Genomic DNA, 72,089 nt, shown 5'->3' on the forward strand with positions numbered 1-72,089 from the left:
TCCCCCCTTGGTGTCCATACGTTTGTTCTCTACATCTGTGTCTCAACTTTTGCCCTGCAACCCGGTTCATCTGTACCATTTTTCTAGGTTCCACGTACATGCGTTAATATACGATATTTGTTTATCGCTTTCTGACTTACTTCACTCTGTATGACCGTCTCTAGATCCATCCACGTCTCAACAAATGACTCAATTACGTTCCTTTTTATGGCTGAGTAATATTCCATTGTATATATGTACCACATCTTCTTTATCCATTCGTCTGTCGATGGGCATTTAGGTTGCTTCCATGACCTGGCTATTGTAAATAGTGCTGCAATGAACATTGGGGTGCATGTGTCTTTTTGAATTATGGTTTTCTCTGGGTATATGCCCAGTAGTGGGATTGCTGGGTCATATGGTAATTCTATTTTTAGTTTTTTAAGGAACCTCCATACTGTTCTCCATAGTGGCTGTAACAATTTACATTCCCACAAACAGTACAAGAGGGTTCCCTTTTCTCTACACCCTCTCCAGCATTTGTTGTTTGTAGATTTTCCGATGATGCCCATTCTAACTGGTGTGAGGTGATACCTCATTGTAGTTTTAATTTGCATTTCTCTAATAATTAGTGATGTTGAGCATCTTTTCATGTGCTTCGTGGCCGTCTGTATGTCTTCTTTGGAGAAATGTCTATTTAGGTCTTCTGCCCATTTTTGGATTGGGTTGTTTGTTTCTTTAATGTTGAGCTGAATGAGCTGTTTATATACTTTGGAGATTAATCCTTTGTCTGTTGATTCATTTGCAAATATTTTCGCCCATTCTGAGGGTTGTCTTTTCGTCTGGTTTACGGTTTCCTTTGCTGTGCAAAAGCTTTGAAGTTTCATTAGGTCTGATTTGTTTATTTTTGTTTTTATTTCCATTACTCTAGGAGGTAGATCAAAAAAGATCTTGCTGTGATTTATGTCAAAGAGTGTTCTTCCTATGTTTTCCTCTAAGAGTTTTATAGTGTCCAGTCTTACATTTAGGTCTCTAATACATTTTGAGTTAATTTTTGTGTATGGTGTTAGGGAGTAATCTAATTTCATTCTTTTACATGTAGCTGTCCAGTTTTCCCAGCACCACTTATTGAGGAGACTGTCTTTTCTCCATTGTATATCTTTGCCTCCTTTGTCATAGATTAGTTGATCATAGGTGTGTGGGTTTATCTCTGGGCTTTCTATCTTGTTCCATTGATCTATGTTTCTGTTTTTGTGCCAGTACCATATTGTCTTGATTACTGTAGCTTTGTAGTATAGTCTGAAGTGAGGGAGTCTGATTCCTCCAGATCCGTTTTTTTCCCTCAAGACTGCTTTGGCTATTCGGGGTCTTTTGTGTCTCCATACAAATTTTAAGATGATTTGTTCTAGTTCCATAAAAAATGCCATTGGGGGGCTTCCCTGGTGGCACAGTGGTTGAGAATCTGCCTGCCGATGCAGGGGACACGGATTCGAGCCCTGGTCTGGGAAAATCCCACATGCCGCAGAGCAACTAGGCCCGTGAGCCACAACTACTGAGCCCGCGTGTGTCTGGAGCCTGTGCTCCGCAACAAGAGAGACCGCCACAGTGAGAGGCCCATGCACCACGATGAAGAGTGGCCCCACTCGCCACAACTAGAGAAAGCCCTCGCACAGAAACAAAGACCCAACACAGCCAAAAAAAAAAAAAAAACAAATGCCATTGGTAATTTGATAGGGATTGCATTGAATCTGTAGATTGCTTTAGGTAGTAGAGTCATTTTCACAATATTGATTCTTCCAATCCAAGAACATGGTATATCTCTCCATCTGTTGGTATCATCTTTAATTTCTTTCATCAGTGTCTTATAGTTTTCTGCATACAGGTCTTTTGTCTCCCTAGGTAGGTTTTTTCCTAGGTATTTTATTCTTTTTGTTGCCATGGTAAATGGGAGTGTTTCCATAATTTCTCTTTCAGATTTTTCATCATTAGTGTATAGGAATGCAAGAGAATTCTGTGCATTAATTTTGTATCCTGCAACTTTACCATATTCATTAATTAGCTCTAGTAGTTTTCTGGTGGCAGTCTTAGGATTCTCTATGTATAGTATCATGTCACCTGCAAACAGTGACAGTTTTACTTCTTCTTTTCCAACTTGTATTCCTTTTATTTCTTTTTCTTCTCTGATTGCAGTGGCTAGGACTTCCAAAACTATGTTGAATAATAGTGGTGAGAGTGGACATCCTTGTCTCATTCCTGATCTTAGAGGAAATGCTTTCAGTTTTTCACCGTTGAGAATGATGTTTGCTGTGGGTTTGTCTTATATGGCCTTTATTATGTTGAGGTAGGTTCCCTCTATGCCCACTTTCTGGAGAGTTTTTATCATAAATGGGTGTTGAAATTTGTCAAAAGCTTTTTCTGCATCTATTGAGATGATCATATGGTTTTTCTTCTTCAATTTGTTAATATGGTGTATCACATTGATTGATTTGCGTATATTGAAGAATCCTTGCATCCCTGGGATAAATCCCACTTGATCGTGGTGTATGATCCTTTTAATGTGCTGTTGGATTCTGTTTGCTAGTATTTTGTTGAGGATTTTTGCGTCTATGTTCATCAGTGATATTGGTCTGTAATTTTCTTTTTTTGTAGTATCTTTGTCTGGTTTTGGTATCAGGGTGATGGTGGCCTCATAGAATGAGTATGGGAGTGTTCCTTCCTCTGCAATTTTTTGGAAGAGTTTGAGAAGGATGAGTGTTAGCTCCTCTCTAAATGTTTGATAGAATTCACCTGTGAAGCCATCTGGTCCTGGACTTTTGTTTGTTGGAAGATTTTTAATCACAGTTTCAATTTCATTACTTGTGATTGGTCTGTTCATATTTTCTATTTCTTCCTGGTTCAGTCTTGGAAGGTTATACCTTTCTAAGAATTTGTCCATTTCTTCCAGGTTGTCCACTTTATTGGCATAGAGTTGCTTGTAGTAGTCTCTTAGGATGCTTTGTATTTCTGCGGTATCTGTTGTAACTTCTCCTTTTTCATTTCTGATTTTATTGATTTGAGTCCTCTCCCACTTTTTCTTGATGAGTCTGGCTAATGGTTTATCAATTTTGTTTATCTTCTCAAAAAACCAGCTTTTAGTTTTATTGATCTTTGCTATTTTTTTTTGTTTCTATTTCATTTATTTCCACTCTGATCTTTATGATTTCTTTCCTTCTGCTAACTTTGGGTTTTGTTTGTTCTTCTTTCTCTAGTTCCTTTAGGTGTAAGGTTAGATTGTTTACTTGAGATTTTTCTTGTTTCTTGAGGTAGGCTTGTATAGCTATAAACTTCCCTCTTAGAACTGCTTTTGCTGCATCCCATAGGTTTTGGGTCATCATGTTTTCATTGTCCTTTGTCTCTAGGTATGTTTTGATTTCCTCTTTGATTTCTTCAGTGATGTCTCGGTTATTTAGTAACGTATTGTTTAGTCTCCATGTGTTTGTGTTTTTTACGTTTTTTTCCCTGTAATTCATTTCTAATTTCATAGCGTTGTGGTCAGAAAAGATGCTTGATATGATTTCAATTTTCTTAAATTTACTGAGGCTTGATTTGTGACCCAAGATGTGATCTATCCTGGAGAATGTTCCATGCGCACTTGAGAAGAAAGTGTAATCTGCTGTTTTTGGATGGAATGTCTTATAAATATCAATTAAATCTACCTGGTCTATTGTGTCATTTAAAGCTTCTGTTTCCTTATTTATTTTCATTTTGGATGATCTGTCCATTGGTGTAAGTGAGGTGTTAAAGTCCCCCACTATTATTGTGTTACTGTTGATTTCCTCTTTTACAGCTGTTAGCAGTTGCCTTATGTATTGAGGTGCTCCTATGTTGGGTGCATATATATTTATAATTGTTATATCTTCTTCTTGGATTGCTCCCTTGATCATTATGTAGTGTCCTTCCTTGTCTCTTGTAACATTCTTTATTTTAAAGTCTATTTTATCTGATAAGAGTATAGCTACTCCAGCTTTCTTTTGATTTCCATTTGCATGGAATATCTTTTTCCATCCCCTCACTTTCAGTCTGTATGTGTCCCTAGGTCTAAATTGGGTCTCTTGTAGACAGCATATATATGGGTCTTGTTTTTGTATCCATTCGGCAAGCCTGTGTCTTTTGGTTGGAGCATTTAATCCATTCACGTTTAAGGTAATTATCGATATGTATGTTCCTATGACCATTTTCTTAATTGTTTTGGGTTTGTTTTGTCCTTTTCTTCTCTTGTGTTTCCCACTTAGAGAAGTTCCTTTAGCATTTGTTGTAGAGCTGGTTTGGTGGTGCTGAATTCTCTTAGCTTTTGCTTGTCTGTAAAGCTTTTGATTTCTCCATCAAATCTAAATGAGATCCTTGCCGGGTAGAGTAATCTTGGTTGTAGGTTCTTCCCTTTCATCACTTTAAGTATATCATGCCACTCCCTTCTGGCTTGTAGAGTTTCTGCTGAGGAATCAGCTGTTAACCTTATGGGAGTTCCCTTGTATGTTATTTGTCGTTTTTCCCTTGCTGCTTTCAATAATTTTTCTTTGTCTTTAATTTTTGCCACTTTGATTACTATGTGTCTCGGCATGTTTCTCCTTGGGTTTATCCTGTATGGGACTCTCTGCGCTTCCTGGACTTGGGTGGCTATTTCCTTTCCCATGTTAGGGAAGTTTTCGACTATAATCTCTTCAAATATTTTCTCTGGTCCTTTCTCTCTCCCTTCTCCTTCTGGGACCCCTATAATACGAATGTTGTTGCGTTTAATGTTGTCCCAGAGGTCTCTTAGGCTGTCTTCATTTCTTTTCATTCTTTTTTCTTTAGTCTGTTCCGCAGCAGTGAATTCCACCATTCTGTCTTCCAGGTCACTTATCTGTTCTTCTGCCTCAGTTATTCTGCTATTGATTCCTTCTAGTGTAGTTTTCATTTCAGTTATTGTATTGTTCATCTCTGTTTGTTTGTTCTTTAATTCTTCTAGGTCTTTGTTAAACATTTCTTGCATCTTCTCGATCTTTGCCTGCATTCTTATTCCGAGGTCCTGGATCATCTTCACTATCATTATTCTGAATTCTTTTTCTGGAAGGTTGCCTATCTCCACTTCATTTAGTTGTTTTTCTGGGGTTCTATCTTGTTCCTTCATCTGGTATACAGCCCTCTGCCTTTTCATCTTGTCTATCTTTCTGTGAATGTGGTTTTTATTCCACAGGCTGCAGGATTGTAGTTTTTCTTGCTTCTGCTGTCTGCCCTCTGGTGGTTGAGGCTATCTAAGAGGCTTGATGGGAGGCTCTGGTGGTGGGTAGAGCTGACTGTTGCTGTGGTGGTCAGCGCTCCGTAAAACTTTAATCCACTTGACTGTTGATGGGTGGGGCCGGGTTCCCTCCCTGTTGGTTGTTTTGCCTGAGGCAACCCAACGCTGGAACCTACCTGGGCTCTTTGGTGGGGCTAATGACAGACTCTGGGAGGGCTCACGTCAAGGAGTACTTCCCAGAACTTCTGCTGCCAGTGCTCTTGTCCCCATGGTGAAACAGAGCCACCCCCGCCTCTGCAGGAGACTTTCCAACACTAGCAGGTAGGTCTGGTTCAGTCTCCTCCAGGGTCACTGCTCCTTCCCCTGGGTCCCGATGCACACACTATTTTGTGTGCGCCCTCCAAGAGTGGGGTCTCTGTTTCCCCCAGTCCTGTCGAAGTCCTGCAATCAATTCCCACTAGGCTTCAAAGTCTGATTCTCTATGAATTCCTCCTCCCGTTGCCGGATCCCCATTTTGGGAAGCCTGACGTGGGGCTCAGAACCTTCACTCCAGTGGGTGGACTTCTGTGGTATAAGTGTTCACCAGTCTGTGAGTCACCCACCCACCAGTTATGGGATTTGATTTTACTCTGATTGCGCCCCTCCTACCGTCTCATTGTGGCTTCTCCTTTGTCTTTGGATGTGGGGTATCTTTTTTGGTGAGTTCCAGTGTCTTCCTGTCGATGATTGTCCAGCAGCTAGTTGTGATTCTGGTGTTCTCGCAAGATGGAGTGAGAGCATGTCCTTCTACTCCCCAGTCTTGGTTCCTCTCCCTTGAGTTTATTTTTGTGTATGGCGAGAGGGTAGGTTCTAATTTTATTGACTTACATGTGGCTGTCCACCTTTCCCACCAACACTTGAAGAGACTGTCTTCTCCCACTGTATATTCTTGCCTCCTTTGTTGAAGGTTAATTGACCATAGGTGTGTAGGTTTATTTCTGAGCTCTCTATTCTCTTCCATTGATCCATATGTTTGTTTTTGTGCCATTACCATGCTGTTTGATTTCTGTAGCTTTGTAGTATTGTTTGAAGTCTGGGATGGTTATGCCTCCTGCTTTTTCTTTTTCTTCGGGATTGCTTTAGCAATTCTGTGTCTTTTATGGTTCCATATGAATTTTAGGATTATTTGTTCTATTTCTGTGAAAAATGTCATGGGTAATTTAATAGGGATCACATTAAATCTGTAGATTGCTTTGGGTAGTATGGTCATTTTAACAATATTAATTCTTCCAGTTGAAGAGCATGAGATATCTTCCTACTTCTTTGAATCATCTTCAGTTTCCTTTATTAGTGTTTTATAGTTCTCAGTGTATAAGTCTTTCACCTCCTTGGTCAAGTTTATTCCTCAGTATTTTATTTTTGGAGCTGCAATTTTAAAAGGTATTTGTTTTTACCTTCCCTTTCTGATATTTCATTGTTGGTGTAAAGAAATGCAATCTTTTTTTTCTGTATGTTAATCTTGTATTCTGCTACCTTGCTGAATTCGCTGATCAATTCTAGTAGCTTTTGTGTGGAATCTTTATGGTTTTCTATATATAGTATCATATCATCTGCATATAATGAAAATTTCACCTGTTCCCTTCCAACTTGGATACTTTTTATTTCTTTTCCTTTTCTGGTTTCTGTGGCTAGGATTTCCAACACCATGTTAAAGAGAAGTGGTGAGAATGGGCATCCTTGTCTTGTTCCAGATTTTAGTGGGAAGGCTTTCAACTTTTCAACATTGAGTATTATATTGGCCGTGGGTTTGTCATAAATAGCTTTTACTATTTTGAGATATGTTCCCTCTATACCCACTTTGGTAAGAGTTTTTACCATGAATGGATGTTGAATTTTGTCAAATGCTTTTTCTGCATCTATTAAGATGATCATGTATTTTTTGTCTTTTCTTTTGTTGATGTGATGTATCACGTTGATTGATTTGCGTATGTTGAACCATCCTTGTGAACTTGGGATGAATCCCACTTGGTTGTGGTGTATGATCTTTTTTATGTGCTGTTGGATTCAGTTTACTAATATATTGTTGAGAATTTTTGCATCTATATTCATCAATGATATTGGCCCATAATTTTCTTTTTTGGTGGTGTCTTTCTCTGGTTTTGGTATCAGGGTGATGGTGGCTTCATAGAATGTCCTTGGGAGTGTTCCCTCTTGTTCAATTTTCTGGAAGAGTTTGAGAAGGATTGGTATAAGTTCTCTGTATGTTTGGTAGAATTTGCCTCTGGGACCATCTGGTCTTGCACTTCTGTTTGTAGGGAGTTTTAAAATTACAGATTCTATTTCAGTTCTAGTGATCAGTCTGTTCAAATTATCTATTGCTTCTTGATTCAATTTTGGTCGGCTGTATGTTTCTAGAAACTTGTCCACTTCTTCTAGGTTGTTGAATTTGTTGGCTAATAATTATTCATAGTGTTCCCTTATGTTTTTTTGTATTTCTGCAGTATCAGTTGTTATGCCTCCTTTTTCATTTCTTATTTTGTATATTTACGTTCTCTCTTTGGTTCTTGGTGAGCCTGGGCAGAGGTTTGTCAATTTTGTTTATCTTTTCAAAGAACCAGCTCTTGGTTTTATTGACTTTTTCTATTGTTTTTTAGTTCTCTATTTTGTTCATTTCCTCTCTGATCTTTATTATTTCCTTCCTTCTGCTGACTTTAGGTTTTGTTTGTTCTTCTTTTTCTAATTCTTTTAAGTGATAAGTTAGGTTGTTTGAGATTTTTCTTATTTTTTGAGAAAGGCCTGTATCACTGTGAACTTCCCTCTAATAACTGCTTTTGCTGCATCCCATAGATTTTTTATGGTTATATTTTCATTGTCATTTGTATCAAGGTATTTTTTAATTTCCTCTTTGATTTCATCATTCACCCATTGGTTTTGTAGTAGCATGTTGTTTAGTCTCCATGTAATCTTTTTATTCTCATTTCTTTGTCTGTGGTTAATTTCTAGTTTCATGCCATTGCGGTCAGAAAAGATGCTTGAGATAACTTTTATACTCTTAAATTTGTGGAGGCTTGTTTTGTGCCCTAGTATGTTGTCAGTCCTAGAGAATGTTGCATGTACACTTGAAAATAATGTGTATTCTAGGTTTTTTTTAGTGTAATGTCCTGAAAATATCAATTAAGTCTAACTGCTCTATTGTATCACTTAGTATCTCTGTTGCCTTATTGATTCTCTGTCTAGAAGATCTGTCCATTGATGTGAGTGGGGTGTTAAAGTCTCCTACTAATATTGTATTCCTGTCAGTTTCTCCCTTTATGTCTGTTAGTATTTGTTTTATCTATGTGGGTGCTCCTATATTAGGTGTATATATGTTGACGAGTGTAAAATCCTCTTCTTATATTGATCTTTTTTGTCATTATATAGTGTCCTTCTTTATCTTTCTTTATGGCCTTTGTTTTAAAGTCTATTTTGTCTGATACGAGTACTGAGATCTCTGCTTTCTTGTCATTTCCGTTTGCATGAAATATCTTTTTCCATCCCCTCACTTTCAATCTATGCGTGTCCTTTGCCCCAGAGTGGGTCTCCTGTAGGCAGCATATCATAGGCTCCTGTTTTTTTTTTTTAATCCAATCTGCCACTCTGTGTCTTTTGATTGGAGCATTTAGTCCACTGACACTTAAGGTAATTATTGATAGATATGTATTTATTGCCATTTTGAACCTTCTTTTCCCATTGATTCTGTATTTCTTCTTCCTTTCTTTTTCTTTTTGTTTTTCCTTTTGTGACTTGATGATTTTCTTTTGTATTGTACTTGTGTTCTCTCCTTTTTGGTTTTTGTGAATCTACTGTATGTTTTTGATTTGTGGTTACCCTGTTTTTCAAGTATGTTAACCCCTTCTTATATCTCCTTGCCTTAGACTAGTAGTCATATAGGCTCAAACACTTTCTAGGGGGAAAAATATCTACGTTTTCTTACTCTCCTCCCCCACGTCTTATGATTTCAATGTCCTCTTTTACATCTTCATGTTCATTCTTGTGCTGTTCATTGTGGTTATCATCACTTTCACAGAAAATTTTTTGTTTTTAATCTGTGTACTGGCTTATTTAAGTGATTTATTTTCCAATTGTGATTTTCTCTTCCCTATGGATTCTTACTTCTTTTCTACTTAGAGAAGACCTTTCAATATTTCCTTTAGGATAGGTTTAGTAATGCTATATTCTTATTTTTTGCTTGTCTGAGAGATTCTTTATCTCTCCTTCTATTCTAAATGATAATCTTGCTGGGTAGAGTAACCTAGTTTGTAGATTTTTCCCTTTCAGGACTTCAAATATATGTTGCCACTCCCTTCTGGCCTGCAACGTTTCTGTAGAGAAATCAGCTGATAGCCTAATGGGGGTTCCCTTGTAATTACTCTTTGTTTTTCTCTTGCTGCCTTTAGAATTCCCTCTTTATCTTTAACTTTTGCCATTTTTATTATAATATGTCTTGGTGTAGGTCTGTTCCAGTTTATCCTGCTTGGGACCCTCTGTGCTTCCTGTACCTGGATATCTGTTCCCTTCTTTAGGTTTGGGAAGTTTTCAGCCATAATTTCTTCAAATATATTTTTGGTCCCCTTTTCTGTTTCTTTTCCTGGAATCCCTATTATGTGTGGGTTGGCACACTTTATATTATCCCATGGGTCTCATACTATTTTCTTTTCTTTTTTTTTTTTTTTATTTGGCTGTCTGCCATCCTGATTGGGTGATTTCCATTATTCTGTCTTCCAGGTCACTAATTCATTCTTCTGCATTATTCATTCTGCTATTCATTGCCTTTAGCTCAGCTTTCATCTCTGTAAATGAGTTTTCTAATTTTTCTTGGTTTCTCTTTATAGTTTCTAGTTCCTTTTTACAGTGTTCTGCATTTCTTTTGATAGCCTTTCTTAATTCCTTCATTATTTTCATTATCTCCTTTTTGAACTCAGTGTCAGAGACCTGTTTCACTGTTAATTCTTTCAGGGGAATGCTCTTGATATTTTAACTGGGAGTTGTTCCTCTGTTCCTTCATTTTACTTATATTTCTCTTACTCTGTGAGTTTAGGGGAAAGTTATCTACTGTGGTCTTGGATGGCTATTTATATGTGGGGTTGTCCCTGTGTAGCTTGTGTGGGTTTAATATTTTTGGTGTGAGGGCTGTTTTTAGTATGGATGCCTGTCGCCTCTTTCCCCAGCACGTGCTGGTTGTTTTCCCCTTGATAGGGGGTGTGCAGATGCAGTGGCTCGTGCCCAGTCTTGGGGTTCTCAGCTCAGGCAGGCAGCTCAGGCGTGCACTTGGGACATGTGATGGGAGTGGAGGCAGCTTGCAATGACGACTGGAATTTGGGTGGGTTCGTGACCACTCCTAGGGTCTGGGAGGGAGTCAGCAGGGGCCCACAACCACTCCTGGTGTCTGAGTGGGAGGTGGCGGGGTCCCACAACTGCTCCTAGCGTCTGGGGAGGCAGCAGTGGAGGCTTGCCACTGCCTCTGGAGCCCATTCAGGCAGTGTCCTGCCCTCTGCGAGTGTACACAGAGGATAAAGTCTACAATCTGGTCCCACCCCTCCCCTCATGCACCCTGCAAACAATGGTGACTGGCCTCTAAGGTGGCCCAGGTTTCCTCTGCTTACACACCCAGCCACAGTCACACTGGATTCCAGCCCCCCGACCCCACCCCAGTCTGTCTACACACAGCCAACCCCAGTCCTCTCCTGGTTCTGATCTCTGAAGCCCGAGTTCCAGCAACCAGCCTCCACCAGCACTGGTGGACGTGCATGTCAGGCTGTGGAGTGCTGGGCAGCAGCACTGACCACCTGTGCAGTTCTCCCTCTGCTCTGGCTGCAGCAAACTGGCTGCTGCATTCTCCTCTGAGGCTCTGAAGCTCCCTTTCTGTCTTGACCAATCTCCCTGCCGGTGAGGAGGCTTCCCAGGGCACAGGAAGCTTTCCTCTTTCACAGCTCCCTCCCAGGGGCGCAGGTCTCATCCTGATTCCTTTCTCGCTTTTTTTTTTTCTTTTTTCCTACCCAGTTACGTTGAGATTTTCTTGCCTTTTCAGAAGTCTGAGGTCTTCTGCCAGCATCTAGTAGATATTCTGTGAGAATCACTCCACATGTAGATGTATTTTTGCTGTATTTGTGGGAGAGGGTGAGCTTCACGTCATGCTACTCCGCCATCTTGCTCTCTCTCCCTAGAATCAATTCTTGTAACTGTTCCAAGTGTGCTTCAAATGAATTGTTTTCTGTAACTCTTCAAGGCAGACGTGTTTGTATTTCCACTCCCATTTGGTAAGGCTTGTAATTTGTGTTGTTTAAATTTTCTGTATGCTGTTTGTTGATTTGTATATGGGATTTCTCAACAATTGAAAAAGAGCTGTTTAATTCTCTCAGTTGCTTGGCGGATTTTTCGATTTCTCTGTGGACTTCTATTAATTAATGCTCTGTATATTTTGAGGCTATTTTTACATGGAAATGTAATATTATGTAACATTTTAATGAAAATGATGACCTTTGCCATATCCTGTTGGTTAGAAGCAAGAAACAGATCCTGCCCACATTGAAGGCGAGGAGATTACACAGTGTAACGACTAGGACAGATCTTTTAGATTTATCCTTAGAGTCTCACTTCAACAATAAACATTTATTGTATTAAACACCACCTGGATAATTTAAGTGGCTTTGAACATTTTAATTTCATTTATACCCACCCCAAATTACATTGTCATGTATTTGACAAAGTGGACTTTGTCAAATTAAACACTTTTACTCTGAAAAAGGCACTGCTAATAGAAAGACAAGCCACAGACTTGGAGAATCCAATTCCAAATAATCTATCTGACAAAGAACTTGTATCAAGAATATATAAGGAAGTCTGAACACTCAACAGTAAGAAAAAGAACAACCTAATAAGAAGGGCGGGGGGCAAAAGATTTGAACAGAGACTGCACCAAAGAAGATATTCAAATGGCAAATAAGCATATGAAAAGATGTTCAAACTCATATGCCATCAGGGCACTGCAAATTAAAACCACAATGAGCGATCACCACACACCCAATGGGTAAAATTTTTAAAAACATATGATAATGCCAAGTGCTGGTTAAGATGTGGAAGAAGTGGAGCAACTGGAACTCATATTTGTGGTAGGAATGTAAAGTGATACAGAAACTTTGGAAAAGTTTAACACACACTCTCACTCCTAGGCATTTACCCTATAGAAGTGAACATTTATATTTACACAAAACTGGTATCTGAGAGTTTATAGCAACTTTATTCATAATGGCCTAAACTGGAAATATCTCTCATGTCCATCAATTAGTGAATGGATTAAAAGCTGGTACATCCATACAGTGAAGTACAACAATAAAAATAATGAATATTGATTTACATAACAATATAGATGATACTTAAATGCATTTTACTAAGTGAAAGAAGCCAGATCAAAAGGTCTACATATTGCACGACTCCATTCATATGACCTTCTGGAAAAGGCAAAACTATAGGGATGGAGAACAAATAGGTGGTTTCCAGGGATTGAGGGAAAGGGGTTTACAACAAAAAGAGCAATCAAGAGAAATTATTAATGCTAAAACCATTCTGTATGGTACTGGAGTGGAAGGATACATGACTCTATACTTGTCAAAACTATAGAACTATACATGATAAGAGTGAATTTTAGTGTATGCAAATTAGAAATAAAAATCTCAAACAAATGGATATTTTTGCCTGTCAAATGATGAGAGATTTATAAAAGGAAAGGGCATATTTTGATGCACATTTATGCACCCCTGATGGGAATGTTATTTGTACAACTATATTGAGGACAATTCAACAACACCTTTCAGGTGCCCTAATAACGCTCTCATCAAACTCAGTAATTCCAATTCTAGAAATTTATTCTAAAGAAATAGAGATGCACATAAAGGTTAATATACAATTATGTTCATTATATGTTAATTTTATAGGCAAAATTGATAATATCCAAAATGTCTGCATCATGGGATCATCCACAGTAAGCCCCCTATATACAAACAAGTTCCATTCCAAGAGCGTGTTCATAAGTCCAATTTGTTCGTAAGTCCAACAAAGTTAGCCTAGGTACCCAACTAACACAATCGGCTATATAGTACTGTACTGTAATAGGTTTATAATACTTTTCACACAAATAATACATAAAAAACAAACACGAGAAATAAAACATTTTTAATCTTAAAGTACAGTACCTTGAAAAGTACAGTAGTACAGTACAACAGCTGGCATACAGGGGCTGGCATCGAGTGAACAGGCAAGAAGAGTTACTGACTGGAGGTAGAGGAGGTGGGAGACGGTAGAGCTGAAGGATCATCAGCAATAGGTAAGCTTCAATTTTTTTTTACCTTAATTTAAAAATACTTTTTTTATTTAACATCTTTATTGGAGTATAATTGCTTTACAATGGTGTGTTAGTTTCTGCTTTATAACAAAGTGAATCAGCTATACATATACATATATCCCCATATCTCCTCCCTCTTGCTTCTCCCTTCCATCCTACCTATCCCACCCCTCTAGGTGGTCACAAAGCACTGAGCTGATCTCCCTGTGCTTTGCGGCTGGGTAAGCTTCTGTTTCACTCACATTCTGGGCCTGAAATAAAGATACGGTACTACTATGCTCTATACAGTACGGTACAGTAAAGTACACAAAAGCACAACCACTTGTAGAGGATGCATGCACGTGACAATGTACACCAGACTCATGAACTAACTTACATGACTGGACATGTGAACACACGTTTGCATCTTTGAAAGTTTGCAACTCGAAGGTTCATATGTAGGGGGGCTTACTGTAAATGAACTTTGTTAGAACCATATGAAATATTATGTGACACTTAATACTGTATTTTTAAATAATGCTAATGATATAGGAGAATGCTTGTTTATTCTCAAATGAGAAAAGTTAAAGAATAACATATACAATGTCAATTTTATTTTTAAACTGTGTTATATACACTTTTTTTAAAGAGTAAAAGGGAATACATGCAAATGTTATGAATTATTTTCTGGGTTATAAGATTATAGGTATTATTTACTTTTTAATTTATACCTTTCACTTTATTTTTTAACAATGACCACTTGTTACTTTTGTCATCAAAAAGAAAACATTTTTTATTTTCAAAAAAGAAACAAGCCCAGCCTAATGCAGCCAATCCCATGATCTTTTCAGTTGCTATCTTCACTCAGAAGGCCACACTGTTGTCCCCCTGGATGCTTGTTGTTGTCTTGCTCCTTCAGGTACTGGACTCATTGCAGATGAATGAATACCTGCCAAAGTGAGAGACAGAGAGTGGCAGCATCTCTCCAGGAACATGAAACTGCTTAGTTAAACTGGCCTGATCAGCCACAGGTTGATACTGGTATCAATCTCCATGACCTATACAGGGAACAGATGTCTTTAAAAGCTATAATGCCCATCTTATATAATTGGAAGTTTCCCTTCTTCTAAATCTCTTTCTTCTACGAAATAATCTTTTAAAACCCTTCTCCTTCTCGAAAGCAGCTCCTAATTTTATTTTAGATATTCCATCATTCTCTGGGGAATGACAAAGGTCCAAATATTGACCTTTCATTGTACTGTTTCCTTATGTCCTATCTGGTGTTTGGGGTTGCCTGAAGCCATTCTGCCCACTGTCTCTGGCCCATTCATCCTATTAAAAAGAAAAACAAAAAACTGAGCTATTTGGTACTACTTGTGCTATTTCCTCTGTCCTCAACCCCTTTAACACCCTGTCATTGAACTGGAGAGTTCTTCTAAGTTGCAAACTTTTTTCTGGGTTGTTTTTTTTATACAGGTCAACAGAAACCTCCACAAGGGCAGACCTACCTAAGAAAAGTGGCTGACAGTGACTCTCACGAGTAAAAAAACAAAGTGCAGCACAACAACTTTTCACTCTACCTCTAAAAATAACAGGTTCATGAAGCGAGTCTCAGTGCCTTCTCCACTGAGGTAAAGGATTTTATGACCTTCACTTTTCTCTCCTCCCTTCATTCTTAATGGCAATAAGGAGTTAACTCCTATCTTCACTCAAATATCAGAAATCTCAGGTTTGCTTCCTTCAATCATGTAGGCTTCTAGGTCTAATACCCACTAAAATGTCAAGCATTTGTTACTCCATAATGGGATTTCATAGCTTCCCTCTCCTTCCCCTCTGCACTGCACTCCTTCTCTCCTTAAATCCAGAGAGAAACATGGTGTCACTACCAACACTCACTGAATCTTCATTCACTCATTCACAGTAAGGCTCTTTCCATCTGGGGCCTGTTACAGACAGATGGCCTGGGGGAAGGAAAAGAAAAAAAAAAACACCTGCTGAAACCCATCATGGTGGGGCAGGAGATGAAAGGTGGCTAGAGAGAGCAAGGAGTGCACTAGAAGGATTATGAAGAAAGGAGAGGCAAGGCACAGGATAAGGCACCAGAAGATGTGACTAGGGGTGTCCTGAACAATCACTGGAAATATTTGAAAGGTTCAAGACTGTCCACTTCCCCCATACCCTATCTTGCCCATCCCCAAGAGACAAAAAGTAACCTGACACTGTTTACTATTAACCCATAAGATGTGTGTCCTTATATACCATATGTATGCAAATCCTAATCTCTGATGACCAAGTTAGAAAGGGATACAAGCCCTCCTACTGGTATTTCATAATCAGTTGAGACATCAGGAGCAAACCCTGGGGCTGGGGTCCAGTTGCCGGCTGTGGCTCGTGTCTCCTGTGGCTGCCCCAGGAGATAAGGTGGGAGTTGGTTTCAGGGTGATTAATATGAGTATTCTCCAACTGCAGAGTAATTATGACAAATTCAACACCAACCTTAGTTTTCATACCTCCTTGGGTTTTAAGAGATGGAAAGAAGTGCTAATGAAAGACAGTGACCCACAGTGGCATATACGTGGGACAGAGAAGTGCCAGTGGAAGGAGAAAGTCATGGCTTTTGTTTGCTTTAATCAGTGATATCTCAGTCATGGGACTGAAGGAAAAAGAATATGAATGCAGGGATTGGGGTTATTTTCAAGTCAATTGACTACCTTCCTTCCATGAAGTTGGGGTCTTATGTTGCTGAAACTCAAACTCATCTCTGGTGGCCTATATTCCAGCATTGGGGATCTGGCAATTTTTGACTACATGGTGTCCTCTTTATGGGAAGTGATAGTTCATATATATACATAGAGTACAACTTCTGAAAGGAGCCAAGAGGGCTAAGCATGCAATTGAAAAGAGCAACCTGTGGTCTGGAGAGTCTTCAGAAGAGTGATCTATCTATTGAGTCATGCTTTGCAAAGCTGGGATGAAGAGAGGCTGTAGTCATCCTCTGATTTTTTCCTTTTCTTCTCCTTCATGAAGTCTTCTACCAGCTCCTCCTGAGGAATAAATATAGAGCAGCCCCCACGGGAGGGGATGGGCTGTCTGAGGGCCTGGTCACTCTAACACAGTTGCTCTAAACCTTTATTGGAATATTAGCTCATTTGAAGACTATAACAAAAGAAAAATGACTGCATGCAATTTCAGAGGGTTCATAGAGACTCTCTTCCTAAACTTTACCTTCCAAGTCCTAAGGGCCATCTCTTTGCATCAATTTCCAGCCATCCTTCCGAACAGCACAGGGAACGTCTACAATATGGCCACCAGACTGGATGTATCCTGACCCTAAATGGCTTTTACAAAGTGGTTTTTGTTATTCACACACTGATGTGGGCTTTCTTTTGTCTACTCTTTATCTTAAAAGCTCAATTAGATAATAGGACTGTGTCTTGTTCTAATCAACATGTGTTTTTAAAGTACTGTGCTTGTCTTTTTCAAAGGGCAGTTCTAGTTCACTCCTCAACTCAGAGGCTCAGAAGCCAAAGCACATTATGGAACACAGCCAACAAAAGCCTGTACCATGTAATGAAGTTACATCAAGGTCAAGGGAAAATTTTAATCCTAAACAAATCTTTTTATCATACTTCCAGATGACCAGCCTTGCTGCTCTTTCAAAGAGTTAGGAGATGGCCACAGGATTCCACCAGTGCTAAGGGCCAGCAGCCTAGCTATCCTTGCCTGGGATTGCTGCTCATTTTCACACGTGAAATGTTGACAGACCCAAAAGGGATAAACAGATGGCACACAGCAAAGTGTCGGGTTATAGAACAAGCACTTAATAAAGGAGGGGATCATTTTAGATGTGCATTCTGCCAGCCAAAACCTCAGTGCAATGGGCAAACCACAGTTTTTGCATCTTCTAGTAATCCCCACCACTCTTCTGAGGCTCATACTACTATCCATCCCACTACATCCTCTCTTCTCTTGCATCCGCACAATTGTCATGTGCCAACCTCCAGATCATTCCTCAGTCACTGAAGCCTATTTTGTCTAGCCCACAGTGTTCATTCCTAGCCCAGCTTTTGCTATAATCCTGGGTCACTTCAGTATCCAGGTAAACAACCATCTGACATCCTACCATCACAGGTATCTTGATCACTCCAATTTTAAAATTTTCACATTCCAAAGTTCAGCCTCTGATACAGGTCCTATCATTCTAGTTTTCCAACTATTCAGCACCCATCTTGATTGCACTAAAGCCTCTTTTTCTTTACAGACTCTGAGCTTCCTTCCATATACAGTCTGGATCCTCAAATCCATTTCTGTGTAACTCCTCTCTTGCTAGCTGTCCATCCCTCAATCAATCAAGATCAGTTCCAGGCAACCAAATGTTACTTGTAACAATGGCCCAAGACCACTTTATATTTTTTTCCTGAGTCTATTATCAAGTTTCAAACTAGTTGTTCACTTTGATATGTCATAAGCTCTCAATCCAGCCTTTTGGCCTGGATATTCCTTAGACTCTTGTCTCCATAATCCTGTCCCTGGTCAGCTTCCTCTCTATCATCCACCTCTCCAATTACAAATCTTCAACACCCTTATCAGGTACTCTTCTTAACTCTTATTCTTATCACTATGCCCCAGTGAAGAGGTAACTCCTTTCATCTAAGGCTAACCCTCCACCCGTGTTCTAAGAGCCAAAAGTTATCATCTCTCTTCCACATGTACATTGCCTCCCTTTTCCCTGCCCTGTAGTCTGTGAGCATGCTCAATTTTCTCCTACATTAAAAGGGAGCTTTTATGACTCACTGTAGGGCCCTGATGGAATTGGTTAACTTGTATTCTAGTTGTCACATCTTCTAACAGAAAGAAGGCTTCTCATGAAGCAATAATGATTAATCACACTAAATAAGAAAAAGGAAGTATGAGCCTGTTGAGTGGTGAACATAATCTGGAGGCCTACCTGTTAATGTAGGTAAGGGGATAGCTGAGGTATAGTTGAAAGGGGAAAACTGTGAATACCAGCCACAGGAGCAAACCCCAGACTGTGAGGATGAAGTTTCTGATCAATGATCACTCTGGTCCTACCCAAGGAGCAACTGGCAGCAAGTGTAGTAGTGGCAGCAGCAACAATGCAACATCTGCAAGTAGCCAAGACTAAAATACAGGCATAGAAACAGAGTATTTCATGGAAAATACATTAAATATGACATATATGTGGCACTTGTGCTGCCACATATATGTGGCACTTGTACTCCCCTTCTCCCACCCCCAGCAAACATCACTAATTAGTTATAATCCTCTTTCATACTGAGCTGAGATCTGGCTTCAGAATCCTTTTTATAAAACATAATCAAGACATGTACTATCAATCAATTGGAGATGGTACTTGAGATGATGAAGTATATTTGCTATTTTTGCACTACACAGAAAAGTCCTTGGCAAAAGAATTAGAAGATAGGAGTAAGCTTCAGGAGAAAGCACACTGAAGACAGCTTGGACGTTGTAGGCAACTGGCGGGGACAAGCTGAGCCCATGGAGATCACAGAGCAGGCGCCCAATTAATGTCTGTTGATGATTCATTTTTTCATTCAACAAACATTTAATGAGGCCTACAATGTGCACCGGATTAGGCACTGCGAATACAAAGATGAATAAGGCACTGTCCTTGCCCGTTAGGAATTTAGAGTCTGGTAGACGAGAGCCATAGACACGGACAATGATAATACAACCTGATAAGTGCTAGGACACTTAGCAGGTTGTATTATATCCATCCGAGTAGGATTTCTTCAGGTTGCTGTTGGATCCATGAAGTCCTCCCAGCCACCAGGGCCTGCTGTTGTTTCTGTCACGCGGTGAATGTCCCAAGAACTAACAATGATACCTGCAATTTATAGCGTGCTTATAACATACACTTTACAATATCCTCATGAAAACCCTGCAAATTAATTATTATAATAGATGAAGAAATTGAGGTTCAATGAGGTTAAGTAACATGCCTTAGATCACACAGTTAGTAAGTAGTTGAGCCAGGTTTCAAATCCAGTTTTGACCAATTCCAAAGCATTTTACTACATTTTTTAGGATACTTTTATTCAGTTTGGGTACTGTACAAATTTTCAACAACTTTATATTTGGAAATAAGAGCAAATGCAATAGATTAGTGATCAGGGCATGGACAAAAGTCATCTGTTTTCCCAACCTATTTGGCAGAGGGAAAAAAAAGGCAGAGAAGTGACTTCACACTAGCATGCCATTGAAAACCTTGAGGTCAGTTAGTTTTACTTTTTTTGCAAACCCCAACATCCTTATTGACAATATAAAATATAAGTACCTCTAGTTAACTATCTTCTTTTAATCCTCGTCAAGGTCAACATCATTATCTGCAGCAACTACAGTTCATATAGCATTTAGCATATTCCACACCAGTTCCAAGCAATTTACAGAAATAATCCCATTAAATACTTATATTCCCACCCCCACTCATCATTGCAAAAAGATATTAATTCTATTTTACATAAGAAGTACCAGAGAGGTGAAAAACCATGCTCAAAACCACATTGGTAAGTGTGAGACTAGATTTGAGTCCAAGGCCCAAACTGTCACTGTACTACTTTGCTGTCCTGCTCAGGGCTTCCTGTCCCAAACTTTCTTCCCCCTACTGCCCTCCAGGATGGCTAGTGACATAAGGTCCACTGAAAATACATAAGGTCTACTTAAACATAATCTTCTATTAATCATTCCAGTCACAGAAAGCCATTCTCTGAATCCCCAGGGTCACCACTCTGAGCCTTAAGGGGAGAATTTCCCAAATATTCTGTTTATATTGCTTTGAGAAAAGAGAAAATAAACACTGGATATATTTAGATTTTTAATTATTGAATGTATTTTTTTACCAAGAGATATAACCATAAACATTTAAAAATCCCTAAGCAAAAGAAAGCAATTGAGACAATAACTAAGGCCATTTCTTCCCTGAGTGGGTTTTAAGTACAAAAGCCTCCATTTTTGGTAAAAAATATTTTGGGAGATATATGACAGTGAGATTAGCCCTGCTATTGATGAGAAGGACCAGGAACTTAGTAATACTATGAGAAGTCTGCAGCTGTTCAGATGTCTTCCCAAGAGTCAACATTTCATATATGGCTGCCCCCCAAACCAAAGAAACTTGCAAAATCTGTGCAGCAAAGCCCTGGTCTAGAAGGAACATCTTTAGATGTTCACCCATCTAAAGAACACGTGAGAATCTTTCATGAAGGCCAGGGGTGGGGATGGGGGATACACACTTGCCAAAGTCTGAAAGCCTCAATTTTCCCATGTTCTAATTATATCTGTATTTTGTATAAACCCTTATTTGAGAGGTTATCCCCTCTTCTTCACTCCCACTCCTTCTAGCCTTAGATCACTTATCATCTTAACTACTACAGTATCCTTCTGATCTCCCTGTCCAGATTTGAAAATCTTCCATACTACCAGAGTGACCATCAAAAGCATCTCCTTAAAACACTCAAAATGAAATCCAAATTTCATGGCACATTTCCATCTAATTTCATGAACTACTTGTAGTTTCCCAATTCATCATTCTATTTCTAATCCCCATACCTTTGCTTAGAAGGTATTTCCCTCTGTTTTCTGCCTAGTCAACCTTTACTTTTTTAAAGAATCAACTGAAGCATCAGTTCCTCCAACCTCTGCATCTCCAGACTCAGTCAAATGATTTCTCTTCTGAACCCCATAGTATCTTGTACATACCTCCATTGTAGAGCATACCATACTGTTGTAAGTATCTGTGTACATGTCGAACTCTCTCACTAGACTGAGAACTCCTTGAGGGCAGGAATCGTGTCTAATTCATCTCCATATCCCCATCACCAAGCACAGTGCCTGGCAGCACAAAAAGCAGCAGAGAGAAGCTGAAGATGCAGGAGAGAGAACAATAAAGCAATATTCTTGAATTGAGGCATAATACAAATATGATGAATGAGTTGAAGCTATAGAAAAATATTATTTCAGCTCAGTATTGCATAGAGCTCTTGAAAGAAGAGATAAGTTAACTCAGGGAGGAGTTCCCCATCACTAAGTACACTTACTTGGAGGCAAAAAGACCATTTGTTGGGTATATTATAAAAGGACTTGAATTAGGGTCAAATTAAAATAAGCTGTTTTAGATATGAGATTTTTTTTAAGGTCCTTCTATCCTTGAGGTTCTAAATCTACAACCTATGCTATAATCAAAAGAGCCATCACTCTGAGCCCGTGTCACAGTGAATGGTGGCTCCCAGAGTTGTGGACAACTGTTGAGGCTTCATCTCATTCCCATCCATTAGCAGACTGATTGTACAACATAACTCATTTTCTGGTGGCCTGATTCCCTGGTGACCCTTGAACCTGGAGCAGGAAATACTTTAAATGCTTTAAAGGCCACCAAGTAGAACCTCATGACCCCAAATATCTTCCACAACCTGCTACCTGAAGCCTTACATTTCTTCCTTAAACCTTTAGTGCCTTTGATCAGCTTGTTAAAATGCCACTTAATCTAATATGGCGAGCTTGCACCAATCAAGTGTATACTATAGGATGGATAAAAACAATACAACCTTCTGTACCTCATGAAATCATCTAGTCTCACCTTCCCCTCCACCCAACACAAATCAAAGAATGCTTACAAAATATCCTGATTTTTAATTCTGGTACTGTTTCTTCAACTGCAAAATATGGACATTGTATTGAATAGTCTCTCAGATCCCTTTTACCCCAGAGAAATATATGTTCCTCACCTATAAAATAGACAAGTGGAATCGGTTCTTCCAACTTCACCAGATTTTTATAAGGGTCAAATAAAACTATGTTTCTGAAAGGCTTCTAAATGATAAACTGCGATACAAATGTAAGGAATTACTATTGCAAATTAAGATATATAGGAGGAGAGAGGTAAAAGAAGTATGCTCTGCCATTAATGAGATTAGTTACCTGAGCAAACTTATTCTACCTCTCTGGGATGCCTCAGAGGGCTGTGATGATTAAATGGGAACATGTGAAGTAGGCACACAATAAAAATCTGTTTCATCTGCCCTGACTGAGACAGAATCTCAGTTATAAATGTGACCTTAAAGTACATGTAATCCAACTTTCACTCCATGCAGGGAGATTCTCAAATTCCACTAGGTTATTATTTCCAAGAGTATTTTCATCTTTGGACATTCTTGAATCTGTTACTCCATTAACTAGAACTGCCTTTACACAACAAAACCAACTATCCCTGACTTCAGACCAGCAAGCTCTCCATTTTGCAGTTGTCTCCCACAATCTAAACAGCTCTAATTCCTATAATGCTTCTCATAGGATCTAAGTTTAAATATCTCTCTGTATCCTGGATGTTCTCCTTTAGCTCCCTCTCAGAGAGTTGCTCTTAAAATTGAAACAAAACCATCAAGTGGAACAGGATTCTTACCTCTCCGAAACTCTAAACTTTTGTAGTGAAAACACAACCAGTTAGCTCTATATTGGAGGGTTTGAAGGTCTTCAATGGGTACATATGCTATAAACAGTAAGCAGAGTCCCCAAAAGCTTGCAGGATGGAAGAAGCACTTCGAAATGGGAAAGGGGAGGGTCAAAGGGATGTTGACAGTATTAAAAACAAATGGCTTACTACATAATTTCCCCTAATATTAGCAACCACCTCTGTACTTATGCAGAACAGGGATATGGAACATTATAAATAATGCAGGCTCCTAGGGCCTTGTGGAAGAAATGGTAACATCATATTCAAAAATACATTTTATATGACCTTTTATACTAATAGAGTCTAGTCTATGCAGATGACACCTTCTGTACTTTTCCCACCAGAATCTCAGTTCCTAAGACATCTGCCTACTTCTTCCAGAAACTAGGAAAAAAATATTGAAAATAATAAGTGGAAAAGACAAGCACACAATGATGAAGACCTGAATAAAAGGAGAAACATACCACATTCATGTATGAGAAAATTATAAAGATGACAGTTCTCCAAAAATTATTCTATAATTCAATGCCATTCCAACTGTAACTCCAATGCTATTTGTGGTGAGAACTTGACATGTTCTTTCTAAAGGGCTCCTGGAAGAACAAGTATATGAAAATAAAGAAATTTTTAAAAAAACGAATGAGGGTCTTTCCCTACTAGATAAAGTTGTTATTTAAAACTAGACATGTAGGAACATACAGCAGTCACATTGTCTAATCACAATGCAATAAAACCATATATACATGTATACATTTCATTATATGTATATATTTCAACATATATTATATACTTCATATATATATGAAATATGTGCTCAAACCAGAAAACCTCAACATGAAGCATCACAGTAAATAACAATTGGGTCAAAAAAGAAATGTAAATTACAATCAAGCCAATTTAGCAAGTAAAAAAGGAACACTATAACATAAAGCCAATACTATACATAGCCTTACATTCTCTTATTATAAGGTAATGAAAAAGAATTACTTTCAGTAAAGATAACAAACAAAATGAGAGTCAAACAAAGGAGAAGAATAGGGGACAGAAAGAATATGTGAATAAATAATAGCCCAAAACTTGCCAAATTTGATGAAAAAAATATTAATCTATACATGCAAGAAGATCAATGTATGCCCAAAAGGATAAAGTCAAAGACACTCAAATCTAGACTCATGACTGACTTCAGAATCTTGAATGCAGCAAGAGAAAAACAACTCATCATGCACAATGGCTCCTCAGTAAGTTATAGCTGACTTCTCATCATAAACCATGGAGACCAAAAAACAGTGGGTGATATATTCAAACTGCTGAAGGAAAACGAATGTAAACTGAGAATTCTATGTTCAGCAAAACTATCCTTGATAAATTAAGAATTGTAACATTACCAGATAAACAAAAATTAAAATAATTCAGTGCTAACAGACATGCCATCTACAAGAGATACAAAATCAAGTCCTTCAGGCAGAAATGAAAAGACATTAGACAGTAACTCACATGCACATGAAATATAAAGAGCACCAATAAGATAACTCAATAAATATAACAGACAAAAAAAAAATCTGTATTTATTTGTAACACTTTTCTTCTCATTTCTGACTTAAAGACAATAGCATAAAGGAATAACTAGAAAATTGTGTTGATATGCTTACATCATGTACAGATGTAATTTACATAATAATAACATCACAAAGGAAAAGAGAGGGAACAAAGACATAGTAGAACAAATTGTATACACAATTGAAATTAAGTTGGTATTAATCTGAAATCAATTCTTTTAAGGTAAGTTGTTAATTGAAAGATCAGAGCGGGGCTTCCCTGGTGGCACAGTGGTTGAGGGTCTGCCTGCCAGTGCAGGGGACACGGGTTCGAGCCCTGGTCTGGGAAGATCCCACATGCCACGGAGCAACTGGGCCCGTGGGCCACAGCTACTGAGCCTGCGCATCTGGAGCCTGTGCTCCGCCACAAGAGAGGCCGCGATAGTGAGAGGCCCGCACACTGCAATGAAGAGTGGCCCCCGCTCGCTGCAACTAGAGAAAGCCCTCGCACAGAAACGAAGACCCAACACAGCCAAAAATAAATAAATAAATAAATTTATTTAAAAAAAAAAGAAAGATCAGAGCAACCATGAGAAAAGCAACTCAAAAAATATAATAAAAGAAAAAAGGGAATTTAAATGGTACAAGAAAATGCTTAAAATATTTAACAAAAATAAAAGAAGGTAGTAATACAGGAACAGAGGAACAAAAAGACATAAGACTCATGGAAAACAAGTAGCAAAACAATCCTACCTTGTCAGTAATTACATTAAAGATAAAAAAATTTTAAATAATGCAATCAAAAGACAGAGCTTGGAAAAACAGATTTAAAAAATATAATCTACCTATATCTTATCTACAGGACACAGTTTAAATTCAAAGACACAAAAAGTTTGCAAGTAAAAGAATAGAAAAAGACGTACCAGGCAAAAACACTAACCAAAAGAGAGCTAGAGTTAGCTATACTAATAAAACACACAATTAAGAAAAGACTATTACTAGACATGAATAAGGATATTTTATTACAATCAAAGGATCAATCCATCAGGAAAGTATAATTATAAACATATATGTACCTAACAACATAGCACCAAAAATAAGGAGAAAATGGTAGAAACAGAAAAAAAAAATAGATAATTCAGCAATAAGTTTCAGTAATAGAACAACTAGGTAGAAGATCTACAAGAAAAGAGAAGACCTGAACAACTCTATAAATAACCACTTGATCTATTAAACATCTATAAAACATCCACACAACTGCAGAATACACATTATTCTCAAATGCACATGGAACATTCTCCAGAATAGACTAGATGCTAAGAAATGAAACAAGTCTCAACAAACTTAAGAGAATTGAAATCATACAAAGTATGTTCTCCCATGATGAAATTATAAATCAATAACAGAATGAAATTTGGGAAATTCACAAATATGTGCATATTAAACAACAAACTCCTAAATAACCCATGGGTCAAAGAAGAAATCACAACAAGAATTTATTTTGAATAAAAATCTAAACAACATATAAAAAGATATATAACTCAATTCCAGTGAACATAGGATTTGAATAGACATTTCTCCAAAGAAATACAAATGGCCAATCAGCATATGAAAAGTTGCTCAACACAGATATACTAGGCAAAACCACGAGATACAAGAAACAAATGACCCTTGAACAACATGGGCTGGAACTGCGTGGGTCCACTTACAGGTGGATTTTTTTTTTCAGTAGTAAATACTGCAGTACTACACAATCTGTGCATATGCGGAACCTCAGATAGGAGGAACTGCATGTATGGAAGGCTGACTGTAAGTTACACGTGGATTTTCCACTGTGAGGAGGATGAGCGCCCCCAACCCCCTGTGTTGTTCAAGAGTCAACTGTACTTAACATCTACTAGGATGGCTATTATAAAAGATAGAAAATAAGTGAGAATGGAGTTAAATTAACATCCTCATAAATTTCTTGGTGAGAATGTAAAATGGTGCAGCTACTTTAGCAGTTTGTCAATTACTCAAAACATTAAATGTAGAGTTGCCATATTACAAAGCAACTGCAATGCTAAGTAGATACCCAAGGAAATGAAAATATGTCCACACAAAACCTGAAATGTCCTTCAACATTATGCCAGCATCAAACTGCCCAATGTGTGTAGGCATAACCCATAAACATATAAGCAAAGATTAGAGATAAAATAAAATACCACATGGAGATAAGTCTTACCATTGAAATATTTTCATCCACTAGGACATGTAAGCTTTCCAGTGACACCATGAAGTCAAAAGATGATCCCGTAATACAGCTGGGCTAAATAATGATCTAGCAGAGAAGTAGCAGAGGCAAGACTGTAAAGAACAGTCACTAAAGAACCTCAAAAACAGAAAAGTACCACATTTGACCACAGGTGGTGAAAAATCTTAGCAGGACCACATCTATAATACAAAGGGATTGCTGAGCCAACAACCAGACATTTATTTTTAGTAACAGATAGGAAAATATGACAATTCAGTACCGACACAAGGCAGTAAAAAAGCCAGAATTTTCTTAATGGTGGAAAAAGCCTAAGACCTACCAAATATATTTCAATCACCTTGGTGACTATGGTTTAGATTAATGCTATTCAACAAATAACGACAGCAGACAGAAACAATGACCACTCACCATGATAAAATTCTGGGACACATTTGTTGATCGCATGATTAAATTAACATTGGCAGTATAACAAATCACGGATCTATGGTTTCATAATACAGCAAGTAACAGGCCCTCCAGAACCACTCAGTCCATGGTTGGCAGATCCTAACACCTAACGTTTTGCTAATTAACAAAATTCCAGGCAGTCAAGTGGAGGAGCAAAGAAAGGCTAAATGGTTAACAATACTAGAATACCCCAATCTAAATAGCAACACTGAACTAAAAGTAAACAATGAAAAGTTCTCCATGTAAAGCACTATAACGTACTGAGCAACCTAGGTGACAACACTGAAGCACACCACCTAAACAAGTTTTGCCATGACAAAAAAAGCAAAAATTTTTGAAACCAAGTGAGATGCAGCTCAAAGTACTATTTAACAAACAATAGTGGTTGCTAGAGAACACCAGCAAAATTAAACCACCACTCATCACTGCATTATACATATGCATGCTAAATAATTTTTAAAATAATTTGGAAAACAGAGCACAATTATAACCAGTAATACATTAACACATACTATGCTTTTTGGTATCCATATCAGATTATCACAGGGCATGTGCTTACTAGGGCAATGTTATGTTTGACAAAAGTCAGCTGAAGTTACTGCAACAACAGTACAATAAAAGTATATCAAATAACAACACTTGGAAATTTCAGAATAGCACATTAAGTCTTTAACAATACACTCCCTCAGGCATTTTTTCATATATGGAGTAATGTACTCCAGTGAGGTCAACTGGTTTTAGGAGAAACACGGTCCTTGTTATCTGATATAAAGACATCATCCATGTGTTTTTAACTTGCTAGTGAAATTTTTAAATTGCTAGTGATAAACCAGAACAAAGCTAATAAGTAGGAATACTGAATTTAACCAACTGTACATCAGCACTACACTACACTGCACACAAACACCAATGTCAAATTTTATAAGCCAGAACCTGTAACTGGGCAAAATCAAGAAATGAAACAAACACCCTTGAAATTCCTCAAATGTATTTTTGGCTCACTGCACAGTCATCAGGTTACTGTACTCTCAATCAGAACCATACTTGTGATGCAAGCAGTGCAATATCACTCAAAAGGGCGACACATTGTGGACTAACGCAGTACTAGAGTCTTGGGGGGAAAAAAAACTTTGTGTCCACAAGGTGGCAACAAACCTTGAAATATTTCCTGACAAGGGGCACAAAACCCTCCATAAATTTGGAGGCAAGACACCTAAAATTAAAGAAAAACAGCCACTGTAATATATGTAATAATTACACTGACCTACTATAAGAATGTCACACACCTCAGTGAATGTGGAGATAAAGTTAATATTACAAGCAAATAAACAGCTTTTATCAACACTAAAATATTTTTTGCTCTTTAGTACTATTAGACTGTGATGTTAATGGAAGTTTCCATTAACAAACTTCCATTTCTGGAAGAGACTGAAGAGACCAAATTTCTGTGAGAGTGATGAACCTAACATATCCAAAAGGCATCATATTATGGGTAAATTGAGTAACACAATTTCTGTTATGTTTCCTCTTTGTCCACTAAACTATGCAAAATCTGGATGAACTTTTCTTGGAGTTTTTATGAGTGAAAACCTCACTCCTATCATGTTATGGAGGATCTACAGTAATTGGCAAGACTACTACTTAACATATCGCATGATCAAAGTGATCTATAAACAAGAAAATCACACTATAGATGATATACATGCCATATATAACCTACAATAGTTGACAATCTCAATGTCCTCAAAAACCTTACAAAATTATTGTTGTCTTACCATCACTGGAGCATTTACATTTAGAGTAATAATCCCTGAAGGGAAATATGCAACCAATACCACTAATACAAGCTGTGGAAAATTTCCACAATCATTGCTAATTGTTCTCAGAAATGCACAAACTTTGGAGGTATACTGTAAATGGTTGAATAAGACACTAAATGTACCAGTAAATAGCCTTATTAATACCTTTAACAACCAAACAACACAAACTATTGGGCCTTAAAACCCTATTACTCTTTAAAAGTATTTAAATGTCTAACAATAAAAGATACTCAACAGCAACCCTGAAATATATTAGTGACTCAAAATGGAGGAACCAGATTGTAATGTTACTGGAAAATTGGGGAGCCATTTCTGATCTGCAGTGATTTCGCAAAGGGTGCTGCCCTGTGGACAAATGAGGTACAACATAAAAGCTAACATAGTGGTTATCTTGTATCCACAAGATGGCGCCAAATTCCTACCAATCTCAATATTTGATTATGTAGCAGAGGTATTAAACTGCACTGCTGATGACACTAATTTCCTACATTCACATGAACATCAAACCATCTAAATTCTCAAAGGGTAACGATGCATGTACCAATTGGATACAAGTTCGGATTAGCTCCAACTTCTCTACAGTTCAGTTACAAATGTGAAAACACCCATTACAACCTATGAAAACGCCACACTATTACCTCAGATTTAATAGGCAGTGGAATTAATAATGAAACAATGGCCATAAAATATTGGAGCCCAGAGAATGACGCATATATTTACGACTAAATTTACCTGCGTATACTTTGGCCTGTCAAGAACCAAACTTAGAATGCAAGCTCGTCACCTGTTAAATAGCAGTGTGGGTAAATTTAGTACAGAGCATCACCTAACTCTGAGACAGTGCCAAATCTAACATTTAGAAATATGCCCAGATAAACACATGCTATCAGTGCGTTAGAGAGAGCGGTATTGTAAAATTATTTGCAAATGATAATGGTGATAAATCAAATACGTTCATGAAACGTTCAGCATAAAGGACCAAGGGCAGACATACAGTTTCATTAAAAATGTTTCGCCACCAAATGCCTTTATTACTGACTTGCTGGTTCCCAAGGCTGCAAGCAGTGCATTACTAAGAGTATTTTCTTAAAATTCATCTAATAGCTTATAAAAGACAACACTGTAAAGACAAATGAAATATACATAAGATCCACGGTAACGGGTCTTTTGCCCAAAACACAGCACCAAATTTGTCAAGGCTCGTGAAAGATATGATTGGCAGTGGGATCTTACTTAACGCTGCCAAATATTCAGACAAAATTGACTCCCTAAAAAAGTAAATAGGCACCTAAGGATACCTAGCAAACTTTCTTTTTTAAAAAGCCTTATTGTATTGGTACAGAATCCAGGGATCCTAATGAAATGCAACTGGAAGAGACCCTGAGACGTTGACTTGTAATGTCACCTCTGCAGAGGCAAAGCAGAGTGGACAACTGGGGAACTCCATTGCAAGCCTCTGGCAGCGTCAACGAATAAAAAGTAGGTGACTGACGTTATAGGTATATGACAGTAGTAACGCTACTTAATGTAAAGACACAAATATGGAAAACTATAGCTATCCAGGTTTGCAGTATTATCTGCCATAAAGTGATGACAAGACCAAACTTCCCATAGAAAACTGACATCCAATAGCAAATGGCTACATTATTGCACTACAAATTCCAATTAGTGGCTCAATATTTCAAAGACGGATGCCAAACCTGTGACTTTATTGGACAACTTGATTGCATTGCCGGTTTGCACAAGATGGAAGCAGCCCAGGTAAATTAACATTGCACCTAAAAAAGTGACTGGTTTATCATACACGTAAGCATGAATATATAGTTACTAGAAATAAAGGACCTTAAGATACAATCAGTTTTTCAATAAGCAGCAAAATTTTACTAAAATTTTTACTAGGTCTAAACTTTGGAACACAGTGCTCTGCAGCAGAGATTTCCAAAGGATAAGTCATGCAATTACATTTGATTTTCTTGCTAATTTGTCCATAGAGAAACCAAAATTGGAAGTTCATTACAACCATATCATGGGAAGATTTGCTGAGCTTAAGCTGCCAATTGAGTGTTACATTCCATCTGAAGAATCAATTAAACTAGAAAAAGAGAGTAGCACCATGTCTAAGACGTTTATCCTGTCTCAGGACAGCCAATTCTCCAGCAGTGGCTGTCTATAATGCAACAAAGCAGCCTACAGGAGCACACTTAGGAGACAGACAACTAGAAAAGGAGTTAGGCACTTATATTCTTTCAAAGAACCAAATATTTTAAAGGCATTTCTTGAAAAACTAAGAAAGCTCACCTGCACTACCAATGTAGGGAATTGTCCGAATAACCTTAATGAAAATTCAAGTAACATGTCCTAGGCAGTAGAATGCTTGAAAGGAATAGTAATGTCTACTAATAGTATTAACAGAGATTATCTGGGAAAATACAACCCAGGCCATCAGGGGATAGTTGAGGACCACAAAGTCGCAGAACCCCAGGTGGCTAGGACAAAAAGTGCTAGCAGTATACAACAGCTTCTTGTCCGCTTACAGGAAAACTGCCCTTAAAGCCAATGAGTGGCGAATCTATTGCAAACATGATTCCCAAAGAGCAGGGGGGCACTACGGGTGACAAAATTATATTAGAATATTTTCAGATGGCAAGTTCGTTGAAGATAGGCACTATTACTAACTAGGCATTAAAGAATTTCACCACCTAAAAGATTGTTGCATATTTGCTGACAGCGATGGCAAACTCCCATCTGAAGTTTTGCCTCCTAGTTCACTTTCAGGGACACTTTGACCAATGCTGTCATTAGGCAATTCTGATTTCTTCTTAGTACTGGGGGTGCATGATGCGAGGCACTTCACAATACGCTGAGAGGTTCTAGAAAAGGGCCTTTGTATGGATGGGGTCTAGGACAAACTATAAGGAGACCTACATTTCTAGTTCACACACTCCAGTGCAATGTAGAGAGGGAGCAGCAAAGGTGAACTAACCTTAACTTCCAACGATGAGATCTTTGGTGCCGCTGCATGGGACTCCTTCAAATCAATAAAACAGCCAAGCAGGGAAGTATATTCATGAGTCCCACCCATACTCCAAGGACACATTAAAAAGTATTTATTCCCCCCCTCTTGTGGAAAGCATGCCCAGTTTGTAGTTCCCACACGTATAAAACCATATCCTTTTCACTTAAAAATGCTAATCTTTTTGTGCTGGAATCTGAAACTGATGATTCAGAAGCTGGTTGTATTCCCATCTCTGCCAGTATGTCACTTTTAAAGGTTGAAATAAACAAAATCTTTCCTTTCTTGACTGCTCTTAATATGCGTTTGAGATGTGAATCAGGAAGTGCAAAGGAAGCTCAGAAACTAAGCACAGATAGCAACTCATCCAAAGGATGGGTAACTCAATACAGGGTAATAAATGCGAAGTGCACTGGCCATTCTGGCAGTGATCAAAGATTGCCTGTATCAATGTAGGCATCACAAAGCTCTACGGGCTAAGTATACCACAAACAAAAGGCATCAGGCTCATTCCTCCTCCCGATGAAAGCAGGGGTAATCTTTGTTCTCTTCATTGCAAACCTGTTCCAGATTATTCTTGAGGTCAACACCCGCAACCATCCTTCTGGTTAAAAACCATCTCACTACATCCTTGAACACGTGCTCTGGTCCTAACATAAGGTATGGGATTTCTTAAATCTTTTATTTTGGAGTTTCATCTAAGACCTCCTAACTCTAGAGTACATGCTGAACTACTGCACTTAGTTAAAAGGCTGTAAGGGCAGTGAGTTCCTGAGATGAACACCAAGAGTACATCATAGCAGCATCTGTCTGGACAGCCTTCTGGCCCTGATAAGCAGAAGCCAGTAAAAAGTACAGCTAAGCCAAAGACATCCCATCCCAAAGGACAGCTGGAATTTCAGCAATACTATGATTGGAGACCCCTCAGGGGACCCAGAACCTTGTCTACCATGGTGTACTATTCCCTGGGGAACAAATGTTGCGTGTTCTTCCTATCGTCCTATAGAGGAACTCTCATCTTTGAAGAATACTGGCTTCCTGTATTAAGTGAACATAGTTCCAGTAGCAACTAAAACTTCCCAATAGGTTAACTTCTCTTAACCTTATCCTCAAGTGTAAAACATGCAAACTAGGAAGTGCTTCAAGTCAAATTACTGAATCAGATGGCCTACAATCTAACGTCTGTAGTTATGTATGTTGCTCAACTATCCTGTACTTACCGGACAGGAAGATTCTTTGAGGCATGTCGAAATCCACAGAAAATCTTTAAGATCTTAACACACTCGATTATCCATCGTAGTCCCCCCATTCCTCTCCCATTAACCCCCAAATTGAACAGTGATAAATACTCAGGAAACACTGGTAGGACACAGGCTGGCCCATCAATCCCACAGGCATGAGAAGCCAGGGAAAGAGTGGAGAGGATTCTTGGATGTAATAATAAAGGCATCTCAAGTTGGAACTTTCTATATAAAGACGATGGTCCCTGACTCCATTTTCAACATATTGAGCAGCTTGGGAGTGAAAGAGAGAAGAGGCAAAAGAATAATTTTTTTCAAAGTCACTGCTAGTAACTACAGTGCCTGCTTGATAGGGTTGTGTAATAGAGCTGCAGCCATCCCCGACTGAGGGCACTTGATAGGTGACAAAAACCTGTGTCCCCTGATTCCTACAGGATATGCATCCTTCCCTCCATGCTGCCCCAAATACCTCCTCTGCTGCTCATCAGCTTGACACCACATCCCCATTCCACAGGAAACCATCCCTTCCCTGCTGCTTTCGTGGCCTAAATGACAGCCACAAGTGGTCCCTCTCCCAGTGCCTGAGCTCACCCAGAGCATAAACAATCGCTGGGCCCCAAAACACACAGAACCAGGATGGGCATTAAGGGGGCAGAGGTGAGGCTGAGCCTTGCCAAGGAGATGGGGCGATGTGAAGATAGCTGCTGAGATCACAGGTCTTCTTGGACTGATGCTTGATTTCTTCAAAGCACTATGCAGTCTTTCTTCTTTGAAACTGATTCCAGATGGATCTTCCATCCCTTCCCTTCTTCCCTCTTGCCCCAAGCCCTCAGGCCCTCACCCCTACCTGTCTCCCTTACCTAATAACTCTCAAACAGAACTCCTAATAGCATCAACTTGTATGACAGGAAATGCTGACTATCCCACACCTTACTCCCTATTTCCCTCTTAATTGTTTCTTAATAGATGAGAAGCCAAGACTCTAAAATCCCTTAAATACCAAAAGCAAAAGTACTAGAAGGGCTCATGCAGTTTGCTTGAGTTTTCAATCTATCCTGGGCCAGACAAGCCACCCACACCCAACCCATGGATCTCAGTGTTCACACACAGAAACTGATAGGGCCTAATCAGGCAATTAGTCTATTCAGCTCTAATACTCTATAGAATATGGATTTGTATTCCCTCTCTTAACCACGCACCCCTTTCCTTGAGGCTGGGGAGGGGCACTGTCCACCCCAGGACAGCTCTGGTGTTAGCAGTGGCCCCAAAGAACTCAATCTCAAACATCTTCTGAGATGCACCAGTTCTTCTGATGCAGCAGCAGGTTGTCAACCATGGCAAAGTCTAATAATGCCAAGTGAGTCTTCATCCTACCACCCTGCTCCTTGGACCTAAAGGCACCTCCCAGATTCTGGCCCAAGCTATGTTACAGTTTGGTGTGAGGGGACATTAGGCATCCAACAGCAGGGTAAGTGTAAGTGATTACAGTTCCTGATATTTGGCATTCCTTGGGGGCCAGGGTAAAATAAGTGACTTCCTAGACAGACTAAACTAACTCATAGGCACTGTGAAATGAGAGCTCACTAGTGATATGGTACAAGGCTAAAGATTAATGGGGGGAAACCTACAAAGGACTCCCTAAATTGCCCTGCTCACCCTCTTAGTAGGTCAGTTCAAAATTCCTCCTGTTGTGAACACTCATTTACTTAACAGCCAAGCTGCTACCAAACTAGCTCAGTCACCTGGGGTTAAAGCCTCATAGGCAGAAGCAGGGAGGTAAGGCACAGAGAATAAGCTAGAGTCTAAAAACAGAAGCCTTCAACAAGTAAGCCCACCACACACAACCACCATTTTAAAGGTAAAAGGAGAAGTCTTAAAATGAGACAAATGAAAGACACCAAGAGGCACCAAGGGGCACTAACTCATTCTTCAGTGACTCCACAAAGCCCCTCACTTGTCTGGCTCAACACGGACCCCAAAAAGCCAGCACACCACTATAGCTGAATCACTGATGCTCCCGAGCTCCCAGGAGACAATGATGCCCAGAGACCATGATCTCTACACCCCATACCCCATTTATATTCCAAAAGAAGGATAAATGACCCCACACTCACCCCCATCTGCTTTGCTGAGAATTTTATGAGGATTTATTTATTGTATAAGCCTGCCAGCTTTCCCAGCCAGGTGGTTAAACTCTGAATATGAAGGGTTGGAGAAGGTGGAGGTGAGAAGGACGATTTAAAAAAAAAAAGAGAGTATTAGACTCAGATAAATGAAAGGGGGCAAGAAGGAATAACTGCACATGCCAGGGGAAGGAGAGTGAAACAGCAATCTATGAGGGGCCTTGAATGTAGGGGCTAAGAGTGTAGACCCTGCAGTATGATCACCTGGGTACAAATCCCTGCTTTGCAAATGACTTGCTGTGTGACCCTTGACAGGTCATCTAGACTGTGTAAGCTGTAATTATCCCATCTGTAAAATTTGGGTAAGACTACTCACAGCACCTAAAGGAAAGGGTTACTGTATTAAATGCTTTAATACATGAACAGTGTCTAACACACAGGAATTACCCAATAAATGTTAGTTGCTTCTAAATCTGGGCTAAAGCAATCTGGGTCTATCAGTCACTTTGCTTTGCTGTTTCAGCCCTGACACAGGGATGCTATTCTCACTAGGGCCATGTGGCCAGGTAAGAAACTGTGCCTGGTCTAAGGACTTGCGCACATTACAACTGAAGTGACTCACACGTACGTGAATTAAGTATATTTAACTTCAACCTGAAAAATCTTGTGACCTAGAAATTCAGAAACTTCAAGGCCAAGTCAAGGCTGAAGGCCAATAAATAGAAAGAAAGCTTCTCAATCCCAAAGGAGTCCCTGGAAAAGGAGTAAAGCCTGACTTTCAAAAGGGCTGTAGTTAACAGTGGAGATGCAGGTCTGACACCCAAAGCCCACCCTCCTCCTACCCTGTCGAAGCAGGTCTCTGTCAGGGCAGTGAGCACTAGTAGCCCCAACCACTGCCACAGAAGTGTCTTTGAAGAACAGACGGTGATCAGTTCTCCCTCTGTGCACGGCCGTTTTCTTTCCTATTAAAAAAGAAAACTTATTGAGAAAAAACTGTCCTGTTGGGGAAGGTTAACTGCACTTCAGTTGAATTGAAGGTTTAACTGCTGAGAAACCACATATATCCCTTAGACAAATATATAAGTGCATACGGGTCATCTGCTCCCAAGCAAATATGGGGAAATTTTCACAGGTGTGAAGGTTAGCCATGCTTCTTTTCCTTTGAGAAATGTGAGCTAACTGAATCCCAAACAATTCAAAGCTTTCCTTGGAATGTAAAATGCCACAAACGGAGCCTTCAAATTCAAACTGTAACTTAAAAAGCATTCTGATCTTGTTAAAATTATTTTCTCTACAATTCACACTCTGATTATCTGTACAATGTACATGATATTAACACCAATTATAATTTACTTATCAGAGGATGTGGGGAAGAGCATATCTGCAAGGCCCATGGTAGGTAATAATCAATAGGAACACAGACAGAGATATTCAGTTTAGGCACAGCAAAGCTCTGTTTTTAATGGATTTTCTTTAAACCAACCAATTAGACTATGCATTATAGTTTATAAATTATTCTGTAGTTTAAAGGAATAAAACTTTCCCCCTCTGACAGAAAGACAGCCCTTGTCCCAACAACATTAAAGATAATGAGATGGAATGATTGCTCACCTGACTTAACTCAGCAATCCTCCGTGGACGAGATGGAAAGTCAAATGGAGGCTGAAGACCTGAAGATAGAGGAGTCTGAATTTCCAAAGTTGAACCTGGACAGAAACATCTGGGGTAAAACAGTTGACTTGAAAGCAGGTTGGCTCCCAGGAATCTCTCTGTCCGGGTAGCCAGATAAAGGGACCAAAAGGCAGATCTCTACTTGGGAAATCAATTGAGTAATTTGGAACAAGTCTCATTCTGAAGTGCTTCTTTGGGGTGGGGGTGGGGGGATAAATTGGGAGATTGGGATTGACATATACACGCTACTATATATAAAATAGAGAACTAATAAGGACCTACTGTACAGCACAGGGAACTCTACTCAATACTCTTGTAATGGCCTATATGGAAAAAGAATCTAAAAAAGAGTGGATATATGCATATGTATAATTGAGTCACTCTGCTGTACACCTGAAACTAACACAACATTGTAAATCAACTATACTCCAATAAAAATTTTTTTAAAAAATGCTTCTTCCATGGAGTGTGGTTAAATTATGAAAACGTGTGTATAATAAAGGTTGTTAGGATGGAGACATCACAAGAGGAAATACCAGAGAGGTTAAGGGTAATTAAGAAAGTCCAAAGATGACACTGTAGTATCCTGGGGCAATTAAGAGCTTAGGCTCTTCCATCATAAGACATGAGTTCAAAAAGGGAGTCTACAATTTACTGTCTGGCCATTCTTGGATGAGTTTTGAACTTCTCTTGGTTTGATAACCTGTCTTTGAAATGTAATAAAAATGATACTAACACCAGAGTTGGTGAGATTATTACATCAAGTAGAAGTAATTAGAACAATTCTAGGTTTGGCTATCTCTAAAATGAACCAACCTTGGGAGGAAATGGCCCTTATTAAAGGTCTTTTCTGTATGGTTCATTGTGTGTTTGAAAACCAGATGTGGAGATAAGTGTCATATCCAGGTGTTCTATTAGAAAGGTACCCCAGTTAATCCTAACACACCTATCCTATATACTCTTCTGATTGCCTCTACTTTGCTGGTCCAGCATTTAAACTTAAAAAAAGGGCAAATCTTAAAGAGTTCCTGATCTTCCTAGGAGCACAGTTACCCCTGGACATTGAAAAGGACCTCAATTTACCTCCAACTAAAGCATCATTGATAAAGATAATGAGAGAGAACCTACAGAGCAGAGACTCTGAGGATGAACTGCTTGAGTCGCTCTGTGACATTTGGGGAGCAACGTTACTGAGTTTAACTGACCTCAATTACGGCAGCAGAAAAAAACAAGGGATAATATTAGAATTTACTTCCTGACCATTAAAACTGGGTCAAAGCACAAACAGAACAGTGTGTAACACTTACTATGTGCTCAGTTAATGTGAACTATTGTTATCAAAAGACTATTATAAAAGAAAAAGGATATTGTATAAAACCGACTGCTGTCTGTAATAGAACAAATAGATATGATTAAGAGGTATTTAAATGAGAAGGAATAGTTGTATTTGGTAGAAAGTGCTACGAAAACAGATTGAAAGGTTAAAATAATCTTTCAACCATTAAAAGTGTTATCAACTAGTGAAAGTGAAAGGAACAGAGGCATCTCATAACATAGGACTGAAAGAGGAAGGCAAAGGATGGTGGATGACAGCAGGGCACAGAATGAGTATGTCTGTCAGAGGTGAGACTAAATTAAGTGTGAAGGGATGTAGGGATGTATGGACAACGTCTGCTTCTTGAATGTGGGTCTAATTACTTTACACTTGACTGTCTTCACATCAGCTAATCAAGAGGTGCAAAACAAACAAAAAATAATTGGGTCTCTAACAAGTTTACAATAAAAGAAATTATCAGGGAGATACATACACAAAGATGTGTCTGTAAGTATGTTAACTGTACTGATATGTTCAAATTTTATTTTTAAAAAAACTTAAAATAATTCTAATGTCTAAAAAAGAGGCAGATGTTATACCAAAATATCATGGTCCAAATGAGATTAGTGTGTATTCATATTTAAAGACAGGAAAATGTTTTTGTTAATTTAAGAGCCACCTAAAAATGTTATCAGTATACATACATATACTAAAAAGAAATGTACCAAAAATCTGAGTGGTTCTGGATATTCTTCTTTTAATTGTGCTATGCTTTTTTACTTCAATTTTTTACAATTGACTACCTATGCCTTTTATAATTTTTTAATACATTGTATAATGGGGGAAAGAAAATGATTCTTTGAGTGATAGATACATAGATTTGAACTTATTCCTCCCTAAAGAAATTGACTAAACGTCCTCAGAAAATATGAAGAGAATAAGGAGAAAAGGAAAGTAAAGAGCAAATGTTCACGAAATAGATAGCAATTCTACACAAAATACTGACTTATATTAAAAATTATAGCTAAAAGAAAAATATATTTAAAATCACATAAAACTAGTTACCCAATTAGTATTACTGTTCAATTTTAATCAAGGAAAATAGACACTGATGCCAAAGGTATCTCAACTAAAATAGGAAAATATTTTTGTTAATTTTTGGATAGCCTGTGCTGATATTAATATAGATGCCTAATAATTTCAGCAGACCAAAGTTTTATCTTAATACTACAGAGCCAATTTCAAGATTTTTATTGCAAGAGTTAAATAATTCTCTACTGTACAGTTTACTATGAGCAATTTAATTAGCTTAATAAAATGTAGAAACAATTAACCAAAAACATTACATGCATGTTGTAGAGCAGGGCTATCCATTAGACAGTACACAAAATGTGTTTTATAAACAAAGTGTATATATAAACAAATATATACTAATATATGTTGTATAAAAACAAAACATGTCATATAAACAAACTGAATGCATAAATAAAGTGTGATATATACATACACACACAATGAAAAATATCATTTGGCCATTAAAAAAAAGCAATGAAGTTCTGGTACATGCAACACTGATGAACCTTGAAGATATGCTAAGTAAAATAAACCACACACAAAAGGACAAATATTATACTGCTCCAATTATATGAGGTACCCATAATAGGCAAATTCACAGAGACCAAAAGTATACTTAGAGGTTACCAGGGGTTAAGGAGAGAGGGAATGTGACAAATGTACCATAGTAACTGATATAAAATGTTAATATAGGGGACCCTGAGTGGGGCATATATGAGAACTCTTTGTAACTTTGTGTACACCAAAAACTGTTCTAAAAACAAAAAGTTTATTTAAAAAAAAATAACAAGAATGATGACATCCACCTCCCCCCAAATTTTACTCTATAAATAGGTCACCACACATTTTGATCTTTCCATGCACTAAAAATTAGACTTACTACAAATTCAATAAAGGAAATTGAATCAAGTTTATAATATCCTTGTTGAGGCCCCTGATGTGCAAGGAAAATTTGGGGATAACCTGTTTTGTGATATTGTGCTAAAGTACAGGTTAAACAATCCACAGCCTTGTATTTTGAAGAAAATTAATTAAGCAACTATAAAAATGGTTAAGTAAAACATTTCTGGATGGGCAACTGAGAAGAACTTTAATAAAAATTGTTCATATTTTTACCAACTTTTGCAAAGATACCATCATATAGAAATCATATAAAAATACTCACACAAGGAAATATGGATCATGTTTTCACTTCACCATTATTTGTGAAAGGAACAAAAGGCTTTAAAGTCATCTGTTAAATAAATTATATTATGCATAAATTTTAATTTCAAACTAACAGCCAAATATTCTGATGTATAGTCCAGAGTCACACGTTAAGTGCCAAAATTGATAATTTTTAGAACATAAAATTGAATGACTTGTGTATGACAAGGGGTCCTGTTTAAGGCATGCAAAGACACAAGGCAAGACAGAGGACTCTATGAATATGGCAGTCATGAAACATACCATAAATATTACTTTGATAAGACTATCTCAACCAAGAACAATAGCAATGTGCAGCAATAGGCATGCAAGAAAGCACAGATCATGAAATATTATAGTACTTTTTCTGCTTTAGCTCTTCTATTATGCTATGTGTACGCTGATTAAAATCACCCTGCATATTAATTTTAACATGTAAAATTTCCTGTTATAAAGCCCATGTATATATATATACACCATACAACATCTTTACGGTACACCTGGCAGGGAAAAAAAGTATAAAAGCAGCTGGGAAAAACAAAAACCCTGGGTAGAACTGACACAAAATAGAATAATGAAAAAAATTCAGATGGAGACTACTCTAGTAAATTGTTAAAGTGGGAAAGTCAAGAGCCATGATGAACAGTCATTGACACAAATATTATGTAGAACCAAGAAATTCAGAGTATATGGAATGGTGTCAAATAAATGAATCTAAATATGGACAGGCAGCAAGTGGGCACAGCAAATAGTAACATAATACTTACACAATCAAAATAATTCCATACTGTCACAGAAAAGATAGTTAATGGACTCACACACCAGTGAGTCCAGAAGCAGACCCAAATAAATTATGAAATTTAGTATTTGACAAGATGTAATTTTAAATGAGTGAGCAAAAGATGAATTTTCAATAAATAGTACTGGGCAACTGGCTAGCCTTTTAAAATAGAATGTGAGATCATTATATGACTACTGATATCAAAATAAGATCTAAATGGAACAATGATTTTGATTATATTATAAAAATACTAAAAAGTTCAACTCGTAGGGCTGCTCATGTGATGTTTTTTTCCTCTGGCCTAACCATGTGGTACTTATATTCACAGATTTCCTAAAATTGAATCATCCTTGCATGGCTGGCATGAACACTACTTGCTTGTATACTAGTCATGAATTTGCTCCTGGATTCTTCTCACCAAGTTTATATTTAGGTTATTTGCTTATACACTTGACCCTTGAACACCGCTAGGGTTAGGGGTACTGACACCCCCATGCAGTCAAAACTCCACACACAACTTTACAGTCAGCCCTCCATACCTGGGGTTCCGCATCGAAGGATTCAACCAACCGGGGATTGTGTAGTATAGAACGTATTTATTGAAAAACTAAATACTCGTATATACGTGGGCCCTGGCAGTTCAAACCCCTGTTATTCAAGGATCAACAGTATATCACTGTCAGAGACTGGTCCACAGATCTATTTTTATCAGGCTATTGTTTCTACAATATGCTGACTTTATAACAAGAGTATCAACTTATATATGCAGAGACTATCTCTGAAAAATTACACATGAAATCAGTAACAGTACTTGTATCTGGGAAGAAGGAAGATTGAGGATTAGAAACCAGGGGTGGAAAGGCAACTTTTAACTACATCCACTTTAGTACAAACTGAACTATTTACTATTTGCATGTATCATTGTTTTTTGAAAAAAACTATTATAATCTGTGAGTGACAGTAAAACAGGAACATTTTCAAAGGGCAATCTAGCAACCTAATGAATCAAATTATTAAATGTGCATATTCTCTTTACTCAAATTATCATACAGAATTACTAGTGCAAGTACCCCAAAACAAGTGTACAAGATACAGAAAAATATAAATGACATGTAACACACTGTTTGCATTTAGGAGATGATACATATGGTATTGTAGACATACTGGTATTATATTCATACCAATGTTTATTCAACATTTAATAAGCACCTACTAAGTGCCAGGCAGTTTTAAGAGATGGAATCACAGCATTCTAAAAGGACAAAAATGCTTCTTGGTCTACAAAGACACAAACCCTGTATATATCAGCAAAGAGCTTACTTATCAGCAGCAACAACCAAATTGCCACTAGGCTGCCAATCAATCAGGGATTATAGGGAAATATACCAATGCAAGATGGCAGGCCACCTTATGATATTCAACCTAACCTGAGTTGAAAGTATTAATGCTTAGCAGACTCCTACAAATTCTACAATATACCTTTGAGTTCCATGACTTTGGTAGAAATTCACTGGTTTTAAAGATGTTCATACAACCTGTTGGAAGTAGATATATCTACACCCTACATTACAATGTAATTTCAGACCCAGGGTGCAATGCTTGTATAATATGATATACAAACTGTTCAATCCCAGGTACTGACAGGCATATCATGTAATCTCTCAACTAGAAAATAACAGAGCCGAAAGTATCAAACTACCAATTATAGATCAGTCACTAAAGTTACTATAAGATATACTGACCCCTTGGGCTTGGATCACAATATTTGGTCTAACATCAGAGGGAACATTCTGGGTCAAAGGAACCCCCCAAGCAGAACTTAAGCCAGACACTTAACACTACTTCAACAGATTTTTAAGTTTCTACAAAGTGAAAATAAACTGGAAATTATGCCAGGCTGCCAAGGTATCATGATTCCAAGAGAAAGGAATGGGTGATGATCAACAACATGAAATTAAAAAATGACAAAATTTATCTAGAGACATCATGAAAAAGGCTGCATTTATGACTGACATGATTCCTGACCCAGAATTACAAAAATTTTAGCAAGAACACCTAATGGACAAAAGTAGGTCCCTTGGAACCTCTAATAATTGGAATTTAAGCCCCTTGGTGGCAATAGATTGATATATATGGTGGTTAAGTCCACTGCAAAAATACCAAAAGTCCTTCAGAGAACAAGATCTACCAATGTTAGCTTGGTTACTTGGCCCCAAATATGGGTTCTGCCTTAGGGTGCAACTTTGGTGATAAAATTCCCCTGAAATCCAATGTTGCAAAGTCCTCCTCCTCTCCCCTCCTATCATCACCTCTACTGTTAGGTAACCTTCCTTCCTACGTACCTTGTACTTAACTCTATTATACTTCCCCTAGCTTATTGATCTCCCAGAGAAAACCTAGAACCTACTGCATGTATAAATTATGTACAGTATCCATGCATGGTACAGGAGGCATTTAATGTGTACAAGTTGAATAAAAAGCTTATCAAGAGGAAAAATGAGTGAACATAGCTTTTTTAAAAAAAAAAGAAAACCTCTTATTAAAACAGTTTGTCCTCAAGTCCACTCTCTAGTAGGTCTGTGTCTTTATTCCCGTCTTGCCCCTAGATTCTTCATGACCTTTTTTTTTTTCTTAGATTCCATATATATGTGTTAGCATACGGTATTTGTTTTTCTCTTTCTGACTTACTTCACTCTGTATGACAGAGGGGGAAGGGTAAGCTGTGACAAAGTGAGAGAGTGGCATGGACATATATACACTACCAAACGTAAAATAGATAGCTAGTGGGAAGCAGCCGCATAGCACAGGGAGATCAGCTCGGTGCTTTGTGACCACCTAGAGGGGTGGGATAGGGAGGGTGGGAGGGAGGGAGATGCAAGAGGGAAGAGATATGGGAACATATGTATACGTATAACTGATTCACTTTGTTATAAAGCAGAAACTAACACACCAATGTAAAGCAATTATACTCCAATAAAGATGTTAAAAAAAAAGATTTTAAAAAAACCAAAAAAAACCCTAAAAACATAAAGACCAGCATGTAAAAGAAATCAACAGATCAGCAAACACAATATACCTTAGAAATATACACAATATATAAAACATTACAGTGAAAATTAAAGGTGTATCTTGTCACCAGAACCTTCCAAACCTATCAATTCTGCTACCTTCCCCCTCTCTATATAAAAAATTATATATAGAAAATTCTTGCTCTCATCCCTGGATACACCTGCCCCATTCTCCCAACACCTACAGGTAACCACTTTTATATAATGTTATTTTTTTTAACATAAGTGAACATTGTACATTTCACTTTTTCACTTAACAATGTATCACTGCAGAGACTGCTTCCTCATGTGTTTTTACAGCAACCTAGTATTCCACACTCATGGGCTCCTGGGTTGTTTCCAAACTTTTACTATTATAAAACCGTCTGCAATGTTACATATGCAATTTGTTTCACATGTGCAGATACACAGGATCACTGGATCAAAGAATAAAGGCAACTATAGTTTTGATAAATACCTCCAAAGTGCCCTCCATAAGTATTATACTATTTTGTACTCTAACAAACATTCTATAAATGTCAGTTTTCCCATAGTCCTTCCAGTAAAGTTCTCAAGTATTAACTTTCTCTGTAGTTTTGTTTTGCATTTCTCTTATAAGTGAGCTTGAGCATTCTTTCATAGGTTTAAATGTCGTTTTTCTGTGAACTGTCTCTGTTCATGCCCACTGCTCATTTTAAACTGTGGTCTTTTGGTTTTCTTTATTTAGAATCTTTTTATACATTAATGGAGATTAGCACTAAGTAATACATGTTGCATATATTTTCCAAGTTTCTCATTTTCTTTTGACTTCATTTAGTGTTTTTGACATGAGGTATTTTATTATGTTAGCTGCGCTTATGAATCATTTTATGGCTTCTATGTTTGAAGACACAGAAAGATAAAGATGTTTTTACAAATCAGTGAGCAAAGAATGGATTAACTAACAAATAGAATAACCAAACAATTGGGAGAGAGAAAAAAGTAAATCCTTTCCACTTAAAAAAAAAAAAAAGATTAATTAAGGATTGCAAGATTTTGACAGAATAAGAAAAAATACATAAACAAATATACTGATTTAGTCTTGAGATTTAGAATTCCTTTCTAAAAGTAAATCCAAAGTCAAACATTTTTTAATACATTAAACTCGATTAAATTTTATATCATGACATTTATCAATCTTCCATATTAAGAATTTTGCTTTTGGTATTAGGAAAAGCATTGATGTCCTTAATATTTTAAGCACTCTTTAAAGAGAAACATTTTAATGTTGTTTTAGAAGTGCTTTCCATTGTAATAAGCCTCTCTTCCCTTGGCTCCTAAGTGAAACTTCTCTGCAGTAGTAGTCTTCTGAGTCTACTACTGTTAATTCCCAACCTAGCCTAGGAAAGAGCCAGTCAGGACGACAGGCTGACAATTTACATGCGCTCAAGTTTTAAATATGCATAACGAAGTGAGAGCTAGAACTGGATCTCTAAGGATTCATGCAGAAGCATAAACTATGAGTAAGCAGAAGCTCCAGTGTAGAGACGGATATAAAAGGTCAAAGGAAAGAGCAAAACAATCAGAGGTAAGGTAATGATAGAGCAGAAATGCAGAACAGGGGAAATCCCTGGCGGTCCAATGGTCAGGACTCCACGCTTTCACTGCCGAGGGCCTGGGTTTGATCCCTGGTCGGGGAACTAAGATCCCACTCACAAGCCACCAAAAAAAAAAAAGAGCAGAACATGGCCCATAAATAAAAACAAACCCATAAAGGGTTTCTCCTGATGCCTCCATTTCCTGGTGGCCTTCTAGTTACCATGCCAGAGGCACAGCCACTCACCAGTTCCTTTGGTGGGTTTCCAGTAAAATTCTTACCTCCCTTACTGCTCACGATCCCTTGTAACCTTGAAAATTATCATCCCCTCATTGGATCTATCATTTGCGCTCTTCATAACAAAAAACTTTACAAAACTAGAGATAAAATATAAAAATGTATAATATGAATTTGGTCTTTGTCCTCTGTTGGAAGCACAGATCTCAAAAGCATGTGTGATGGAGTGTGCTTTTGTTATTTACAAGCAGTCCATTTTGAGCATACTTGAGTTTATGCTAACGACGTGACTCAAGATGGGCTTAGTTGCCAGAAAGACCAAGCATATTAGTAGAAGATTGGAACTTTCAGCCCTATCCTCTAGACCTTCAGAGAGAGGAGAGGGGCTGGAGACTGAACTTAACCAAGTGACCAATGATAAAACCCCAATAAAACTCTAGAAACCCAGAGCTCAAGGAGCTTCCTGGTTGGTGAACACTTTGATGTGCCAGGAAGGTGACATATCCTGAGTCCAAGGGGTGAGAGAATGGAAGCTCCTTATCCAGGGTCCTCCCAGACTTTGTCCTATGTATCTTTTTCATTTGGCTGCTCCTGAGTTGTATCCTTTATAATAAAACTGTAATGGTAAGTATAGCACTTTCAGGGAGTTCTAGAAATTATTCTAGCAAATTAACAAACCCAAGATGGTCACAGGAATCCCTGAATTTAGCTGATTGGTCAGTATAGGTTGCCCTAAGATTTACTAAAGGGAAGGCAGTCTTCAGGAAGATGTTGCCCTTAACTTGTGGGATCTGGTATTAACCTGGGGTAGTTAGCATCAGAATTGAATTGAAGCCAGGTGGTGTCAGAGACCTGGTGTCATAACAGTATCAATCTCTCACTGTCAACCTACCAACTATTTATTTTTTCCAACATAGTATATTTTCACTAAGAAAAACAATCAAACCAAAACACCCCATAAGAAATAATAATTACTTATGTAAACCTGTCTCAAAAGATAACCAATGTGAACATTTTGGTGTCTTAATAGACTTCCACATTTTTACTTTTGATGCAGGAAAATGCATCAAAGGGGTTACAGCAATTTCTTCAATTTCTGATAAGGGAGAAAAATAGTATTACCTGAATCGAATTATGCCCAGATAGTACAATCAATCTGCTTTTAAATCTTCTCAAATGGAGAGGCCTGTTACTTTAAACTAACTTTCAGTTTTTTAATTAAATTCATGTGAAACCGTAGAACAAAACTTTAATATTCCCTTGGACTTCTTTCTTAAAGAATGGTTCCTTGAAGGTCAATTTCCTAATTAATGTGTGGGGAAGGAATGACACCCAAAATTTTAAATTAACACACTTCTCTCAGTTAACTATTTGCAACAGTGTAAGGAGGAAAAAAGGAAAAAATAGCCAGTATATCAAAGATTTTGTTAAAAATACTTTACAAGTTAAGCTTAAGTCACTCTTTGACATAACCTAAAAGGCTCCCCAAAAATTTTTTACATGCCCCAAACAGAACAGAAATCATGTATTTAAACTCACTCTTATCACCTTAAGCAGGACCTGAATGTGATCAATCATAGAATGCTATAATTTTGATCTATTATTATACATTCAACCCATGTACACAGGAAAGTTAACATAGCAGGCCTAAGACTACTATCCTCATAAAGACCTGCTTGCAAGGTTGGCCCTTGGCTGGCATCAGGAAACTTTACTGGTAAACAGTTCCCTGAACTGATAGAAAACTTTCCCTAACTGATAAGGGTGGCTCACTGTGCCTAAATTGCTTATATAAATAATGTGGATCACGTTGAATACCTACTTTCCTTCTGGAAGTCTGATATCTTAGTATGTGCTAAGCAGAAAGTGCCTACATGACCAGCCCACAATAAAAGCCTTGGTTGCTGAGTCTCTTAACAGGTTTCCCTGGCAGAAACATTGCACACGTGCTGCTGTATTTTTATTGCAAGGGGATGCTCTGTGCGAATGCTCATGGGAAGGAGAAAGCAGATGGAAGCCTGCACAGGGACTTCTCCAAACTCCACATGTGTCTTTTTCTTTATGCTAACTTTAGAAAGGCTATGTTAGCCTTAAGTAAAACTATATGCCGAGTCCTGTGATCCAGTGACACCCCCACATACCATCCATTTTTTGATATTAAGTAGCCAAATCATATAGGCCACCTTTGTTTTCCTTGAAGTTTCAAAATGCATTTTTACAACCACAATTAAATATAATATATATTTACATTATAACAATTAGATGGTTTTGGTTATAATTATCCTTACTGTCACATTTTTTAAATCACTGGATTAGAACTGTCAATAAATGAGGTTACAACTATCATAAAACTTACAACTTAGTAACTACTTCTGACCTAGAACAAAATGTTAAGCTGGTTTTTAAACAAAACAATGCATTTTCTGAACTAGGCAAGGTTGTGTTTTTTTTGGAGAGGGCACTTTACTCCCCCCAAAAAGAAAAAAAAGTACATTTGTTTCCCAAACTTGTTCCCAGCAAGAAATTTTTCTTCTTAGTGATGCAGAAGTTCTTTTTAGATATTAAGCTGTTACTCTGAGTTAAAATATTCTATATCCTACCTTTAGTTAATGACATTTCTATCAAGTTCCAGGCTACTAAAAGCAGGCACGCACACTTTTCAATTACAAATACTTCATGCAATTCTCCCTAGTTGGATGTATTCAAGGAGTGTAAAAATCCTTTGGTGGCCCATTGTAGCCAACTTCCAACAACTGTGCCTCAGGAACAAGACAAAACATATACATGCTGCTATCTCTGAAGTGACTAAAGTAATTCTCTAGGTAAATTAGAAAATGAGGGAGTTTCTCCTAACAAACTGTAAACACTGATTTTTATCATATTCTCTAATATTTCTTCAAATGCATACTTATGCTCATGCCTGCTTCCAGGAACATGTCAACATTATCAGTCTTTTGTTAGGCTCTTTTCCATGGAAACAAACCAGGCTTAAGGGCCCTGAGAGCATTCACTGCAGCTTCTGTGACTAAAAATTATGGTTGGTAAGGAAATGATGAGTCAACTGTGCAAAGATAAATTACAAGGGCATTCATCATAGCTGACATATAATGAGAGGTAAATAATCTTCAACATGCCAATTTAATTTACTACAAGAAACATACCCATCTATATAACCAGAATACTTGTTTCCACATGAGGAGCATATGCTTTTCTTGTAGCCAAATTGTAATCATGAAATTGCTTAATCAGCACAGAGTCTGAACAGGTGGCACATTTAGATAAAATAAATGCTCAATAACAAAGACAGCCCAACATTGAAGTCTATACACCATTAACAGTGGTTTTAGATGAATGATGGGATTATAGTTTATCTTGACTGCACTCTTTATATCCTTGTATTATTTGAATTGCTTATTATAAGTACCTCTTTATAACCAGGAAAAATAGCACTTCCATTTTGAAATAAGCTAGGAAAAATAAAGTTATTAAAATTAATAGAAAATTGTGGCTACATATGGCATAAAATACCTAAGGAGTAACATAAGAAATACTGGGGGGATCTACATGATGAAAATTATGATTATTAGGACATAAAAAGACTTGACTAAATGTCTCTAGAAGAGGAGAAGAAATGTTACAAGCAAGTTAATTCTGACCAAATGAATTTATAAATCAAATGCTACTATATGATAAATATCCCTAAATGAATTTTTTAGATGAAGCAGAATTTTACAAAGTAATGTTTTTTTAATTTTTTAATTAATTTATTATTTTTTTTTGGCTGCATTGGGTCTTCGTTGCTGCGTGCGGGCTTTCTCTAGTTGCGCCGAGCAGGGGCTACTCTTCGTTGTGGTGCGCGGGCTTCTCATTGCGGTGGCTTCTCTTGTTGCGGAGTACGGGCTCTAGGCGCGTGGGCTTCAGTAGTTGTAACACACAGACTCAGTAGTTGGGGCTCGCGGGCTCTAGAGCGCAGGCTCAGTAGTTGTGGCGCACGGGCTTAGCTGCTCCGCTGTATGTGGGATCTTCCCAGACTAGGCCTTGAACCCATGTCCCCTGCATTGGCAGGCGGATTCTTAACCACTGCGCCACCAGGGAAGTCCCCAAAGTAATTCTTATATTCAAGTTAATGATGAATTGGAGAACAGTAGCTAAGAAGATATTGAGAAAGAATAAACAAGAAATTTTACTATGAACAAGGAAGGAACAGACCAGGGGTCAGCAAACTACAGCCAATGGGTCAAATCTGGCTGCAGACAGATCTTGCATTCACTGTCTCTGGTTGACTCCCTGAGTGAATAGTTGCAACAGGGACTCTGTGGCCTACAAGCCTCATATATTTGCTATCTGGAATTTTACAGAAAATGTTTGCCAACCCTTGCAATAGACACTTTAATTTTGGTGTCATGCCATAGGCTCTTCTCTAAGGGAGCTCATTAAGACCAAGAGAAGGCAAATTTACGAGGTAATACAATCCATGAATATCACAAGTAAGCAGAAGCTGGCAGGTAGAGAAATAAAGGTTGGGGAAGCCAGTTAAGAGCAAAAGAGGACTTCCCTGGCAGTCCAGTGGTTAAGACTCTGCACTTCCACTGCAGGGGGCACGGGTTCGATCCCTGGTCGGGGAACTAAGATCCCACATGCAGTGCAGCCAAAAAAAAAAATAAAAAAATAAAATAAATAAAAGCAAAAGAAGCATGAAGGAACTTTAAAAATACTGATGCCTGTGGCGATTAAATCACAATATCTCACCCTGGTTTATTTTTAAAGTTCCTCAGTTGATTCTAATGTACAGCTCTGATAGAGAGCCACTGAGCTAGAAGGAACAGCAAATGCACAGTGGCTGAGTGATGTCAGTGGTGTAGCACAAGAGTAATGAACCAAAAATACCTGCTGTTAAGGTGCCCAGAGCGGCTCAAATCCAGTTCCCATACTCAATATTGTTCCTATATTTAGATTCCCATTATAGCCCCATTTTCCACATTGTTCAACATATTTATATAAAATAAACCCCTATTAATGAGGCAGGCTGAGTGATTCTTCATTTCTTGAGACCAAAAGAGCCAATTTTGTATAGAAATTTGTATCAGAAATACAGTTGCATGAAAACAGACCCCCAGGAGAAATATAAAACATTTGGAATTGTTAGGGTAAGACTGTAGGGTAGAAAATCATATACAATCCCCTCCAGATACCAGGATGCAAAGTTTTTTTTACAAGTCCAGGTTATGTTGTGGCAAAGCCACTAATTACACAATTGCCTTTGTGACTGATACATACAGCCACTTAAGGTGAAGCACTGAGGCTATTGGTAGTGGTTGTATTATAGCAACAACAAAAAAATAAGCAGAGCAGGGTTTGGCAGTTATTTCTCTTCTGACAATGATGTGCAAATTCCAACATAACCATGAGGTGCTGACCCTGGAAAGCATGACTTTATCTCTCTTATAGCTAGACATGGTGCTCAGTTACCATTCCAACAGGCATGGAATAACATGGATCAGACCATAGGTTCCCAAGCTTGAGAACCACTGGACTAAATGTGTCCAGTGTTCAGGTTCCTACAAATGTACACCCGCATCCTTCTAAAGATCACCACCCTATCTATTGTCACAGCTGTAGCACAGCCCTTAATGACCAGCTTTTGTTTCACATTATCTAGTACTACATCCTCTCCAATGAGCAGGATTGTCGGGACCAATCCATACATTGCCAGCATGTCTAAGCATGAAAAAGCACTGCACAAGTAAAGATAAACTAGGCCAATTAGATTCTCACTCTTTGTAATTTGAGTAGAAACAATGAAAACTAGGTCATTACCAGTAAAAGCTGAAGCTGAAAGCCTCACTGAAGTAGTGGCAAAGCCAGTCATGAGGAAGAAAAAAAAAAGTAGAGAGGAAGAGAATAGCTGAACAAATAACTGATTTAATTCAAGTCAACGGCACAATGGAAAAGGCCTAGATGTGCTTAAGCCCTAGAGCCACCACAGATGCAATTCCATACCACACTGTTCTTAAGATTTCTATGAAATCCTATCTTCCTCACTGTGTGTATCTTACTATGTGTATCTATTTGATAAATGTCTATTTCTTGAGCTAATCCTGTGTCTTATTTCTTGAAACCAGAAAACCTGTGTAATTTAGAAAATAATGTAGAGTTGGGCTACATAAACAGAACTTTGGCAGGAAGTAAAATATTTGGACCTGGTTATGACTTGGTGGTGGGGCAGAGAACAGACACACCCCACCACAACCCAGGCTAGAAGGTTAAGGGCCTACAGGAACTGCAGCCAAGTTACTGTCACAGGACCACACATCCAATGAAGGTAACTTGTGGCACAATCACAACAGAGAAAACTGAAGTGGCCAAGAAGATCAGACAAGTGGATGCTTCTAAAATTGGCAGGGAAATTTCTAAAGTGGCCTCATGACATCAGACTATAGCATCTGGCCGTGACTTAGTTACTCTCCAACATTTCTGCTTAAGTAAGAGCTGGAAAAGTATAAACAGAAGCATCTTTAGAAATGAGAAAATGAGATGAGGGGCATATGTGATTAGTGGTCAAGATGTAGAAATGCAATACAAACACACCTGAATCAAGTCGTGGCTACACTCACAGTCTCATCTAAGGTAAACTGTCCCACTCATAGTTCTGGAGATGAGGCAGTCTGAGAGAGCAATGAATTTTAGAATATGACCTGTCCTGTCACCCAAAGCTGAATGTACCAGGTGTGGGACACACTACCTAAGTGCTGTGTCATTGCACGACTCAGAAACTGACTACCCCAGCAGGGGGTGAGATAAGCCATTTAAATCCTTGCATTGAGGAATAAAGTTTGTGAAATACAAAAAGAGTGAGGCCCATAGCAGAGGGAGCTGAATATTAAATGACAGCGCTGGGAAACATGAGATACAGTCAAGGACACCAGAGCAATAAGCAAGGTTTAGTGATGAATAACTGAAAATTTATGAGGAAGCAGAATTATAAACAAAGCTAGGAAGTAAACTAAAGCTTGAGTAGATAATGAGGAAGGCAAAAAAGCAGAGAAAAGGAGGAATGAAGACATGTGATATATGGCATAAGGTCAGTTAATAATACTATAGTGAATACTGAAAATTTGCTAAGAGAATAGATTGCAGGTACTCTCATCACAAAAAAATAGGTAACTAGGTGAGAAGAAAGTTAATTAGTTTGACGGTTGACTATAGTAATCATTTCACTATGTATATCAAATCATCAAGTTGTATACCTTAAATATATAGAATTTTTATTTTAAAAAAAGATGTTAAAGGTGGCATACTAGATGAATGATACAAACCCCTGTTGCTTGCATCTATCTTGGAACCGTTTCCAATCCTCAAACCATTTTCCTCAGAGAGGAAACTGAATTTCATTTTCTTTATTTTTTAACTGTCTTATTCAAATACTGGATTTTCTTTATTTGGACTCTTATGAAACCTTTGTCTACCTTAGAGGCTGGCCATGCATAGCCATGGGTGGTCCAAATTGCCTGGCTGACCCAAGAGAGGTCCGTTTCTTGAAAATAAAAGAACCTACAATACCAGAAATTGCTAACAGAATTCCAGGCATAACCGAAGCTCACCAAGAATGTGAGTTTGCTCGATTTGGTTAGCGTGTCACAGTAGGGGATAAGGAAGTGAGAATCCCCCCACATATTAGAACAGAATGATAATAGCCACTAGGAGGCCATTGACAGAGCTGCTAATTAGGCATTTAAAGCCATCAAAGATGATGCTGTGAGGGATCTGGCAACTGTTGCAATACAGCAACTTTCCAAGTTTTTCTTTAATGGCCAGGTAGTAAATATTTTAGGTTTTGCAGGCCATATGGTCTGTGTCACAACTACTTTGCCACTGTAGCATAAAAGCAGCCATAGACAATACATAAATGAATGTGTGGCTGTGTTCCAATAAAACTGAAATCTGATTTTTGTATAATTTTCACAGGTTATAACATTATTCTCCTTTTGATTTTTTCCAACCATTAAAAAATGTAAACACCATTCTCCACTCATAGGCTGTATGTATATATAAAAAAAAAAGCGGTGGGCCACGTTTGGCCCGTGGGCCATAGCTTGATATATAGAAATGGAAGGTTTTATCAAAGACGGTCATGCAAGTATTTTTTAACTTGATTATATTTGACATACTCAAGGATATTCTGATGACTGTGTAAACTTTCTGTTTAATGGGCTACTCCTGTTCTTTTTTTTAAACCGTCTTAACCATTTTTAAGTGCACAGTTCAGTAGCATTAATCATATTCATGTTGCTGAGCAACAAATCTCCAGAAATTTTTCATCTTGCAAAATTCAAACTCTATACCCACTAAACAACAACTCCTCATTCTCCCCCTCCCCTCAAGCCCCTGGCAATCACCAGATTTTCAAGAAACACTGTGTGAGCCAAAGGAGACCTGTCTACAGGAAGGATTTAGCTCAGAGGATGCCAGCTTACTCACACTATTTCACTCGGTGCCTTATAAAGTTGCTTAATCCACAGTAAGAAACAATTACATTAGAACAAAGATACACATACATACAAACATATAGCTGGAACAAAAATTTCACAAAGTACTTACCCTTTGCCAGATGGAGGCTAGTATTTTCTCATTTTTAAATATTCTATCTTCACCTGTTCCTTCCTAATCTATTCTAATCCATACAATTCCATTCAAAACTGCAACCTAGTTTTAAACACTACCCAAGGAAAACTACCAACCCCAGGCCAAGCTGAACGGGTAGTGCTACACACTCAAGTTTCATACCACATGGGAAGAAGGTAACACTACAAACAAGTCAAAATTATAAAGAAGCAGAAGCTATGGGGTTATAAGAGCATTTATAAACACACTGCGTTCGGGACTTCCCTGGTGGTCCAGTGGGTAAGACTCCGTGCTCCCAATGCAGGGGGCCCGGGTTCAGTCCCTGGTTGGGGAACTAGATCCCACACGCATGCTGCAACTAAGAAGCCCACATGCTGCAAATAAGATCCCGCGTGCCGCAACTAAGACCCAGGGCAGCCAAAATAAATAAATAAATAAATATTTTTAAAAATAAAATAAACACACTGTGTTGGCCTGCAGCATTTAAACAAATTTAAGCTAACAGCTCAAACTCAGGCTCCTTGCAGAGAGCTGGAAATCCTGTCAATGTTGGGCAGCATTTTTACTGGGCAACAATCAACAGGAGCCAAGGAGTAACAGCCTTCTCCTTTGGATGAAAGGTTCATGTTCCACTGGACCACAAACCTAAACACTCCCTCTTAGAAGCATCAACTGCTCTTTACCATTGCATTTGAAATCTTTATTTTACTTTGAGAGAATTCTCTTTTCCAATGTGTATCAAAAGTAGAGCAACAAAAGAAAAGCTGAAAAAACAAAACAAAACAAAAACAAAGCAGTGTTTCAAGAAATAAATAAGAAAATAAATATCAGAACCATCTTACACATTTACCCCATCTGGACCCTGCATGCATTTGCAATTGCAACCCCTGAAATAAAGGACGGAGAAGCCAGTTGTTAATGGATGCATTGGAAGCTAGAAGAAACGAAGAAAAGTAAAAGAAACAGAGACTAAGTGTAATAATCATATTAACTGCAGAACACAAAAGTAAAGACCCACAAACATATTTCCAAATAAAGTCGCGTTCTCAGGTACCAGGGCTTAGGATTTTAACCTATCTTTGGGGAGACACCCAGGGTGGCTTCTACGATGTCGTCATAGTGAATGACGAAGTGGAGTCTGGTGAGAGCGGAGAGCTGTTGACCATTTTTCAAGTGAGAGGGAAACACGAGAAAAAAAAGACTGAACCCTGTTTGTTCTAGGATTTAAGAGAGATTCACAGTAAGGAATAGTATTCTTAGGCATAAGGAAACATCCATCAATTACAGTATGAGAGCTATTATATGTGTTCATAGAATTCCATATCTACCCAGAAGTATTGTAGATTGTAGATTTTTTATCAACTTGCACAAAATCTTAAGAAAAAAAAAAAAGACCCACAAACTGCTGCTGTTGGTATATAAATATCTAACTAAACTGGGATAAGTCAGGCCTAGTACATTTGTATTCTCAGGAATTAGAATTGGGCTATCAAAAGTAGTAATCATAGTTAGCAAAGGGAACTGAAGCTGAAAGGATAGACAGCAAGCCAACACAATGCAGAGAGGTGAGGCCACGAGGACCACAAACAAGCAAAACTTATGATAAAGGTGAAGCCCTCAGAACACTGTAAATCAACTATACTCCAATTAAAAAAATAAATAAAGTATACAATTCAGTGGGGGGAAAAAAAGGTGAAGCCCTAAGTAAGCAGAACCTATGAATAAGCTAAAAATATGAGGCAGAGAAAAAAACTAAAACAAAGTGAATAGGTAAGCCAATAGGCAATGGGAGAAATAAGACACAAGACTTAAGAAGACAGAGTAACTCAGTTACATAAATGGCACAATCCTAACATGAAGATCCGCGAACTCCTGCTGCTGAGTTTCCCAGAGCTTCTTTGGACCCAGATCCCATCCCTAATGGGCATGACCATGTTAAGGTCCCCCTATAATTGGCATTTCACGTGATCCCAGTCACCATTATCTCCCCACAAGTCACCAGCCAATAACCTGTCATTAGCTCACTGGTGAATTTGTTTCTAGCAAACAGAAGTACCTAACCAATAGTAAGAAGCAGAATAGCCCCTCAAGAAGAATGCAATTTAGGGAATTGGCTATGATCTTCCAGAAAATCCCTTGTTTTAAAGATGCTGTGCAAACCAGCTTGTGACATGGAATTTACATTTTATACCCACTTTAGAAGGTGAGACTTTGAGAGACTTGCTAGATGCTGCAAATAAGCAGTGTTAGGGAGCTAAACCAGAGAGAATAAAGTAGACATGTCATAGTGTCACCCATGCCCAAAATTCTGCTAAAGGAAACTGTACTGCAAACCAGTCTAGCTAAGAAAGCATTCTTGTGACCAAGAATCCCTCCTCTGAATCCACGGCTGTTCAGATCAAGGGGAAGTAAGGATCAGACCGAGGACAGACATCCACAAGCCGGTCAACAGCCTATGACTTGCTGTGACATGAAAGCTGTTCCCAAACAAGGATGAGGTAAGAAAATTAGATTCAACTTACAACTGAGGAAAAACAGAGGGACAAAACCTCTGCACCTGAAATGAATGGATATGCGATAAAAGAACATACCACAGCCTATGTAAGAATCATGAAGGATTTAAGTAAGATCAACCGTAAGCACAGAAATCAGAAGCTAAAAATAAGCAAAAACTCCATCAGCAATAGGATAAATAACAGAGGATAAGGAAACCAGATAGCAGCAGGAAGAGACTCAAGGATATAGAGAAAGTAGGGTCGTGTAGTCATTTGTGAAACTGTCGCTTCCAAAGATGGTTAGGTATGGCATCTTTTGGATGTCCCATGACCGGGATGCCTTCTAGTTTTAGAGCAATTAAATGACTCTGGATATACCTATGATAGATGAGTTGTGTTAGTCTAAAGCACTTCGGGATTATAAAAAGGGAAAGAAAAACATTTCCACATAGCAATCAATAGGGGGAAATGTCCTAGACCTGCCAAATAACAACTGCTACCTCTACAGTCTCAGGAAACTTAACCCACAGGCAATCAGAGTCTCAATTTAATGACAACTGGGCAGCATGGAGAACAAGAGCAGAAACAGATAGTTTGCAGAGAGAAAGATGAGGTAGAATGGAGGCCACGCCTACAGAGGCTGCACAAGCTCAAGTTATGAATGAGAAAAAAACATAAGTATTCAGTAGCTAGGAGGTAGAGGAAGACAGAGTATGAGGAAACCAGTTGGAAGTAGAAGCAAGACGACATGCAGAAAGCCAGAGAAATAAACTGAATCACGTTAATAATGCCACAGTGGAGTCAAGTTCTGTAAACTTCTTAAACTGATCCAAATGAGCCCATTTCTTGCAATACAATTTGGATTGCAAGGAACAGACCCTGAAAAGGAATGTAATAAGTATGGAATTGGTTATATTGAAGCAGCAAGGTAGACAGCCAAGCAAATCACTTTTACATCCCAGAACATAATACTAATGACATACAAAGCACCCAGTCTGGCTACCACCTGTGCTCTCAGAAACTTAGAATTGTGAAATATGTACAGAAACAGGTAATCAGTAGCAGAGACTGGAGGTGAAAAAGTGCTCTAAGAGGTTATGAGGGGAGATGAGAGGCATGAACATGAGGAAGTCCACCACGACTAAGTAGAAACTATGAGAGCAAAAGTTATAAAGCAAAATATCACAGAGCAGATGTTGGCAAACGACAGCCCACAGGCCAAATCCAGCACCATCTTTTTTTTTTTTTTAATAAATATGGTTTTGTTGGAACACAGCCACGTTTGTCTGTTTATGTACTGCCTCTGGCTGCTTTCATGCTACAGTGGCAAAAACCATATGGTCCACAAAGCCTAAAATATTTACTATCAGGCCCTTTACAGAACAAGTTTGCCAACCCGTCAGAGGACAGAACAGTTATAGAAAAATTAGTTATATGCCACACATAGAGGATCCCCAAGGGAAAAAGATTTATATTTAAAAGTAAATAAAGCATGAACTATATTAAACTATAAAGTGAAGATAAACTATATTTATCTTCACTGTGAAATGCAAGGGGAGAATAAACCATAAAGAAAAAACATATTTGAGCTACATAAAAATGAACTTCTATGTCAAATTGAGGGAAACATCTGTGACATATATGGTAGATCAAAAGCCTGTGTGAAAAAGAAACTTAAAAATAAGACCCAAGAAAGATTTTTAACTGTTCCATCTCATTAGGAATCAAATAAATTAAAACATCAAGGGAGACCACTTTTCACCTTTGCAACTGGCAGATTTTTTAAAACCACAATATAGTATATTACTGAGGATATGAAAAAACAGGCATTCTCATACACTAGATGGAATTGTACATTTAATCCAACCTTAGGAAACAAACATGGAGATGTGCAAAAACTTATTTACAGGGATGTGCACATTAAGCATTATTTACACAAACTTAGAAGGGCAGCAATTGAACGAGGGCCCAAATATCAGATACAAATTATTTTTTATATTATAATGCCAATTAAAACAGATGTTTAATTGTTTTATTATTAAAAAAATTTTTTTATTAAACAGATGTTTCAGATGGCATGGGACAGTTTGAGATCTGCTAAATTTAAAAGCTCAGGCAACAAGGTTTCATTAATGACCCTAACGTCAACAACTGACAAAGACTGTCACTCCAACCAAAAACTCACTTTTGAACACAGAAACAAAGTAGTAAAAAAATAAAATAGAAAATAAAATTTAAAAATAGCGAACTTAGCAGACCTAATTCAATACTCTTGAAAACTAGGAAAATTTCTTCTGGAAATATAAGGTAGGTTCATTATAAGGAAAGCTATTAAATATAACAAATACAACAAAAAGGGCAAAGAAAAAGATTTACTTCCATGTTCAACACTTACTAGACTGAGATCCCTGTTACTTTGTTCAGATCACATTTTGAGACATCAATGGAAGGATTAATTCCTCCTAATCCTGAAAGCCATTTAGGGTTTGATATAGCAAATTACCAAAACCACAGCCCCCTACGTTGACTGCTAGGAGAGTGCTTACATCCAAAGTAACCTCTGTATCAGATTCACTTTTGGGCCTACGTAGGGTAGAAGACATTCTGGTGAAGAAGGTAAACACTAGAGCTGATAATGTAAGAATAAGAACAAATAACAGACATAAAGACAAAGTCACTTCTAAGCCATGCAAAGAAAAGACCTGTGACAAGGAAGAAGATCCTCTAAGGGATGATAATAACGTGGCCCATGAGGATTCTATCACTCTACCAAGAACTCAGGCCAATATCTAGGTGACTACTAAGTCATGCACATAATGCACAGATCATGAGACGCTTTCCAGTGCTAATTCAAGTAGAGCTGTGTTACTGTCACTGTATTACAAGTATTTTGAATAAAGATCACCCTGAATATTTGCTTTAACTTATCACCTCAAGTCTTCTTGTTTTAAAGTCTTCGTGTATATACAGTATAGAACAAGGATAGCATGCTATGGCCCATGGGCTGAATCCGGGCTGCCACCTGTTTTTGTAAATGAAGTTTTATCGGACCACAGTCCTGCCCACTTGTTTCCATATTGTCTATGGCTGCTTTCATGCTACAGGAAGGGAAAGATGTATGAAAAATTAGGATAAACTCATAATTAGGAAACATGAGTAGTACTTTATTGATACTTGAGAATGGCTAAAATTTAAGTCATCCCTGAAAAGAAAAAAGAAAAAAATAAGGGAACCATATAGGATAAACGAATAGCTACAGTGAGGCATATAAAACATAGTTCTTTCTGCATACATAGCAAATTTGTGAATGTGCTTTCTTGGTGAGCTTAATTTGAGTGGGAAGAAATTCAGAGGCAAACTGACTACTATAAGATTCCATACTTTGTAGGATCAGCTGTAAATCTAAGTCCCACAGAAAAGAAAATGGGTTGGGAGGGGAACATCTGTAGTCATAGTACATTTAACCTATGCCAGTGGTTTGCAAACTTTCTGTGAAGGGCCAGATGGTAATGCTTCAGTCTCTGTGGATCATATGGTCTCCGTTGCAACTACTCAACTCTACTGTAGTGTGAAAGGCAGCCATGGACAATAGTGAATGAGCATGACTGTGTTCCAACAAAACTTTATTTACAAAAACAGGCAGCTGGCATGTGGGCCATAGCTTGCCAAGCCCTATAGTCTATGTTAACTATCTGGACACTGTCACCTTACCAGCAATGAAATTTATGAAAGTATTAATTGTTAGGTATTCTTGTTGTTTTCCACTTGATATGAACAGAAAATAATTTTATCAGCATTGTCTGCTAACGGAAGGCAATGTTTATGCGGAATTCGGGCTTGGACATGCTGATCTACACAGCAGGCTGCTCCAACCCCTGATACACCTACACCTGAGTTAACATTCTGCAAGCGATGGGATTTTCAGTTGTAACTCTGACTTTTGTGATTCCTTTTTGTTTGTGTAAAAGGAAGTATAACCTCATAGAAACTATACAACATAAACATCATGCTGGAGGGTGGGGGTAATAACAAAAGGTGAGAAGACAAAGAGAAATAGTGAATGGTGGTGTGGGAAATAAATAAATGCTCATCCATCCAAAGTGGTCATCTCTAAAAGTTAGAGGGGCCTACACAACCCTTGCACCATGTCTCTTGTGCATCTGTATCTCCCTTCAAGAATGAACCACTCACATGTGCCCCTATATCCTGGAAGACGACAGTGATGAAGAGCCCACAAGGAGTCAGGAAGTCCCAACAACTAAGAACGTGCTCAAAACATTCTAGTGCTTCAAGTAAGGTAGCTGAGATATTTGGAGTGTGACTCACACAGCTCCACCACTGGCTCCGTGTTACATGGGTGACAACACCTCTCTGATCCTCAGTTTTATTATCTGTAAAGGAGGAACAAATCCTACTTCCCAGAGGTAATGTTAATTCAAAATGAGATAGCAAATAGGTGTAAAGCACTAACCTAGAACATAAAAGGCACTTATAACTGATAAGCACTATTATTAATATTATATGACTTTAGAAAGGAAATTTTCAAATGTTGTATGTGGGTGCTAGATGACTAGCCTAAAGAGAAAAGAAAAAGAAAAAACAACAGACCTGCTGTCACAAAAGGAAAGGAGGATGGATAACAAGGCTAGGGGAGTCCTAGGGCAAGAAATGGCATTCAGACAGCAAAAGCCAAATTTATACATCCCACTTCGGCCCAGATAGAGAAAGTGACAGAAGACTTTTTTAACTGCATGCTAACATTCATAGTTACACATGAACAATGTCATTTTAAAATAAGTTCTGGTGAAGGATAAAGAATGCAGGGACTCTCTTTGTATCAACGACTATTCCAGACTTCTCTGTAGGGAAAAGACCATGTTTCTATCATTCAGGTTCCCAGTGCAGGCTAATCTACCTAATTCTGCCAACAGGAATTATCCAAACACACCAGAGACTATACCAAGAACATTATGTTATGAAGGCACCATCTCAAGACCATCCTTATGAGAAAAGGTGACTTTTATTGCTTCCATAAAAAATGGCAGATACCAAGGAATGATATGGCCCTCGGGTATTAACTCTGGATGGAGGAGCTACTAGCTTAAGATAGGGGTGGCTTCTGCAGAGATCTCCCAAGAATGGCCATTTTATAGATGCTGCCCAGTTTAATTATGAACCATTTCATTATTCCTTAAAGCCTATTAGGGGGCTGATCCCTGAGGAGCCAAAAATGAATGCTGGTCCAATCGGTTTAAATGGAATGCACAAGAAGACGCTGCTGCCTCTGAAATTACTAATCCAAAGTGCCATATACTTGGCGGCTGCTGAAACAACAAGCCTCTGCTAATGAGCTGGCTTTTGACAAGATGTATGTAGCTCCATAGTCTGATAAAGAAAAACTCTCAACAAGTCTGGTTTGAAAGATTAGACTCTCCCCTAAGGGGAGTGTAATCAGTGTCATGCTGACATTATTTATGACATGCAGCTTATGCCACCGAGTTTACTTGGGAACGATTTCAGTTCTCGTGACCCTCTGCAGGGGTGTTCTCAGACTGGGTAAGCATATAATCCACCCCAATTGTTTTGAGAAGGATATATCATAGAATAAACTGCAGGCTTTAAAAGTACTGGCCCCTGGAAATGACATTTCTAAGAGCCTCCCTGACAGGAGTCAAGGCAATGTCAGTCTTTCCTCCCCCCTACTTACCTTAATCACTGTGTTACCTTAATCACTGAGAAGACCCCCTCTTCTGCTGCACGTGCACTCACATGGAAAATCTGGTAGACTCTCTAAAACACTTTTCAAAGATATCCTTCAAAATTCAGCCTAGTGAGGGGTTACAAAAAGGAAAAAGATTGCTTTCATTATCTATGACCCTCCCATACTCAGCTTGTCAGCCTCCACTGCACTGATAGACAGTGGAATGTATGAAAAGGGAGAATGGGAAGGGGGGAGAAAAACACACAGTATTGCTGAGTCCAACCCAACCATTTTTAATGCCATTTTCACACCAAAATGGAGAAACTTCTGATATAACATTTATGATACACATTTACTTATTTATTGGTTATTTATTTTTTTGTCTACTCTCATAGGAATGAAAGTCCATGATGGCAGGACTTTGTTAATATCTAGAACAGTCTCTGGCACTTAGTAAGCACCTAATAACTTGTCTGTTGAAGGAAGGGGGGAAGTGCCACGTCACAACCATCTCTTCTCTGCCACCAACTGGGGAACCCCACCGAAACCACCACCAACTTACCAAGACTTCCTAACGCCTTCACAAGGACATCCAGGGCAATGATGCTTCATTCTGGCTTGCTGGTGAACCCACTGGGCAGGAAGCCTCAGGATAAGTGACAGGTAGGTCTTAGTGTTGCTCTTGACCAATGACAAGGTTTCAGGCTGCCCAGGAATCTGCATTTTTAACAAGCACCCCAGGTGATTTTATGCATAATAAAAAAAATCACACCATGGACATTTCCTTCATCAGAGGAGCACAATCTCAGAGGCTATTATAAAAATCTTTCACAGTATGGAATAAAAATGTTTCTGTCTCACATGGCCTCCTTGGACTTAGATGGAATCTAGAGGAAGCACTGGGTGGAAGACACAGTATTGGGCTTGGATTCAAATCCATTTCCTATACCAACTAGCTATGATCTTGGGCAAGATATCATCTGCAAAAATGGGAGAATGGGAAAAGGAGAGGTTAGGCTCAGTACTCTCTAGTGTAGTCTGAATATTTTAAGACCTTTTTTCATATCATAATGGGAAAGGCCTAGTAAGACTACCTTTCCTGGCCCTTCCCACTAACTGGGCAAGCCCACCAGAGCCACTGACCACTTACTAAGACTTCACAATGGTTTGATAACCATGTGCAGGATGCTGATTTGAGTCTCTTCCAATTCTCTAGTAACCTCACTGGGCCAGGCAGGGCTCAATATACCTCTTCATCAGTGGCATGGTTTCTGATCGAGTTTGGTGTCACCTGTAGGATAGGGAGAAGGAAGAAGAAACAAATGTAAGAACAGTTAAGGTATGAGATCTAGCTTTAATTTTACTTTACCATAGTCAAGTCATCCAGTCCACACCATGGACCTCAGATTACACTCTTGCTAAGCACTATTATTAGCATCACAGCTATCTTTATCTGGCAAAGACTGTTGCAACGCAAACAATTATTATTTAATAAGGATTCTTGCCTCTATTTTAAATGAGATAACTTGGGTACAGAGGCACCAAGTAACTATTCCAAAGTGTTAGAACTCAGATCTGAACTAATGCTGATCCTCCTAGCTACCTACCCTCTTTAGACCTCAATCAATATCCTATCTTTGAATGGAGGTAAACTTGGTATCTTAGGGGCCCTTCTATGTCTGGCAATTATGACCCTTTATTCCATACTCCTGACTAAAAGGCCCCCCTAAAAGTGAACTAAATCTTCATTTACTCATCATATGGCATTTAGTTCACACTGATGAGGAAAGGTAACAAAACCCTGGGCTCTGGACCAAGGCCTGTCATTTACAATCTCAACTCCCACCAGGACTCACTTTACACATACCTGAAAAGGAATAGAACATATCTTGTCCCTTATCAGCTGTGTGGGTTACCAAAAGGCTCACAGGGAGCTAGGTAGGCCCGTGGCTAGTCCCCTACCTCCAAGACTCAACCACGAGGAGGAATGGGGCTCTGAGACCTAAGACCCACACAGGACAAGCCAAAGACCCCCAAAGGGTCCTTTCTTCCTAAGGAAGCAGCCTTCTGCCTCTAAGTTTCCCAGTCCCTAGCTGCTTAGCATGAAAAGCAACCCAGAAATCTAGCAATTCAGTGACGGCCCAAAGCCCAGGCTATTAATTATTATCATTAGATGCTGGCAGCACCAACTAGTGCAACTAGGTTTCCTGTTACTGCAGTGAGATGCAGGCAACCCTCAAACCCCAGGAAGACCCAAGGAGCAGTTTCTCAGGGCTCATTTTTAACTGTTTCACCCACAGTGAAATATAATAGTGTCTTATAATCTACTAGTGATCATGAGACCCAGGAGAAAGCTCTCCCACCATAGGTGGGGAAGATTCATAATGCCAAGTGGTATATGTTGGGGGCGGGGGAGGTGAGGAGGCAGCCTTGATGGGTTTCAGCCTTCTCTTTATTGGATAAAGTAAAGCAGCCGTTACTAGAGCAAGATCTGCACACCCATAAGCAGCTGCTGCCACCAGCAATTATTTAGCTTATGAAAGCCCAGAGGGACATGGGTGGGAAAGGAATGTGTACAGGGTCTAATTGGGAAATAAACAGTAAGTGTAAAGCCTGATGCGTGAAATGCCTGCACTAAGGAGCCAAGAACAGTTAGTAGTTAAGCTAGTGCCTTTCTCTAAAGACAGAGATCTTATTTCCACCATGCCCTACTCCCACCCGGCCCAGCTCTTTTCCAAACTAAACTGCTCCAGTTTCCAGCCCCCTCAACCAACCCATTTATTCCACTTCTGTTCAGGTCAGCATATTTCAAAATGGAAACCGTTTCAATGTTTGTCTTAACTTTCAAAGTCATAAACACACGCTGTGAAAAAAAAATTCCAGAAATACATTAAGAATACATAGAAAGTAAAAATCACAAAATCCCAGAAAGTTTAACACTTGGGGTATATGCTTCCAATTACTTTTATGTACATGTACAAACATGAATTTTTATTTAACAAAAATTAGATGAAACCATAGCCTTTCTTTCAATTAATATACTGGGTACATCTTTCCAAGCCATATACTCATCTACAAGACTATTTTTATTTTTAATGCCTAAGTTGTATTATTATATGAATACACCAAAATTTATTTATTCAAATTCTTATTTAGGGATAGGTAAGTTTTTCTATTTTTTTTTACTGCTATGAACATTGTGAACATTCCCATACCTAAATCTTTTAAAATATCCTTAGAACATTTTAAAAAAATATTTAGAATTTATTTAGAATATTTAGGGGTATATCCCTAGAAATGAAATTGCTGGGTCAAAGGGCATGCAATATTTATTCTGCCCACTAATATATATTGCCAAATTGCTCCTACAAAGGATTACACTAAAATTGGACATATCCCACCAACACTAGTATAACATTTTTTAATCTTTGCCCATGTGATAGGTGTTAAATGTAATACTGCATTTTTTATGAATACAGACATTTTTTACTAGGAGAATTACAAAGATGAGTAAGATATGGCCTCTGCCCTTGAACTTAAATGAAGGGAGATAGACACAAACAGGTAACATTATCATATTCATGATAAAGATAAATAAGATTTCAGTTCATGGTGCTTCCTTTGACTCTGTGGCTATTGCTAACAGAAAAGGTCCAAAAGAATATTATTAGACAGTAGTCCAAATTAAAAATCCATTTACTAAAATTCCAAGGAGTTGTGTTAATGCTGACTATCACATCAGTGGCACTTCGATATCACTTTGTTGTTTCTCCTTCATCAATTCTTAAAGGAAAGAACCAAGCAGAAGCAGCTCAGAAAACCAGCTGCCCCCCACCCCCCAAAGCCAGTGAAGTGAATGAAGTGCAGGGCAGTATATTATTGGAAGGATTTACTGACACTGGATCTGGACTTCCATTTTTCCTTCTCCTATTATTTCCAGTAAACAACAGTGAGAGCTGCAGCCATTTTCTTTCAGAAACAAAATGTCTTCTCTCCCTAGGACTCTTATTCCCAGGCAGATCTGCTTGTAGGTAGTTAGGCTGCAGTTTCCATACCATCTTGGAAAATACAGATAAGAATCCAAAGAGATTATTTTTCTGCACCATAATGGGCCGGATACAGATGAAATCAAAATGGATGACAACACAAGTACTTTAAAAACCCACCCAACAAAGATGGACGAATATGCAATAAAGCAGATACAGCAAAATGTTAATTGTACCATCTAGGTGGTGAGTATATGGGTTTTCACTGTACAATTCTTTCAATTTTTCTGTATGAAATTTTCATAATAAAGTCCTGGGAAAAATCCAGCAAGCGGCTTGAAAATAACGCTGTAAGGCCTTTCCCTCCATTTTACTCCTAGAATGAGACTATCTGATATTCTCTCCCTTTTGCTTTTTTAGATCTACATTTCTTGCATCAGACTTGGAGCTCTCCAACTTTTTAATGAAGTGAAATGAATGACAATATACTCACAGACAGGTTACCAAGACAACGTGCGGTGGGTTAGAGAGGGTTGAGGGGAGGGCCCTAAGCTCTTGCAAGCGCAGGCTCACTACCTGTATAAGTCTGAATAAGTGAATGTTCCAGAAATCCCATTTCTCAGTTTAAAAATTAGCATTCAGACCCTCTAAACATTTGCCTCAGTCTACTTTTCTGCTTTATCTCATATTAATTCCTTATTTTCCATATTCTCATTGCAAAGAGCTGTGTAGGAAGGAGGGGGGCAAGGGATAAGGCACCAAAGCATGAAATGTCCATATGCTTCAAGTTAGGATATAACAAAAGGAATTTTAATTTCTAGGGTTGAAGCTCGAAACTTGATGCTGAAGGACGCCATATAACTGACTGACTGCAGGACCCTGGGGGAGGCCTTATAATCAGTCTCCTAGTTTGAAGTGTGTCCTGGCTGGCCCATCTGTAAAACAGGAAAAAGACTCGTCATAAGTAATAATGAATGAAGTAAATAAGTGAGTTTCTGAGATGCTAAAAGTTATCTCCGGTGAATGGAGAGGGGAATGAAACTATGACTGTTGAGTGATACTCCAAAAAGGGTAGGCAATCTTTTTCTAGGGCCAGCCTTTGTGGGTCAGCATGTCTCTGATGTGGCTACTCAACTCTGCTGTTGTAGGTCAAAGAGGCCACAGACAACACATCAACAAATGAGCATGGCTGTTTTCCAACAGAACTTTATTTGCAAAACCAGGCAGCCCATGGGCTGTATTTGCCCACCCCTGATCTAGAATGTGGAGCCCACGTGGGAATACCATTTGGAGGATGACCTGAGGAGGAGTGAAAAGGGGATGAGTCTACAAATAGAAACCATTTAGCAAACACTAGACAGTGAGGATGAAGCTCCTGATCTGGCAGCTTTCACCCAGGTTCCACCAAGGAAGAGACTGTCAGCAGTAGCAATAGTAGCAACATCTGTAAATACCAAGGACTGAAATCCAAACACAAATATAGCATTATCTCATGAGAAACTCTTAAGAAGGTATATACATAACTAGAAAGAAACAGCAAGTTTCTGACCACACGCATTTTGAAGAAAACAGTTGACAGTCCAGAGCCTGTGGAGATCACGTTAGCAGGCACACAATAAATGTTTGTTGATGAGTCATTCATTTATTCATCCAATAAACATTTACTGAGGCCTACTAATGTGCCAGGCTGGGCTCTGGAGATGAAGACACTGTCCCTGCCCTCAAGGAGCTCACAGTCTAACTGATAACATAGGAAGGGAGACAGGCATATACACAGACAATTACAATACAACCTGATAAGTGCTGTAACACTTATCAGGTTGTATTATAATGGCCGATGTAAAATTTCTTTCCAGGGGGTGCTGCTCCAGGCTGCTGCTGGCTGTAACATCAAGAGAGGGGAGGAACAAATTGTAGAAACCAAAGGTTAAATGCTTTCAGGCTATTTCTAACATCCAGGCTCTCCCTAACTCCTGATCATAAATGGATTTGGGAACTAGACACTGGCATGATGTAAAATGGGACCCCCATCCTTAAGATAGGCACAGACCTCCAGTAAAGGACCTTCCCAATCACTTCCTCTACAACACAAGCTCTGTTGTTGTTGCTTTGTTTCATTGTTTTGTTTCATTTTCTTATTATACGTCTGTCAACCTCCCCACCACACGCATAAGCCTAGTTTAACATCTGCAACTAGCAAAATGCTGAAAACTGGGAGCTTACAACTAACTGAATTAACCCAGTATAACTGGATAACAAAAATCAGCAAGTAACGGCTCACTTGACACCTCTAAATCCAATAATCCCCCCTTCACTGACAAAATAAAAATTAGAATGTTACTAACATAAAAGAGATAGTATATAGCTCATGGAGTAGGAATAATAATTTAGAAAGGTTTAACTAATAAATATAATTAAACAGATTCTCTGAACCACAAATAACAGACTCAGTTTCAGGAAACCAAAATAAGATACCTTATCCCCTCCCAAAACCTTTGAGAATATATAATCTAAATCACCTCCATATTATAAATAAGAAAAATGAAACACAGAGGTAACACACTCTTCCCACCACCTTCTCAAAATTCGGTGAGAGGTAGTAAGAGACTCCTTGAGGAGAGATTACTAGTGTTAACTGGTCATTTGGTTCAGATCATTTTATACAAAGATAGGATGGAATTTTTGTGTGTCACATACTGTTCTTAATGAGGTCTAGGTTTTTAATGGGTCTTCTGTCTCTGCAACAGCAAATTGAGCTGATGACATCAATAAATTGTTTCTGCTTACACTGAGATCCCTGTCTTGGGACCCAATGTCTCTGAGGCCACTATTTTGTATGCTTAACATACTATTTTCCCCTAAAGTCATTACACTGCTCTTATCTACCCTGTTCCATTCTGCCAATTGTTAGCCCACACGCACAGTGTCTTCTCAGGTGTTGCGGTTTGTTCCTATTACCACTTTACATCTCCAAAGAGTTCCGTGTTATCTACAAATGTGAACATTCCACTATGTCCATATCCTCCCCCAGATCACTCATAAATATTCAAAAGAACATCAGTCCCCGAATGGATGGGGGGAGGGGGACTACTGTTTTGTGTCTCGCCTACTTGGTTGCCATGTCTTATTAAGGACAAAATGTTGCCATGTCTTCTCCCCACACCCATAACGAGGGAGCCTCACTGCTGTGCAGCAAACAGTGCTTTCCTTTTAGATGAAAAGAAATGGCTATCTATTTAAAGAACAAATAAATGTTATCTCAAAATGGCTACCAAGAATTTGACATGTATTCCATGCAGCAGTTGTCTTTGGAATCACAAACATTTCTTCATACTCAATGGCAACAAACATATACCAGGAGTGTATGTGCAACAAATGAAGTTTGTCATTTGCAACAAATGACAAGGGGTAATAGATTCTCACACAGAACACATAATATAGAGCTCTTACAAATAGATAACATTCAGACCCAAGTCGAATAGTTCACAAAAGGAAATAGGAGCTAACAATTAACATTTAAGAGTCCAGCCTCGCCAATAATCAGAGAAATGTACCATAAATCAAAGATACCATTCTTTTACATATAAAGTAAGTAAAAAAAAATTTTATGTACCTAAATGACTGGGTACAAAAATTGACAACGTTTGGAATGCTATTATGGCAGGTCTTTACAATGTTCAAATTTTTTGATGAATAATGCTAATTCTGAACTCTGTTCTATAAAGAAATAACTCAAAGTAGATAAACAATAAAAACTAAATGAAAAGACATTACATAATTTAAAATACTGAAAATCTTAAGCTACTTCCATACAACAAAATATCATGAAACCATTCAATGACAATCACAGAAATGTTTAACATGGAAAAATGCACATTATAAACACAAAACACCATATAAAATAGTACAAATATGTGATCACTGTAGAAAAATGCAGAAAGAATGAAAAAAAGTGAACACATTTATTAACACTGGTTATCTCTGGGTGGTGAAATTATGGATCTTTTTCCCTCATACTTGATGGTTATCTTCAGATGAAGCTACAATGGGTATTTACCAAATTTCTACATTGAGGGAACTATTCAAACTTAATGGAAGAAAAATCACAAAACAGAAGATAGAGTGATTTGACCACAATTTCAAATTTCTACTAACCAAAAGTTTAGAAACAAAAATTAAAAGGCAAACAATAACCTGTAGTACATATTTCTAACATTACAGAAATCTGAGTAAGAGCCTTTATTTACAAAACACATTCAAATAGATAACAATAATAAACGCTAAACTAAAAACTCCAACAGATAAATCAGAATAAGACATGAACTAACATCACATGGAAGAAAATAAAACTGCTAAGAAACATCTAGAGGAAAACAGGATCCAAACTTACAACCAAAGAAATGCAAAATTAAATACTGTTTTTTTTATCCATTAAAATAATGTTTTTAATAAATACTACTCAATGCTTGTGTGGGTAAAAATTGGTACAACCTTTTCATGAAGAAACTTGGCAATACATATTAAGTGTTAAAAATGTTCATACCCTTTGACACAGTAATTCCCCTTCAATGAATCTATCCCAACCAAATAATAAAAGAAATCCATGTATTCTCTGTCTTTTATTATGAGAAAGAAAAGCAGTACCCTCTCCTTTACTATTGAACCTTGGTATTAACACACCAAAATATTAATAATTGGTAAGGAAAAAATCTCTACTGCGGTAAATGACTGGTTGTCTCAAAGCGTCAGACCAGATCTCAAATCATGCAAAACAAGAAGGGTGTGTCCAGCCTGCCGCAGTCGGCCATTTTAAACCCTCTGCAGAACAAAAAGCACAGAAGACAAGGGTAGGTAAGGATGGCCACCCCATTAGGCTCCAAACCAATTCTTTACTTTTTGTCTTCAACATAT

This window comes from Balaenoptera musculus, chromosome X (genome assembly GCF_009873245.2).
Source record: "Balaenoptera musculus isolate JJ_BM4_2016_0621 chromosome X, mBalMus1.pri.v3, whole genome shotgun sequence".
Taxonomy (NCBI): domain Eukaryota; kingdom Metazoa; phylum Chordata; class Mammalia; order Artiodactyla; family Balaenopteridae; genus Balaenoptera; species Balaenoptera musculus.